General features: G+C 39.2%; 6 protein-coding genes across 10 annotated transcripts in view; 2 read left to right on the forward strand and 4 right to left on the reverse strand.

The window, feature by feature from the left end:
• Window positions 1-573: 573 nt before the first annotated feature.
• snai1b (snail family zinc finger 1b) lies at window positions 574-2,511 on the forward strand. The gene is made up of 3 exons (XM_056733475.1): window positions 574-773; window positions 1,009-1,524; window positions 1,629-2,511. Exons 1-3 carry the CDS (start codon window positions 698-700, stop codon window positions 1,808-1,810), a joined length of 774 nt encoding a protein of 257 aa, XP_056589453.1. The 5' UTR covers window positions 574-697; the 3' UTR covers window positions 1,811-2,511.
• A 14,003-nt stretch (window positions 2,512-16,514) lies between these two features.
• On the reverse strand, window positions 16,515-37,478 carry pacsin1a (protein kinase C and casein kinase substrate in neurons 1a). 2 transcript variants are annotated; one of them, XM_056733059.1, is made up of 10 exons: window positions 37,334-37,478; window positions 29,220-29,343; window positions 25,616-25,772; window positions 25,243-25,478; window positions 23,349-23,492; window positions 21,633-21,808; window positions 21,373-21,493; window positions 20,591-20,706; window positions 20,065-20,261; window positions 16,515-19,349 (listed from the first exon to the last, which is right to left on the reverse strand). In XM_056733059.1, exons 2-10 carry the CDS (start codon window positions 29,277-29,279, stop codon window positions 19,240-19,242), a joined length of 1,317 nt encoding a protein of 438 aa, XP_056589037.1. In that variant the 5' UTR covers window positions 29,280-29,343; window positions 37,334-37,478; the 3' UTR covers window positions 16,515-19,239. The 2 variants fall into 2 exon arrangements, with proteins under 2 accessions (XP_056589037.1, XP_056589038.1); XM_056733060.1 differs by lacking the exon at window positions 37,334-37,478 and adding an exon at window positions 30,032-30,171.
• A 1,790-nt stretch (window positions 37,479-39,268) lies between these two features.
• On the forward strand, window positions 39,269-47,564 carry smim29 (small integral membrane protein 29). Its single transcript, XM_056733864.1, has 6 exons — window positions 39,269-39,507; window positions 40,810-41,014; window positions 41,879-41,904; window positions 43,427-43,532; window positions 44,407-44,483; window positions 44,592-47,564. The coding sequence occupies exons 2-5, from the start codon at window positions 40,907-40,909 to the stop codon at window positions 44,473-44,475; spliced, it is 309 nt and encodes a 102-aa protein (XP_056589842.1). The 5' UTR covers window positions 39,269-39,507; window positions 40,810-40,906; the 3' UTR covers window positions 44,476-44,483; window positions 44,592-47,564.
• Window positions 47,565-49,415: 1,851 nt separating this feature from the next.
• Window positions 49,416-55,472, reverse strand: hmga1a (high mobility group AT-hook 1a). Its single transcript, XM_056733921.1, has 5 exons — window positions 55,355-55,472; window positions 54,554-54,660; window positions 53,184-53,276; window positions 52,445-52,504; window positions 49,416-51,323 (listed from the first exon to the last, which is right to left on the reverse strand). The coding sequence occupies exons 2-5, from the start codon at window positions 54,641-54,643 to the stop codon at window positions 51,246-51,248; spliced, it is 321 nt and encodes a 106-aa protein (XP_056589899.1). The 5' UTR covers window positions 54,644-54,660; window positions 55,355-55,472; the 3' UTR covers window positions 49,416-51,245.
• A 3,737-nt stretch (window positions 55,473-59,209) lies between these two features.
• Window positions 59,210-67,496, reverse strand: atp6ap1a (ATPase H+ transporting accessory protein 1a). The gene is made up of 10 exons (XM_056733912.1): window positions 67,357-67,496; window positions 66,456-66,582; window positions 65,265-65,339; window positions 64,321-64,514; window positions 63,983-64,026; window positions 63,812-63,897; window positions 62,239-62,504; window positions 61,589-61,639; window positions 61,276-61,513; window positions 59,210-60,104 (listed from the first exon to the last, which is right to left on the reverse strand). The coding sequence occupies exons 1-10, from the start codon at window positions 67,473-67,475 to the stop codon at window positions 59,895-59,897; spliced, it is 1,410 nt and encodes a 469-aa protein (XP_056589890.1). The 5' UTR covers window positions 67,476-67,496; the 3' UTR covers window positions 59,210-59,894.
• A 2,521-nt stretch (window positions 67,497-70,017) lies between these two features.
• Window positions 70,018-70,959, reverse strand: part of tafazzin (tafazzin, phospholipid-lysophospholipid transacylase) — a 6,288-nt gene continuing 5,346 nt past the window's right edge. For all 4 annotated transcript variants that reach the window (XM_056732925.1, XM_056732927.1, XM_056732928.1 and 1 more), the window contains one exon: window positions 70,018-70,959. This exon is cut by the window's right edge and continues 29 nt beyond it. In XM_056732925.1, coding sequence (XP_056588903.1) covers window positions 70,884-70,959 — 76 coding nt within the window. In that variant the 3' untranslated portion in view covers window positions 70,018-70,883.

Consider the following 70,959-nt stretch of genomic DNA (forward strand, 5'->3'; position numbering starts at 1 on the left):
AAGTGATCAGTGAACGCGCCTGAACGCAGAACAGAGGAGAACCGACTTTTGTTCAGAAGAAGCCCACGAGCGTCTTCCTCGTGTCCCGCAGGGAGACTGTGTGTGATGATGATGAATGATACAAACGAGCGATGCACCAAACCAGTGTGTTGTAGATCGAGTCAAACACGAGCCCTTTAAATATAAAGAAATTCATCCGGAAGAAATGTTTCATTATTAAGTCTTTAAAGCAAACTGTGCAGGTGATAAAAACACTGAGCTGTGCTCAACGAAGCCTATGATGAGTGTATTCAGCAGTGCCTATAACATTGCGTGGTGTTTATCACTATGACGTGAATCTTTGAACCCTTTAATTTGATAGCGATTACAGAAAGTTGATATTTCTATCATTTGGACGAACTGCACATTATCATAAAACTGATGTGAATTTTTGCGAAATGAATGCAGTTGTGTGTTCAGCAGAGGCACCTGCGGGAGGCCGGTTTGTGGGAGGTTCTGATGGGCGTGGACAGAGCTCGAAGCCCCGCCCATTTCCCAGCTCAGCATCATAAGAAGGGTCCCGTCTGCGCTGAATGGCTGTAGTATCCTGGAGTCGAACATTGGACATCTAAAAAACAACACTCCAAGCTTCTGTGGAAAATACGTTTCTATTGTAGAGAACATCCAGTAGTTGTGATTTTCGAGGAACTTTCCAAAGATGCCACGTTCATTTCTGGTCAAGAAGTATTTCTCCAACAAGAAGCCTAACTACAGTGAGCTGGAGAGTCAAAGCGGTAAGTGTGCTTTCGTAGGAGCTGCATGTATTCTGTGTAATCGTAAGCTGCGTAATATTCATATGTGTGACTGAAAAAAACCTAAATCTTAAACTTGAGCTGGCACCGTCCCATGACATTCTTCACCACGCGTGCTTTTGGTTAAATGGCATTATTGGCATTATCATGGATAACGTGAAGTGTTGTAATTGTGTGTAATTTAAAACCTGACCCTGTTTCTTGATCTCTTCCCCAGATGAACGCTGTGCAAATCTCCCACTGTGTTTCCCTCCGTATGACATCGCCACCAAAGAAGACCATCCTGTGGTGCCCACATACCCCTCTCTTCTCGTGTGGAGCACCGACGCCTTACCCCTCAGCTCTCCTCGTGGGCCTCTGGACCTGAGCTGTCAGTCCAGCTCCAGCAGCGGAGAGGAGGACGACTGCCGTACGTCCGATCCACCCAGCCCGGATCCCACAGAGCGCTTCCAGTGCGCCCACTGCGGCAAGAGCTGCAGCAGCCCGGCCGCTTTGTCATGCCACCAACTCACACACTGTACCGCACGTCCGGAAGCGCGCATCACCGTGACGGCAGTCTCCGGCACTGCCACGAGGCCAGCGTTTCACTGCAAGCACTGTCCCAAAGAGTACAACAGTCTGGGGGCCTTGAAAATGCACATCCGTTCACACACGCTGCCCTGCGTGTGCACCACATGTGGAAAGGCGTTCTCCAGACCCTGGTTACTGAGGGGACACATCCGCACACATACCGGTGAGTAAAGATGTGTTTTGAGACCGCGAGTCTCGCTATGGTTGTGCCTGTTCGTATGAAACGTTGGAATGTTTCTGAACCAGATTATTTGTCTCTGTTTTAAGGCGAACGTCCCTTCTCCTGCCCCCACTGCAATCGCGCATTTGCCGACCGCTCAAATCTCCGCGCTCATCTCCAGACCCACTCCGAGGTGAAGAAGTACCAGTGTGGAACGTGCTCTCGTACCTTCAGCCGCATGTCCCTCTTGCACAAACACACCTTCTCTGGATGCCATCCATCTACTTAGAGGAAAAGACATTCTCAGGTATCAAGCCATACATGAATGTGTGAACCGGAACTCTGTCCAGTGCCTTATCTTCCACGGGCCAAAGGAGAGATTCTTCCTTTTCTACCAGTTGTGCTTTTAGAAAGACACTTGCAATGTCTGCGAGGAAGGTTTGCTACACGCCAACTTTTTTCATTGTACTTTTGGCTCTCTGTGGATTCCCAAGATGCAACTCGGTGCCGGCGGGTCCCGGACTGTGAGGGGCAGCTGCTGTAGTGTGTGTGTGATCTGAGGTCATATCTCACCAAGATCTCCACACTCATACAGAGATGTATTGAGACAGCTGTCGCTGTGCCGACCTGTCCACTAAAGCTCTCAGGGTTGTTGGCTTGCTGTTTCAGCCCTTCTGTGATGATGACTGAAGACGATAACCAAAGGCCTGTTTTTAGAAGAAGTTCGATTCGATTTTGGTATTTTGTTTGGAGTCATTTGAGCTCATCATTCAGCGCCGCCTCCCGAGTTTGTCTTTTGAGCCTTGAATCTGTAATACATTTACATTTGAGATTTAAAGTGTACTCTTAAAGATTTTTATACCACCCAAAAGATTGTTGTTTGCCTTTGAGAATTCATTGGAAATGTAAATGTATCATCTGGGACATACAGTATATATATATTTCAAAGTCGAAATGATATGTGAAGCCACCTGTCTACATATAGTTGATGTTGATCGTATAACAAAACCAAAGGCTATGCAGTCTTTTCGATTGTGTACATACTTGTATTTTTTCCAATAAAATAATTTATATGATGTGAAATGGTATCTCATTTTATTGCATGGAAATGATGTAGTCATCTTTCTATCAAAGCGGAGGATGATTTGTGTTCCTGAAGTACCGCTGAAATATATTTGGCTTTCTTTCACAACGTAAGCTTTGTGTGACAACCGGAGCAAAAGTTGCAAAGAAAATCTTTCCCTCTGCTGCCCCTCTACAATCTCGCACACACTTACACACAGATCTTATGCACTCCTATACGTTTGGTAGAATGATGTCTAAGATTGATTCTGTTGAATGTATTAAATGTTATATAGGCAGTGTTTAGAAGTTACACGTCTACACCTTGAGGCCCACTGGATCCAGCTCTAAGCTCCAGAACCTCAATCTGTCAAACTCATAGATATGCGTGCCGTAGGGGAAATGTAGTAAATGCAGGAAATGCCAACGATGTGCGCTTAACGCCTGGCCAAGAGGCATTTGGTTTTGTACAGCTCCTCCGCAGCGCACCCCTTCTTCAGCAATCTGAATCCACAAAACCCCAGTGACCTGCACACTGACGCCGGCTAGTCTTGCTGGAGTAATGATGCACTTCCTGTGCTGAGGTTCAATGCTGCGGGATTTTGGTGGGGGAAGATATGCAGCTTGGGGGGTCGCGCTTTATCTGCCATAACTGTGTACACAACGAGTCCAGCTTTGGTCGGTCAGCTTGACAAATTCAGCCATAAGCACGTCTTTCTTTGCATTTTTACTAATGGCCATTTAAAGACATCATGTATTCTGACTGAGCATACTGACACAACATACTGTATAAATAGCACAAATGCCATAACGTTATACAAAATCTGAGGTGAAAAAAGGCCTATGAGCACACATTAAAGGGGTCATATGGCGCCATCACATGTTTTCTTGTGTCTTTGGTGTGTTATAAGTTGTTCATGCATGTATTAGACACGTACAATTGCAAAAGAAATTGTATCAGAACAAAAGAGTCATTCTATGTAAAAGCGAATGCTCACCCAGACCTGCCTGCAACACCTCGTGTAACCACACCCCCACAAATCTACATCAGTTGGTGGTCTGATGTGACTAAGACCACCCAAATGTATACTCAAGTAAGGTGGTGTACCTGTCAGTACAATTGAAGAGGAACCTGATGATCCAAATATGGTCAAAGGCGTTACATTTCCATCACACGCTTGCAGTATTCCACCAATCACTACACACTGGTTAACTGGCCAATCACAGCACACCTCGCTTTTCAGAGAGGCGATACAAAATACAGTGTTTTTTAACCCTATATACACATTTCATTATATCTATAACAAACCATAATATACGTTTAAGCCATGTCATGTGACCCCTTTAAAAAAGCATAACACTGCCCTTAACAAAGCTGATTTAAACCCTCCGAAATGCCTTTCCATTGTGTGTGTGTTTGTGTGTGTGAGTTATGATTTGCTGTAGGATGGGTGTTCGGTAGACTGCAGTCTTTTGGGCTTTTGGGTATGATGTGGTCGGCCTGAGCCGTAGACATGAGGTCAGACATGGAGGGTTGAGCTGGTCCTTCAAAGACAGGGAGTCAAATTCACTGAAGACTACTATGTGGGTGGTAAGATGGATGACATTGTATTTAAACCCTCGAAGGGGCGCAAAATTGCAAGAATGCCGCCAAAAAACGATCCTCTTGTACCTCTGAGGAGGTGAGATAATGCTCCTGTGATGGATGGCAGTACAGTGTGTAGGATTTTCAGCTGCATGTTTAATTTATTAGGAATGGGGCATGTGAAGGTACACGTGTGTGTGAACGTCACTCAAAACACAAATACACAAACAGTTACTGTTTGCACACAAATACTAAGAACTGTTCTTGTGGCTCAAAGTGAATGATTTGAATAAGCTGAACAAGACTGTAAATAATCAATAATATAAAACTCAATGCCCGACTCTTTGTTGGTTTAATAGTAGCTTAGAAGCAGCACAAATGACACACTTTTCAACAAGCTGTGTAATTACAGGTGACAAGAAGCAGGTGCTCGATGGTTTCCACAAAAGAAAAGGTTGGTGAAATCAAATAGCGTCTCACTATTACTTTATGGGCGAACAAGTAATACAGGAGGACAGCTGCCTGATGTGATCTTCACACGGCACCAAATACTGAAGTGAGCCACACTAGACACTAGAGGCGTTATAAGTTTGGTCACACGTCACCTCAAGTGTGTGTGTGTTATCACCTCCTCAGTCTTAATTGGGAGCACCAGCTAGGGAATTTCACCCTGACAGTAAAAAGGATCTGAATAAATCATACAGTAAGAAACATGATGTAAATTAGAGAAAGTAAATCACCTGGTATATCTGAAAGATTTTGTGGGATTCTGATAACTTGTAGAGCTTCTTACTAATTTATCAACACATGGAAGACACAGATGTATTCAAATAGAGTTTATCAACAAAAGACGTACAAGAAAACTAACAACTGACACGTGGAATGTGGAACGTTGAATTAAAAAAGCTGTGTCAAGTGGTTCCACACAACAATATTGAGTAATTTGAACAAGTAAAACTGTAGTTGTATGAACAAAATAAATGTAAGTAATGTTGACTAAACGTTTTTGAGTAAATCCAAACCATTCCGATTGTACCAATAATTTTAAGTTAATTAAACTCAATATTTATCATTCTCAATGCTACTTTTTATTGTCATACATTAATTATATACAGACTTACTGCATTTAATTCAAACACAATGATCAGATGAGAGGCATCTCAGTACTGGCATTAGCACAGTTAAAGCTCATTGAATGATGTCATAGACCTCATGAACCTCTCACAGACTAAGCACATGAACCACTCTTCTAAACATGGCACCCTAAAACTAAAAAACACAACTATTTCAATCCTCAAAGAACATTAAACACAAACAAGTCTTTTTTGTTTTTACAGAAAAACACTTAAAATAACCCAAAATTTCAAATGTAATGCCTAAATGCAGTCTAACTCAAAGCATGCTGGGAACTGAAAATTCCCCTTCAACAAGTCATGTTGAATTAACTTGTTTTTATGAAGTAAACTCAACATTAGGTCCAATGTTTTAGGGTTTTAATTGACCAGTCAAACACTTGTTTAGTAAAGTTGACAAGACTTACGTTAATTCAGTGACTTCTTTATGTACTGTGAACAATGTTGGGAATTAAGAATTATCTGTAAACACATCTGATCTTCAGCTATGTAATATCAAAGATAGACTATGGCTCTAATGCCAAGGTTTTTGGAAAGAGGTTTGGTTAGTGATATTTACGGTCCTCTGTGGTCTGAAGTCTGGTGGTGGCAACATCTTCCACTGGTCAGAATGAGCTGTGCTACTGCCTCTCTAGAACGGAGACTCAGAACTTGAGTGTCTGTTATGCGAGGTACTTTTTAGCGCTCTCATTGTTGATAAGCGCCCAGCTGCCGCTCATTAACAATTACTCACCGGTCTCGAACCACGGTCTTGCCCCGCCTTCTCTACTACAAGGAGATTGCATTTTCCATCATGGCCGTTAGAGAGGAGGCCTTCAATGAAGCTGTGGCCCTGGATTGCATTGCTTAGTGCTGTTCACAACCTTTTATTTTTTTACTTTTTTCCAGTTTATTTTCATTCTCTAGGTCATTCACTTCTCAAGGCCGAAGAGCACAGATCATGCAAGAACGGAAACAGTTTGTCAGTTACATATAAACACTGACCTCTCTGCAGTACTGATAAAGAACATCACAAATGTGTGCGTAGTGCAGCATGCCCTGCATTCAAATTACAGAGAGAAAGAGAGAGAGAGAGAGAGAGAGAGAGGAAGAGAGACAGAGAGAGAGAGAGAGAGAGAGAGGAAGAGAGAGAGAGAGAGAGAGAAAGAGAGAGAGAGAGAGGAAGAGAGAGAGAGGGAAGAGAGAGAGAGGAAGAGAGAGAGAGAGAGAGAGTGAAAGAGAAAGAGAGAGAGCTAAGAGCTGAAAATAAAAGGAAGAGTTAACAAAAATCTCTCATCACCGGCCTACATTTACTTATGTTGTTTATCTAGATTTCCTTGATTCAAATAGGTTATAAACCACGTGAGGTTGAATAAATAATTTAAGAATATGAATTGTTATCTTTGTATAACAGTTACAATCTTTTCAATGTTAATTGAGTTGCTCATTCACTCGTTGGTTGTTAGCGTCTTAAACTTTAATTAAAACAAGGCTGAGACTAAATTAATTTCCCTGGTAAACCTCATCTATCCACTCATCCTTTAAACCAGTCTGTCCTTTTATACGGCACGAGACGAATGGTGCTCATCCAACATCTCGGGGCACGGGTGGATGATGAACATTATGCCACAAATTCTGTTCATAGAGCTTAACGTTACCTTGAATATTTCACAATAATGATATACTCTCCTATTCGTAGCCTTTACGATCATCTTTACAATAAACTTTATTTGTGTAACAAGCTCGCATTTGTATGTATATATAAGCATATATTGTGTTAAACGGCATTTACGATTGCATGTTAGCTAAAATGTTAGCAAGCATTATTTATTTAATATTATACAATTTGTGTTTTACTACGGCATGATATTTGTGAACCTTTCCGTTTCAAGTCGCTTTGTCGCAGAATAAATGTAAAAGCAGTCCCTTTTTAATAAGGCTCGATTCACATTTCACGTATTTCTGCACGCATTTTCGTTATTTTAAATGAAGTCATGCGCAAATATGGGGCGATACACCAGATGTAAATAGTTCAACTTTCCAGAGTGCGTACTTTCAGCACAGTTTTTTGGGAATCGAAACGTGAATCGTGCATAATGCAGGTTTTAATTGAATTACAATTTAGGAAAAATATGGCAGTTGAGAAGAATTTTCTTCTCACGAATGCTTTGTGAACCCCCCCTGGTCTCTGTATGCAACAGTAGACATGCAATGCCTTTAAATGGGCATATTTGAGCAGTGATGTCCTTGTGTTTTTGAGCTTGAACTGGTCCTTTAGAGAGCTGAGTCATAGCGGATCAGGTTTGAGCCAGGAGCTGTTATGATGGTTTGGATTACTAACAGAGTTCTGGGTGACTCGTGCATGAGAATTACCCTCATACTTTGGCTCCTGCGGTATTGTCTCTTTCTCTCTCACTTGTGGAGATGTAATTCATTTTCTTTTCTCTCATTTCTGACTCTTTATGCACATATAAACATTGGACAAAAGCCATCTAGAACCAATTGCGATGTCCAAACAAGCATTGTTTGGGGAAAAAATTAAATTCAATGGTAAACAGTATAACATTTGGTCAATAGGCTTAATAATCAAACATACTTTTGCTTTCCGCTCACTTGCTTGTGTTTTGAGAGCTAAGCCTCCATCTTGTATCTGTAAGTGTTTCCAATTGATTGGCAAGTAAAAAGAGAAAAGACCTTTTAGGAGAACTATTACTAGTTGGGTAATAGCCTACCAATGCTTTTGGAGCATCAGTATTAAAAAGTTTTATTTATAAACGCAAATGTCTCAGCAAATCTGGTTTCTTCGTCACTGAAAACATGACTTTCTTACTTAGTATTTTTGTCTTGTTTTCCAGTACAAATGTCTTAAAATGATTTAACAAGATGTAATTTCTTGATGAGCAAAACGATCCAAGATAAAAGCAAAAAACAGGCAAAAAAATCTGCCAATGCGGTGAGAAAAATAATCTTGAATTAAGCTTTACCTTTTTCTCAGTCAGTCTTTTTTTTGAGTAGAATTGAGTGACTGACTGATAGAAAAGTTAAACCTTAATTCAAGATTATTTTTCTTACCCCATTGGCAGATTTTTTTGCTTGTTTTAAGTACAAATTTAATTCAATTTTATATTTTTGTTCTAAAAACAAGATTTGTTTTCTTGAGTTGTTTTGCTCATCGAGAAAAGGCATCTTGATTCAAGAAAACAAGACAAACATATTAAGTACGAAAGTCATTTTTTGCAGTGATGACACGCAGCAAACATGTTTTGAGACCTTGATATTTCTGAGAGGAATTGCAGAAACGACGTCTGTTGAGATGTGTTTCTTAGTTTGGTACAGTGAGATTTTGGGCGTGTTGCACCTGCAGAGAAAACACCTGCCGTCTCCCCGTGAGCACGCCGCAGGTATTCAGGGCCTCAGGAAAAGCTTTGGTGCACTTTTGTTCTGCTCCGAGACCTGCAGCATTTTACTACTCTATTGTTCACACACACACACAACACACACGTGTCCTGAAGAGAGCCTGCAGGTTTGTCGTCGCACCTGCCTGAAATGCACACCTTCTTATCTCGTCATCAGAAGGCCTCTCACAACTGCTCCATACATTCTTAGTCCGAGACGCTTGAAGGTTTGGTATCCTTTTACTATGACTTATGTCAGCGTATTATATTCTTCTTCATCCTAAAAGCATATCTGCCATTGATCTGTTGAGGATACTGGTGGCATTACACACCTCATGCTGGAACATATGGAAGCCAGTGGACCGCTGTTCATATTTGTGGATTCATTTTACGAAAACCATCTAACAAAATGGCCATAAGATAGAACAATCACAAATCCTAAACAACAAAGGAATTAACTTCTGCTAGTCTCCTGAGTAAACCACTCCTGTGATGGGACCTCTTCTGAATGAACCTCACCAAAAGACAAATATTGCAATGTAATTGGCATCAAACGATTTATATGAGCTATGCTGTCTACATTCGTTTCATTCGTCGGTTTTGATGTCAGGGAATAAAAACTTTGGAGACAATACAGACAAGTGGATAAGCTAACGGAGAGCCGTGAACAAGAGCAACATCTGAGCAAACCTGTATACATGTGACCGTGTGAGAGTTGGGATGTTTTCTGCACAGAAGGCAAAGACAGGTGGACAGAGAGGAGACAGAAGGTGTCTGTGACCTAAGGATGCGGTCAGGTGGGTACACACCTGTCTCCTTTTTAGGCAAAAGATTCTGGTTACACAAGAAACAGAGGTAAACAGAGAAAAAAGTCAGTTTCCCCCTTTTTGTAAGAATCACAGCATCTACGTATATGCTCACACAGATCATTGAGCTGAGACGGATCTCAGTGTGACCTGGCAGCTTGGTTAGAGCTCTCGTGAAGTGTCTCGACAGCTGTCACAGTGTAATTCTAGATTGGTCCACCTGAGCGGCGAAACGACAGGACACCCCCGTCCCCCTCCAGCTCTGTGTCTGGACAGAGGTTACTGACGTGTGTGTGAAGAGGGTCCAGCAGCACTCCCACCCTGATGAGATCCAGCGAGCATTACCTCTCTTATCATTCCTTCTGTGTCATTAAAGCACCATTGGCTAAATAAGACAGACAAAAAGAGGATTTCCTTTTGACAAAAGATGTTCACTGTGGTGTCTATGAAGTAGCCATGGTATTCAAAACCATGGTTATTTTGTGATAACCATTGTTTTACTACAGTAACCAATTTAATTGTAGTAAAACCATGGTCAATTTTATGAGGGAAAGAGTCTAATCTTTTTTATTGTGACTTGAAAGCATTTCATATTGGCCCCACGGGAGGACAGACCTGCTGCGACTACGTTTTGGGTCTCGATCCACCAGGTAATGATCGTGTCTTGTAGTCTGTAGTGAAATAGTATCAATAGATTCACTTATGAAACATGGAAGTCATTTTGTTAGTTAATTCGTTTTTTTGTTTTTTTTGGGGGGACATTCCCTCCCACAGACACACTGAGCAACAGCACGGCTCCCCCGCTTCCAGCACATGAGCCTTTCCAGATGTGCCTCCATCCGTCCCATTGCTGACAGACGCTTCTAAACAGACACAACAGTTAAATGACAAAATAATGTCAACAAGAAATGATGATGAATGTCAACAAGAAACTTGTTCTCAAACTCATGCACAAAAAGAAAAACCCTGTATTTTGAGAAGTTGATTATATGTTATATTAAAACTAGACAGACAGGTAAACACGTGTCTTTATTTTTAGATTGAGGGTGTTATTTTTATTAAGGGTTTTTACCACAACAGTGCTAATGCTAGGTGCACTGCTATCACTTAGGCGCTAAATGGGCACCTAACAGCTAATTGGCTTATGCATGCTCGCTTCAACACATCAAAGCGAGAGAGAGAGAGAGAGAGAAAGAGAGAGAGAGAAGGAGAGAGAGAGAGAGAGTGAAGGAGAGAGAGAGAGAGAGAGAGAGAGAGAGAGAAGGAGAGAGAGAGAGAGAGAGAGAGAGAAGGAGAGAGAGAGAGAGAGAGAGAGAGAGAAGGAGAGAGAGAGAGGAAGGAGAGAGAGAGAGAGAGAGAGAGAGAGAGAGAGAGAGAGAGAGAAGGAGAGAGAGAGAGAGAGGAAGGAGAGAGAGAGAGAGAGAGAGAAGGAGAGAGAGAGAGAGAGAGAGAGAGAGAGAAGGAGAGAGAGGAAGGAGAGAGAGAGAGAGAGAGAGAGAGAGAGAAGGAGAGAGAGAGAGGAAGGAGAGAGAGAGAGAGAGAGAGAGAGAAGGAGAGAGAGAGAGGAAGGAGATAACCAAAGGTTCCCGACACTTCCTTTCTTTTTCACGCACACACACTGCGCCGGCAAAAAACCTCTCTTGGTAGATATTGTTGGTCATAATTGAAATGATGTGACGGCATCGGCACATTTTTTAAATCCCCCTCTCAACCTAATTTCTAAATCTGGCCCTTAATATCTGTATTGGATCTAATCTCTTAAACAGTTAAAGGAATAGTACACGATATAATCATCGATGTTCATTTTTAAATGAATGTAGTTTTTAATCTGTACATGTGTGCTTTAGAACTGAACACACACTGTGAGGCTTTACCTGTAACACATCAGTAACATTCTCTTTAAAATGCTTTAATTGTTTGTCAACAATGCTTCTGGTAAAGTAAACGTCAGGTGATGTTAGTGCGGCACTCTGACGCTCTGACGCTTACATTCCTGTGAGTGTTGATTCAGTGCGTCACCAGAGACCCATTTGTGTTCCTGGGGTTGAGGAGCTCCAACAAAGCAGGGGGTGAAATCTTTAAGCCCCAGGGCAGACAGGAGGTCTGAGCTCAATGCTTTTGTGGTGTAGAGGTGACTGCTGGAATACTGTAATGGAGACCACTCTCTCTCTCTCTCTCTCTCTCTCTCTGTCTTGAAGGGATCCTTCACCCAAACTCAAATACACAACACGTAAATTGTCATGAACGGTAGTATATCAATTTGTGTTCATCAACATGAATTTTCCCCTTTTTTCGTGTCACCCAGCACGAGTTTCCATCAAAAGTACTTTATTACGCAATATCTATATATCAAGGCAATCTGATGGGAATTCATACCTATTTTGCAAAGTGGCTCATTCGTGTGAATTCCTATTTCCTACGATCTTATTTGTATGTTTTTTTATGAATTGACTTTTCCCCTGTGACGTCAGGTTTAGGGGCGATTTTGGGGATCTGTTCCTTGCTTGAGTATAATTTAAAATGAGTACTTGAACTTTTAATTAATTACATTTTAAAAGACAAGAAAGTACTTTTTACTCCTTAAAAAACTTCTCACACGTCTCACATTCCTCTATCTTCCCTTACTACTAATGAAGCAACTGAATTGTGCTTATAACCAGTTTCATTTAAATGTTATTTATTCAGCCAATGAAATTGCCCAGACATGTTCATCGGTCCTTTTGAAGTGACGTCATGTCACATCAGTTACCACAATGCAGAACACCTTACTTGACCTGAACCAGTGGACCTGAGAGAAATAATCAGTGGAAGAAAATGGAGGAACAAGATTCAGCTGCAGATACAGTTCAAAACCCAATACTACTCTATAGGTACTCAAGATTAATATGAGATCGTAATCCGTAAATAATAACCTGTGTGTTACGCCCGCTTTAAATACGTATCAATGAAAATACCTGTCAAATCTCCTGGGTCTGGGAATTAGAGAATTAATGGACTGTCTGTAAACCTCTGTGGAATCCCTGTGTCACTGAATGACGAGCCTCCAGTAGGAGGAGGAGAAGATTAGGTTAATAAGTCTCTCTCAGAGAGATTGATGGCGAGAACATGCAGAGTTTAAGAAAGAGACCTGTGAAGCTCAAATGAGCAGCAGGGTAAAACAGCAAGTGCACCAGAGCTGGGGGCTGTCAGGGGGCGTTAGGCACCTTGCAGCAGCTGCTCTCAATTATCCACCCAGGAGCCGAGGGATACATGGGGCTCGGGGGGCACGGGGGGCGAGACCACTGGCGCCAACAGAAGAGCAACAGGTCAGAGAGGAGGAAGATTATAAGGCAGTTGGCCCCTGCTGTTAGCCACAGAGAGCGAGAACAAGAAAACAGATACTGTGTGTTTCAGTGCCTGTGTGGAATTTGTGACGTCCACTTCTTATAGAAGACTAACTTTAGAACCAAGACAGTAAGAGTGACCAAAGAGAAGAAAAAAATCTGCTCAATTTAGGACAGACACTTCTGGGTGGTCAGACGTTGGTTGAGTGCGACCTCACAAAATCTACTTTTGGTTTGTCTATGAGGACCTCTGTGAGAACATGCAACAACTGAATTCATACATCTGATGTTATGGTTAGGGATGGGTACAGAGAACCTTTTTTTTATTGGACAGGTACATAATTGGGTCGATACCAGAGTATGGATAAGCTTCATGACAAACAATACTGTTATGGATACTTGTGTTGTTTTATCTCTGTGTATTCAGGTGTTAAATGATGAATTAGAGGCTCTGCCTGTCATTATCCATCTCTGAATGATGTCTGAAGGGCCGAAGTTTGCTGGACGCATGTGTGATATCTAGGGCCATTGATTTCCGCAATGAATTTGTAATGTGCTTGTTTTGCGTGTTTATAAGTGAAAAAGTGTCATGGTTGAGCTTGTGGAGCTTTTAGCATCTGTGTTTCAGTCAAACACCGCTTTGCGAAAACTCATCAAAATAAAAGTCCTTTATTTGGGAACAAGTTTTAACATTGTTTTAAATAGTTCGGCCATGGTCTATATTTATTTACTTTAGTAAATTGAAGTAAATGTGCTAGTTAAATTATAAAAGTAGTACATATAATTAAATAAATATAACTTGCTTAGAGAATAGTACTTACATTTATGTAGACCTTAAACCGGAAAGGAAAAAATAAATTCAGTCTACCAGCCAAAGAACCATAGTGATGTAAAGTAAACATGTTGAATTACATTATGATGTGTTCCTCTGCACATGCTAAGTGACATAAGAGGTATGCTAAGGAACATGTTTTGTTATGTGGCCAACTGTTTCCTCAGACGCATTTGTAATCCGCAGTTCTAAAGCTCAGCTGTAATAAAGAAACTTAAGATGTTTAACATTTTGTTATGCTCTTTTCACATCATGTGTTTTTGCATCAAATTAAATAGCGTATTATGGATAACAGTATTGATAAGTAGCGGTATGGATAAGTTGTATCGACATCAGTATTGATATCGATAAAATCTTAATGATACGCATCACTAGTTTTAGCAGTTACTGGCTTTTAGGGGAAGAGTATCGCCCTCTGCTGGTCCACTCTTGCTTTGAAGAAGTAAAGATGCTCACAAAATTGAGATTGTAAACTCTGAAGAGTGATAGAATCGAAGTTGAATATGTGTGATTTGCTCAAATTCAATTTATTGTTTATCTGTATTCTTTGTTTGTTGTGGTTGTACACATCTGCACGGACAGAGTGATCTGATAAAACAGGACTGTCTAAGTAAATCTTTAGATTTCTTTCAACAAATTACTATGTTCTGAAAATACCTTTTTACTGAGAAATGTACTAGTAGTAGAAGCGGGGTACTCAAACTCCAGTCCTTTTTGTTACAGACTTGGATATTTTGGATATGATGAGTGCATGGACGCAGAGGCCACTCATGGGCCGTTTCAATCAGAGGTGGGTCGGCATCAGGTTGGCATGCACAGAATTCGCTTTAAACAGGAACACTTATTTCCCATTATAACCAACAGAGTCAAGACACTATGTATATAAGAGATTCAGTGTATAATGGAGACAGCATCACTTTTATACAAGGAATGTTTTTTGAGACTGCAGAAGTGACGCCTGAGTGACAATGAACAAGGCCATCGGGATTCCTCCCATAGCTACGTACATAATAATATGTGGTAAAAATAAGCTACATTTGCTTTTTAAAAGTTACTGTATTGATGCATTTATACACGATGTGCATGTTTTTTACGTAAAACTTTTAAACTATTCCCTCCCAACTGCATACAGACATGTGCCTATTCATTTCCAATTCTACATCTCTTGCACTGAATCTACATTTTAATTGGTGCCATCTAGAGGCCTTTTTATGCATAACAGGCACATTCACAGTATCTTGTGACCAGCAAAAAAATTATATTTTATTTTTGCCGATGTCCCTTGCATGGCTCCGTATTTGTTCGTTTAGGACTACTGTAGAAACTACATGCTGAATTCCATGGAGGGGACCTGCGGTGTATGTAGATAGAAACAGCTCATGTAAAGGTAATGCAAACATAACGCATCTTTATGTAAGGTCTTTATACACCTCTGAAGGCTCAGTAATGTATATTATAATGCATCTCTGTCAATAGATCCTCCTTCATATTACAAACGCTAACCTTTAAATAAAAGTCTGGAATGGTCTCTTAATTTTTTCCGTGGCTGTATTTTGTGACAAGACACAGAACCAGTGAAACAAAACAGATCCAGTGTAAGGTCCTCTAATTGAGTGCTGCAGGGATGATGTATTTTTGTAGGCCATCCCGGAATTTACCCCCCACTGGTTCCCTCGACTGAAAGCCTATGCATTTTGTTTAAAACTATATTTCCAAATGAACAGCAACAGCATATTTTGCCACTTTACCTTAACTCACTGCTCCAGGTCTTCATCCCCTTCTGTCATCTTCGGTCTGAAAATGAGTGATGCCTGGTCGTTCCATCGCCTCGAGGCACCAAATCACTTGAGCGGAGCAGTGGATATTCAGTCACTGATATGCGACAAATACAAGGGAGACAAGGGACTAGCCATTATTTTAAATAAGATTTTCTGCTATAAAATACTGTTGTGGTAGCCCAGGTGGAGAAAACGTTTCTGCTCTAGACAATCTCAAATATTACTTTTGTTTAAAAATGATCCTAACAGAAATGATGACACTTTTGTGTCCTTATGAAGTGGGAGAACGGTCTTCACACATTCCACTTTCATTGTAAACAGCAAACACATAACAACACGAGCCATAGGGGGTTTGAATGACTTGTGACTATGCCTTAATTCCCTTTATCCCCCACACATGATGCAGACAGCTAAGCTGAGGATCACACGTGTACCACATATTCTTACAATGACCAGAGGTTTTATAACTTGCGTGTCAATGAGCAGAACCTTTTTAACTTTGGAGTCTGTCTTTTTCAATTGAGTTTTTCTGAAATATTCCTTCATCGTTTATAAGAGGAAGCCCTCATCTCCAGCGGTTTTAAAATTTTGACATTTAAGACATTGATAAGATAATGCACAAGGGTCATATTTGGTTTCATCTGAGGCCTGATTTATAAAATGACTTAAGAGTGAACAACACAAGAATCCACTGTCACGTTATTAAAGGGGTCGGGGGTCAGGTTCTGAGCAGACCCACACACATGTGCTTGTCCGAGTGCTGTCGCTTTTTTTAAATTTAAGCCTCTCGTAAAGGATTTGGATGTTTGAGGGTCTCTTTTATACAGTATGTCTATGACATTAGATATTATAATAGACATTGTTTACAAGGCCGAGATCTGAAAGTGTTTTAAGATGATTTGCAATTTATAGATCTGACATCTGAAAGAGAGGCGTCACACGTTTTTGTTCCATGAATCACACGTACGCGCTTTAATTTTTTTCATAATATCTCATTTAGTACGCTATCTACACAGCATTTTAAACATATTCATTTGGTATGTGTAGGTGAAAAGCAAATGAAAGGGAAACGTTCGCAAAAGAACCAGAGCACACATTCGTCAGGTTTTCTCAACAAACATGTTTTCTCCTTCCATACTTACATATGCCAATATTGACACCAACACAAAAGAAACTTAAAACTGGACATTATTTTGATCAATGTCATGTTCATCATCATTAACCTTATGCATATATATATAAATGAACATCATCTCATGGATAAGGAGGCACTACACCGGCAAGGAGTTTGATTTACATCAACTAACTATCAACACACACACATCCTCCACACCACAACATAAACCACCTTCATCCTTTCCTTTGCATAAAGAACAAATCAACATTAAAAATAGCATGTACATTACACATTTCTTTACTGTCTCACTTTACAGTTACAGTAGAATATAATCTGAGTAAATTACATCATCATATACAAATATGACAGGGTGGACCCAACGCATTTACACAGGTATGGTACACATAGTGATTCCGTTGCAGTCCAAATCAAGTCAATACAATATGTTATCTATAGAGCATTACAGTGTCGCTTTTTTTTCAAAGCATTTGTTCTTTTGCTAGCCGACATTTACAATTAGAACACTACTTTTATTTTCTATACATAAACACAACTCATACACACCGAATATAAGAAAGAGGATACCCTCCAGTACACCTTTGCGTGCGTACCCGTCTCAACGTCTTTTGTGTACGTCACAGATATATTTCAACAGGGACTCCTTTTTTTTGTAGGCTGGACAAATCGCAAATCCTCGGAACCTCACAAAACTCCAGGGACAATCCACAACGTTTCCAGCAGAGAGAGAGAGCGAGAGACGAATCAACCATGTTCCCAAAGACTTTAGTCAAACTTTGAAATGTAGGAATTTCATTGTAAGGATTTATCTGCAAATAATCCGAGCCAGAGAATGGCTTTTAGTTGTTTTTGCGCCCTTAAGCCACAGGTACCATGGGCAATTTTGTGGATCTGTACACTTGCTTCCACACAGGTGTCCTACCAATGGCCAGAGATATATTTCATCATCCACTACTGCCACGTTCCATACAGGTTTGACAAGCAGAAAGTATCACAAAGCTCTTTGTCTTCCTCATGCAAATTGTACTTTTATCATTTGAAAGTGTGCTTATGTTGTCACTTGGTTTGATATGCAATGACATTAATACATTACTAAGAGAGACGCCTGCAAAGTGCCCCAACATTGCCTGCAAATCATGTGCTGCCATCACGAGTATTTCAACATTAAGATTTATAGGTATTCTATGAAGAACAGATATGTCCTAACACTAACACTAAACGCATGTTTGATGGGTGTACTGTATGTCGACAGCATCATCTGATGGCTTCTGTTTGCTGAATGAGTGATCAGTGTCGTGATATTCCCTCTGTGGCTGAGCTTGTGTGTAAAATGTGCACGATCAGTCCAAATAGTGCATTGAACAGGTGACCATGACCAGATGCCAAATGAAGAGATGTTTGTTCTGTTTAAGACCTTCTCTTCATACGAGACTGTACAAGACACAATGTCAGTCATGGATAGTGTGACCGTACTCGCCCTGGCCTGTCGCATTTGTCCACCGCATACGCCGTTCATTCCTTTTTCAGGTGTTATTTCAGAAAAGCAACCGACAAAAATTGAACTACAATGATCTGACGTCTTAGGAGAAATATATATATTTTTTGTGAAATGTGAGAACCTCGGTGACGTATGCGGTGGACAAATGCGACCTACGGAAAATCCTGGCCAGGAAATAATGCCACATACGGTCACCCTACTCATGGAGGAAGCAATAAAGCACAACATCAAGACATGACAATTCAGCACAATCGACCGAATCATGTGGAGGTGTGACAGCAACGGTGGCTATGTGTGAGAGATCATACTGACATGTTTTTGCCTGGTGAATTCTGTGCATTTCATATCCTGTACTCATGTTTTATGTCAAGTCCTGTGACAAAATTGTGGCATACTGCAGTTTGCAAACTTCATCATTTCACAATGCCTACTTTCAGTGAGAAGCAAGTGAGTTTGGTATTTGGAACGTGCCTGAGAGTTTCCCATCTCGCCACTTTCCGGTTTGGGGTCGATGTCATTTTGCTGCCCTCTGTGGTCAATGTGGGGATTGCAAACAGCACAGATGACCTGAGGAACATGCTTCATAGCACATGCTGCTATGCGTAAAGACACAGACATCAAGAGAACAATACCTAATAGAAAGAGCAGTGCAACAAGGCGTGAACAGATGAGAAGGACGGAAACCAAATTAGTCGGTTGAGTGTCACTTTCTGTTTAAACACTGTGACCAAGTTGCAAGACATTGGACGAGAACCGGTAATGCACGTTGACTGCTATATGGACGTCTCCTAAAATACACATAATGGCCACATTTTTGGTTGGATATTATGCTAAAATGAGAAGTCTACGTATACTCGTAATATCGTATTTAAAAAACATGTATGCTGCACAGATTCAAATAATGCGCGTCCTACTTGCATAACTGACTGGGCGTTTTTAGTTTGTGTATGTATATAACTTTTAGATATTTGCAAATAGATAGTAGATGTTAGTAGTGAGCAAGCTCTTCCTTACCTCCTGGACAAGATCCTTATGTACAGTGTGGTTACTAAGATGTTTTGACTTTAAACAAGACTGCATTGCACATCTTTAGGGAAAGTTGTTCATTGTAAAGTCTCTGGCATTTATGCCGTGGTGTTATATCTTCTAACAATCAGAGCTGCCTCCAATGTGTTCTCCTCCAGTCAGGCCATTAGATTTCCTCAACATAATTGGCCGGGTATAGACCCGTCCGGCCGTTGTCAAGGCGACCTCTGCACCAGCCCTGATCATCTTCCTCCTCGATCTTGACGAATTCATCACCTATGGAAAATACATAGTAGAACTGACATACATGATACATACATTTACATCTATCCATCCATCCATCTATCCATCCATCCATCCATCCATCCATCTACTACCTACCGATCTATTTAGATATATACAGTGCTCTCCACTAAGGACAAGATTTTGTGGTGATTTTGGGGTATATTTGGATTGTCCTGCCTGAAGATCACTGGAATCCTATCATTATGCTCCATGAATCAAGCAATTGATTCTATTTACACTAAGTTTAAATAGCAGTGGTTCTGTTCACACTAGGTGAAAATTGCAGCATTTCTTAGGGATATGCTATTTACACTAACCGAAAATAGCTGTATTTTATTTGGATTAAGTGGAAATAGTAGTTATGCTATTGGTACTTATAAATAGTGGCATATAACGTCACTAAACATTATGCAATAGTATCAAGAGTGTTAATGATAATATTTATAAAAATATTTAAATGATGGCAATTTATTGAGATATTAAAGCCCTACACCCACCCCTAATCTTACCCTAGACTTGAATTTGAAGTCTCATAACAATTTTATTGAAAACAAATGCCTTTATGATCTGTAATGTGATAGAAAAAGTAAAAAGAGTGTTTTCAGCGTGAGGTGGATTAGAACCCTAAACCCTCGCAGTAAAATGTGTGTCTGATTATCTTGTGTGTAATCAGTAATTCGGTGGATTTGATCTTCATGCACGTTACCTGCTTTGAAGCTCAGCTCATCTTGTTCTTGTCCTTCATAGTCATACAGTGCACGCACTCTCATACCCCCTCTGCTGCACGCGTCATCCTCAAAGGAGTTTCCACCTCCGTTAGTTTCGTTCCCCGAGTTTCCGGCGGGCTGATCATCATCGGACCATTCTGTGGAGTACGCCTGATTCTTTTCGTAGCTGCTCACACTGTTCCAACACAGATGACATGTGCTGTGAGTTCACTGACAAAACATTTCTGTTTCAAAATAGAAGAGACGAAGAACTGTTGGACCTCAATGGTTCTTCACAAATGTACCAGTGCTTCAAAGAAGGGCTGAAGGAGTGATTTATAGAATATTCATGATAGCGATGAGCAATATCACCAATGAATAAGCCTTTATGTGGTCTGTAAATTAAGTATAACAACTCTTGTATATTGATTTGCAAGAACAAGACTAAGACAGAGACAGCAATAAAGATCTTAAAAAAGGCTTAAATAGGAATTTCAGACATGGTGAGCAAATATGTTGTCTGACCTGCCACGGTCACCTGGCTGATCCCCGTGGTCTGTGCTTGGTGTAGCCGGAGTCACGCCATCCGGCTTCTTCTTTTCTCTCTTAGCCACAGCATTGGTGGCTTCTGGATTATATTCCTGAGTAGAAACATACCGTTCCATAACATGACACACACAAAAAATTACAAAGCATGAACCCTCACGTTGGGGTCATTTTGACCATAAAATAATGTTCTTTTTTACCCCAAAATACTAGACAATGTTTTTGCATTGCACTGAAATTTTTGTGACGTTGTTTTTCTTTGTGACCCCCAGTCACCTTTTTACTCTTGTTATGTCCCTGGGTCAAAATGACCCTCCTTCTAAAGCTATCTTATAAATCACTCAATATGCTAGATTATCACAAAATATTGGATTCAATCTTTTTGTAAACTTGTTTTGTGTCATTTAGGACTGGTTTTGTGTTTCTTTTTCAAATTTTCAAAAAGATTTTAATCGTAGGCTTCGTTAATCTGAGTTTAGGCACCTCAGTTTAAAAAAAAAAGCATTCTTTAAAATAATGTTGGCAATATTACATAAAATATGACCAAAATTTGAACTGATGTTCACACTAGCCTACTTGAATCTAGATTCATTTGTTTAACCAGGAAGTTTGTTTTTGATTTGGTTTAATTGTGTAGAAAATGGCAGAGAATCACACTTGTGATAAGCCTACCAATAAGCTTATAAATCACTCGATATGCTTCATCATCAACAAATATTGGATAAAATCTTTTGTCAACTTGTACATTGAAGGCTTCATACCTCAAACTGGGGCCAATTCATATGCATGTCAGGGCCGTGGTTATTACTGAACCACTTGAGATCTTCCTGTGTGTTGGCGGCCAGAATGGTGCGTTCAAAGTCCCGGTACACAGAAGCATAGCTGCAGCACACAAACGTATCAATGAAGCGTCACATTCAGTTTACTTTACTACAAAAGGTCATCGGCTGGTTCACTACATCTAATTCCTTTGAGATCTTGAAGTGCATTTCAGCGCATTGGACCTTGGGTTTATACTGACTTTTGGTTTTCCGTGAGGTTGAGATGTCGTTTGATATCCAGGAGAGCCTCTTTGAGGAAGGTCAGTCGTTTGACCTCATGTTGTTGACACTGATCAAACACCAGCTCCATGCTCTCCGAGTACTGAGGTGTGCATTTGGACAACTCCTCCAGAGACTTCTCATACTTCTCCTTGGCCTGTGACACACACACACACACAGGAGGTACAGGACTATATATCCTGCCGAACAAAGCCTATAAAGGATCAGCGTAACAGCATTCGACTACTACGGAGATCCAACTCGAGTGTTTCAATGCTCAGTCTATCTTTGTCTGACAAAACGACTCAACCATGTTAGATTATACAATGTCAAGAGATCTAATGCTTGAAAAGATCAACTGTTGTTATTTAAGAAATGGAGAAGAAATGAAAACAATGAGTACGATTCGATGACAATATAAGAGTAAATGCATACTAGGATGAGAACAGATCTGTGTGTACACAGTGTTCGTATTTACTCTTTATAGTTTATTATTGATGATTCCTCTGAAGTGCTTTGATAATTGTGTTGGCCCATTTTGTGGATTTACACCATTTCTATATTGTTGTCGTAGGAGAGTTAGTCTCTGAAGTCCTATTCGCACAGGATTAGTATTGTCTAGGTACCTGGTGTGATTTAAGAATTATCTCCCCACATCTGATTTTCGTGTGGCGTATTCGCACTGGATAAGTGAACCCTGTGATTTGACTCGAATGTACTGACTTATCTCCTGGAGATGATGTGAAAGCGCTTCCCTCTTTCAATGGCGGCGGCGAGTATTGTTAGGAGGAAAAACCGGCATTGGACATGGCAGGAGACACTTTGTTTAATTAATGTTAATGTTTGAACCAGGTTACAATAGGCAGTTTGAACAAATGGTGCCCAACCAGACCGTTTGGGAAAATATTTACAAAGACCTTATACTCAGGTGCCCGTCTGTACAATTGGACCAAGCACCCAAAATACAGTGAAAATACTCCAGCGCAGCTTCCATTCTTTGTGAAAGATGACTGAAAAGGCGCACAGGAAACAGTAACCTTGAAAAGATTAGATATGATCCCACCAAATCTTATTCAAAATTTCAAATCACAGAGATGACGATTTGCACAGAATTAATATTATCACTGGACCTCGGTGTTCAGCAAAATATGGTGGACAATATGTGGAGGAATTTTTATTTTACAAATTACAGAAATGGTCAATTCACACCGGGTTAAGATCACACACAACCTCCACAATTATTACAAATGACCAGAGGTCCTAAAATAATACTAATCCCGTGCGAATAGGGCTTTAGATCTTTAGCCTCCTATTATTTTTTTCAATAAAAAACAATAAAATCAGTTCACTCGATGAATGAGTGACATGTTTGTTGATGATAACTCGATTTAACTTCATTTATAGTCGTGTACGTGCATAATGTACAAAACACGAAGGGATTAATGTGATGATGTGTTGTTTGCTCGTGCTGTAGTTCCATCACACTCTCCTCACTAGTCCTAATCTCCAGCAGCTCGTGTTTTTACTGAAATACAGCTGTATCTCTCTTGATACGACGCATTAAATACTGCTGTATAGGCACTCAAGATTAATATGAGATTGGCAGAAACTGCCTGTGGTTAGCCATCTTTAAGTACTTGGTGATTGGAAAAATATGTTCAGTACTATGTTCCGGGTGAAGACTTTGTATTTCTTACCTTCTGCACATCCTGTTTGCATTTCTCTGTCTTCTCGTGTAGTTTCTTCTGCTGATCTGGTGTGGCAGACGCTTCCGCCTCTCTGGCTGCGGCCAGTTTCTCCTCTTTACAGGCCATGTGGTAGGTCTTCTTTGCCGTCTCCATCTGCATTCAGACATGCAGCACTTTGAAGCAAGACTGCGAACTGATGCAATTGGTTGGAAACAACTAGTTTGAATCGTCTGAAACAGTCTGACACACTACCTCTGTTCACAAAACTCACACGTGTCAAGCAGCGATTTGCCTTTTTGTTTTTTCTTATTAAGGGATAATATTGTGGAGACATTACTCATATAAAACCATTTAATTTGCATAAAATTTCAATTTGTCCTTTTCTGTGTCATTGTTTTGGCCTTTTCTGATTGACAGGTTTCTGCACAAGGAAGGTAGGATTTAAAGGGATAGTTCACCCAAAAATGTAAAACAAATCAAGTGACCATCTACTCACCCTCAAGTTGGTCCAAACCTGTATAAAATACTTTGTTCTGCAAAACACAAAAAAGATATTTGGAAGAATTTCAGCAATTACCAGCTGTGGGACATCACTGACTACCATGAAGAAAAAATGACAATGGTAGTCAAAGGTGCCCCAGAACTGTTTGCTTCATTAAAATCATCAAAACATCTTCTTTTGTGTTCAACATTCAATGTATACAATCATTTTTCTACTATGGTAGTCAATGATGCCGCAGAACTTAAAATTGCGAACATTCTTCCAACTATCTTTCTTTGTGTTTAACAGAACAAAGAAATGTATACAGATTTGGAACAACTTGAGGGTGAGTAAATGATGACTCTTTTTAAGTCTAGCTTGGGGTTTAACTGGTTTTCTTTTACTAAAATTGAGTCACCGTGTAAGTTCACCTTTGCCTCCAACAGATACTTAATCAGATAAGAGTTTAGATGAAATACAGTATGTTTATATCGGGTCATTTAATAGGGCCTTGGGAAAATGCCACAAAGATGAATAAAATTCCTCTCAAATTCAAGATAAACAATATGGGCAAAAACTGCACGTGCATAAATCTATTATTACGGTCCCTTTTTGTTTGAATCTTATGCTTATGTCTGTTTCTGTATTCATAACATTTGCTTCTCTGTGTAAAGACTGATTCTGATACTACTTTGCATAGGTACGGGTTCATGAAACTCTTTTTAAACTATACAATTTTACTATTTATATTCGTTGTAAGGCCCCCTTTGCGTAGATACACCAAAAACATGTTCAGTTATTATAATTTTTTCTGAGGTTTAATAGCATAAGTTCTATTGTAGATTTCAATATTTTATAAAATGCCAAAAAATCTGTGCCCCCCCTGGATCCCTCTTGGGACCCCCAGTTTGAGAACCACTAGTCATGCACTGTTTTCACTGTTGTTTGAATTCATTTTGACCCTTTGAAGTAGCCTTGACCACCAATTTTAGTCTGCACTGCAAAAAAAATGAATTTCCTAAATTACACTTGTGTGTTGTTTTCTAGTAAAACTACCTAAATTATCACAATACATTTACTTGACATGGCAAGTGAGCCAGGATATCCTGAATTAGGGTCGTTTCCGAAGATGAATGAAGGTCGTGGAGGGTGAGTTATTCTTGACAGCATTTTCATTCTTGTGACCTTGTCTGGAAAACCGGGCCCATACGCCCATCATTTTTTTGTCATCAGTTTACTAAAATGAATGATTTGAAACGGATATGCAGAATGTCTTAGACTTCACTTTGGTAATTGGTGCTGGTAAATGCTATCCCATGTATTTGAAAGAAATAAAGTATTTCTAGTTGTAAAGAAGATGATACTTTTTTTAAATCATGAGAGTATGTCTTTAATTGTCAATGAAAGTGACACTATAAGTACCTCTTTGAGTTTCTTGGCCCAGGGTTTCTGGGCTTTCTTGAAGCCCTCCTCTGCCTCTTTGGTTTCCTTGAATCCCCCCATCATCTGTCTGTGGTACGAGTCTTTCTGCCAGTTCTTCACTCTCTCAACATCTTCGTTCACCAGACCATTCCTTACCTCTTGATGAAGCTCGCTCATCTTATCAGCTTCTGTCATCATAGCTAACCAAGCTCGCTCCACTGAACCATACTGAGGACCTGTCATTAACACATTCATGTAGAAATAATGGACAAATTTATAAGAGATGGATGAAACCATAAACATGGATGAGTGCTTTATGTGTATTTTATTTCACAGCTTGCTATTTGCAATCTACTACGAGTATCTAGCTCACCTTTTTCAATCAGTTGCCTCCATCTCTTGGACCATTCGGTAAGCTGCTGGCTGTAGGACTTCTCAATCTTGGCACGTTCCTGAAGGCAGTTCATAAGGTCATTGCAAAGCCGGTGACCGTCGTCAATTCTCTTGACAGCACGCTTATAATTTCCCACCTAGAGGAAGAGTTCACAGTTCAAAATAATAAAAAATATAAATAAAAATTGCATTACAAGTGAGATTTTACACAAAGAAAATCTGTTTTAACCATTAAGATGATTAAAGTTATACAACAACAATAATAATAAATATAGCTGCAAGCAGCAATTACAGGGTCAAGCCCTTCAGTGCCACAAAGGGAAATACATTTCTGATTATGAGTTTTTGAAAAGCAGATTTTAAAACAGATAAAAGCACTTAGGACACTATAATTGATTATAACTTTTGACCACTAAATTGTGCTGTCACCAAACTTATGTTAGGTGAACAAGATATGGTTCTTTCAGTCAAATTTGGACTGATGGTGGTGCTACAGGGTTTGAGTTGGAGGCTCAAAATTAGCCATGGTAACATATGAGTTTGCCCTCTATCTGCTTGCAAAATTTCATATTTTTCCTATGTATTGTTCCTATTTCCTATGTTCCCATGTTTAATATTCTATGTTTCCATGTTTTTTATTTGTTCTTTCTTGATATCATTTCTCATGTCTTTCTCATTTCTCAAGTGGCACATCCAGCTTCATGCTGACTCTTCTTTCTTAATGATTAATTTATTATTACTTAATGATTAAGTGATTGTTACACAATCACTATTCTATAAAAACATTTTTTTCATAACACATTAATGTACTTGTCATGAAAAATGACAAATACACATCCATTACATCCACATCAACTACAGTATGTATTTGTGTATGTTTATTTACCATGAAATCAATGCTGAGAATGCTGAGATAACACATTATCGGCTGTGAGTAAATACTTATGATATTCCTCAGTCCTACAAGAACTGCAAAGGAATGTGTGGAGTAAGCGTAACTGTTGTTCTCTCTGGTGACTGCAGGTGGCGTAAGTGAGGGGTAAGTGCATGTTGGAGAGGGGGATGGGACTCATTCTCCAGTATTTGGAGTTATGTAATGCCTGCCACAGCTTTGTGCTCCAAGAGCTCTAATCCTGTGCTTCACTGCTCTTACAATGACATCACAACTACACATGCAAAGGAAAGCGTATACCAGAGATGAAATACACAGCGTGTGTCAACACAGCCTCATTGTATGTCGTAAAGACACGGTTTTTATTGTTACTGCCTCACTACTTTGAAAATGCAGACTTGCTGAATGTGCCTTGTTACACCTGAGGTCTGCAAAGAGATTTTCATGTAGAATAGACTGTGCTGTCAGTAGTGTTTCTTATTGGTATGCCTAAAACCGTTTTATAACTATGAATTCTTTAAACATTAAACATTTAGAATTTTTAGCAATTGACAATAGGATTTTAAAACACATATTTAAATATTTAGATCAGGGCCGTCGCAGGGGGGTGCAAGGCCATCATTTACTCATCTTGTATGACTTTCTTTCTTCTGAAGAAAACACAAAAGAAGATCTTCTGAAGAACGTTTGAACTAAACAACATTGAACCCCATTAACTTCCGTTGTATGAACAGAACCCACTGGGACATTATTAAAAATATCTTTTTTTGTGTTACTTATAGGTCCTTTATTAAAACATGCACACAAATATTGCATCCAGTATTTGTGCCAGTTCATTTCTGCTAATTATTACACCACCATTCCATCCAAGATGTGGGTGGGTGGCATTGTTTTTTTCAAGAAAATGCCTATTAATGAAGATATTTGGATTATAAAAGTCAAATCAATGAAAGTCAAAAACTTTACTACACTCAAAAGCACAAAAGTAATCCCTGCCCCTTGACGTTAAACTGGCGTATTATAAAGCGAATCAATTGATCTGTGCAAAAAAACTGACCACTATTATCACGTCTTCACATCACAACAATTGAAATGCTCTCATAATGACAAAAAAAAAATTCACTAACTAAATTAGCCTTATCATGCCATTCATAGCAGAACTAGCCTACTTCTATCTTTAAACAATTTCTCAATTAGAACATTGTTGATTACAAAATGTGACCGGCTTGTGAAAACTCAGCAAACATCTTTTTACGGTTTTCTACACAAAAAGATCCAACAGAAAGAATCTTCTGTAAAAATATATAACAACATAATCTTCAATATTAACTGAATAATACCAATTAAAGATTGAAATCTCAAAATGAATGCTTGAAATTCATCTTTGATGCTTGTAATCTAATAATTCATTAGATTATGAGTCTTTAGCCTGGGTTTTCACAGGGTCACAAATGTGTACATGCTGATCAATAATGCTAATGCTAAATGCAAAGTTAGATAAAAACGTTAAGGTTCATGAATATCACAAATCCTGTCAAAGGTTAGAGACAGTAAACAGACTGCCTGATGAAAAAATACTTTAGAATGGCTGCATTTGTTTACGGTTGTTGCGTGTCTGCACTACTGTTGTTAAAACGTAACAAGTGGTAAAATGCTTAGTGCCCATCGGATAAGAATACGTGTGACCGACATCATTTCTGTAAGCTTGTTCATTATAACGAAAGAAAGTTATATCAGTATCTTTCTCTGCGAGTTCAGTGTTTTCTCGTATGTCCTAGGTGCGACAATTCTTAAAGCGGATAGAAACAGAGTTCGCATTTGTAAGACAATGAGGTTACGCAGAATTTGCTACTCACAACGTAATAACACATGGTTGCTGATCTTTACACACCTGTCTGACATATACAAGAACTCTGATAGCATGTTTATGCCTGTATCCTTGTTTATGTATGTTTGTAATATGCATGCACATGATTAATCATCAATTGCCAACATTTCATACAGCAAATGGTCAGCATATGTTGTTCTATCTATGTTTTTGTCTTTTCCATTTAATTCGTTTCTATGAACAAGGCATTAAGGTGATTTTTATTGCAGTTAGTGTATTGTTTTGGTTGGAAAGGGTATTACAGACGTAAATGCGCTTTCCGCCATATTGCTTGTCTTGATTACAATTTTGCATACGGGGAGGGGAGCAGAAGCTCATTTGCATTTAAAGAGACACACACAAAAACGGCTTGTGTTCCATTGCAGCCACAAATGGTCATGTTCAACATCTTATTAAAGATATGTGGTGTACTTTGAGCTGAAACTTGAAAGACACATTCTGGGGAAACCTCTGACTATTTTTACATTGTAGAAAACACATGGGATTGTGGCCCTTTAAGGGTATTTGACTCCTCATCTCTTCAAAGGTTGAATGAAAGAAGACACTGAGTATGAAATCTGCATCCATATCTGAGGACTGAGCAGATTGCCCATTACTTTGACTTTCTAAAGAAATGATATTCAGGCTGTCGGATGCTGGTGTGAAGGGATCTGGCAACATCACAGACTGTCAGTGTTGTCTAAACAGAGCTCATTGTGAGCGCTCTGGCAGATCCCGATACTGCGAACACAACATCTCTCTGTTATACATCTTGAATCTCCTGGCAGTCTTGCATGTAAAGGAAGGAAATGGTGCAGTTTGTACCTCCCAAAAGCTATCCATGGCCTCATCAGTAGCAGAGGATTCATCATAAGAGCCAGACATGGTGCACGGTGCCGTGAATCAAGACTGAAGAACACGTCTGGAGGAATGAAGACTTTCTCAAGCACTGAAAAAGAGAGACACACATCCAGCTGTGTTATTGTTGTGGAGAATATGGGCTGTTTTTTCGGATGGAAAGTACCAAATGAAGACAACTGAATGACTAAACTAAAAGGGGTCACATGGTGCGAATACATGTTATTTAGGGCTGCCCTCGACTAGATTGCAACTTGGCTCGAAGTTGTTGTTCACTTAGACCACTAGTCGACTTTTATGATATTAATTTAAATATTTCAATATACATGGGGACATCACAGGATGGTTTAAGGTTCATGTATGAAAAATATATTTTATGTAACATTGCTTACATCGTTCTAAATTTCATAGCCTTAACCTTAACTAAGGCTGTTTTCGTCTTCATATCCTTCCATGAAGCCGAAACAGCGTGGATATGTCAATATAGACTTGACACCGAATTAAATATTACATCAAGATCATTCCCACGTTCATTGACAATGACAGTTTACAAGTTTTCATCAGTCACGGAAAGCAGCAAAATGCCCTTGAGAGAAACAGGTGGCTGAAAACAAACCACTTTCACATGTGAAATAATGATGAGAAATACTTTGATTTCTGAATCATCAGAGCAAAAATGATTGTTATCTGTAATTTTCTGCAAAATCTACTTCAAATGGAAAGACACCCCAAGTATCACAAGGACAAATGATCTTCTGCTTCGGTTAAATAAAACTTACCAACAGTGACTCCATTTTCAAACAAATGACGTCGTTTTATAAAGGTACAACAATCCAGATCTGAAAACTCGGCTTCAGCGGCTCATGTACAGTAGCAGGATAATCCTGAAGTGTTCCACTTGAATGGCTTAGACGACATGAGGCGATGGGTTATGGGGAGGAGCGAGAGACGGATGAGCAGCAGAGGGTGTGATAACACTAGTAGTGCATTAGGGAACATGAAATGGAAACCTGTTGCTTTGTTTCAAGATGATGCAGTAAAGCAGTCAAGATGAAGATAAAATGAGAAATGAATGTTATCTGTAATAATGCAACAAGATATAAACCCATGCAGATCGCAAACACAAATAATGCTGTGATCCACTGGGTAAACACTCAAGTGTTCGCTTTCAAGAATCTCCATTAAGAGTTGTAGAGCAATGTAAAGATTCTTTAAAAAGCATGCATTTAAGCTTCATTAAAGGGAAATGATATCTTTTGCCGATGGGGGCGGGCGTTGCAGGAGAAGCAGAAAGGCAAGTCACTGTCATCATTAACATCATCTTCATGTTGGCAACATATTAACGTCACAAAATCGAATAATTGATTCCAATTCTGATATCGGATCCATGAGGTTAGGATTTGGATACTTGATATAAAATGAACATTTCAATTCCACTTTTCCCATGTGTGCATTTTCAGATACACTTTTCTTTGAAAAAACAGCCTGCGTTCTACCAGGACCTTTCAGTGTTGCCTAATCTGCTTACATATTATGTACATAATACATCTACGTTCGCATACAAATCAATAATAAGGCTTTTTTTACTAGAATTAATACGAATCGGAATCGATAAACAAAATCGGAATCGATTAATCAAATCAAAATAAATCCCTTTATTGTCACTCAACCATTTACACATATGCAACAGATTAAAGGGGTCACATGGCGCAAACACATGTTTTTCTGTGTCTTTGGTGTGTTATAAGTTGTCCATGCATGTATTAGATACGTAAAATTGCACAAATGAAAGTGCGTGAACAAAAGATGCATTCTGTCTAAAACCTAATGCTCGTCCAGACCTGAAACGCCTCATGTAACCACACCCCCACAAATCTACGTCAGTTGGTGGTCTGATTTGACTAAGACAGCAGGACCCCGGGGAGCGAGCTCCGGATTCGGGCCATTTCCGAAAATATATGTATTGCGTCGTTGACTGTAGACTTTAGAAAATGTTTGTATGTATGCAAAATCTTCCTTTCGTGCGGGGGCAGACTTTAAGTTTTATAAATGAGAACCCTATTCCTCTGGTATGAAAGTAGGTCCAAAACAATAAAGATCTGTTTGTATATCTAACTCTTGATCAGTTTTATTCTTGTGTGCACCAACTTTATGACTATTGTCCTGACGTTGAAAATGACCATTTTAATTTTTTTAACTATTCCATAAAGCCACTTCTTTTATTTATGTAGCTCAACATTATGTTGCTTCGCATCAGAACTATATTATTTGGTTTTACCAACTGTGATGAATGATTAAGGGGAATTGGGCTTTATGGTCCTTCATATTTATTCTCCTGTGCATCAAGAAGTCATGACTGGACAGCGTCTTGTTTCTAGTCAGCTCGGTGTGCTCAGAAAATATAGATATCACTGGGAATATACTTGAGAGATATTTTACTCGTAAGAATTTCTGGGGGGCTAATAACTGTGGCAAGAGTATATTAAGACATATATTTCATAATGTGATCTCCCCCCACTTTCAGTTTTTTTATAAAAGATCCAAAAACGTCAAATATTTTTGTCCCCAACTTTCACTGTAGGTCATGAAAAGACGGCGGCACAAAAGGGGATGTCTTTTTGGAAGACCTTTTGTTTTACAATGCACACTCTCGCTCATCACATCACAGTCATCCCAAAGAAGAACTTTCCCAATCCTCTAAACCGCTTCAAATACACTAAACCTTGAAATGAAAGGTTATTTCAGAATGTTTTTGTTGAAATGCACTTTTCCTTCGGCCAGAGTTATTCCCACACAGCACTGCAAAAATGCCATGTTCTCAATTACTGAATGGATTTGTAAGATATTGGATTTCATCGGTTTGACCGCAATCTTATACAGCATCATCTTTCCATCCATTCTCCAAACTGTTGTAGGGAAACACCCTGTTCTGTCCATCACCTTGATGATCATATTATATCGTGTAACAAGATTAATTTGAAGTAAGTTTAAATAACTAATATTCCATCATGAACTGTGTGTACAGATATTTTGTTGCATATATTTCAGTGACAAATGGTTTATATGTGAATAACCATGTGTCAGTGCCTACTTTAGGACAACTCAGAGATTTTGCCCTGACAAGTTTAAGACTGACGTGCCTTTTTCACTCATTGCATTCAACAATGAGCTCTCAATATCAATACAGCAACAATATGCAACGTTTTTGAAACAATTTACATGATATGAAGGGGAAAGAATGTTTAAAGTGTCTGATGTGATCACACAGGTGAGATGCGGCTACAGTGACTGCACATCTAACAGGAGATAGAGGTCACCTCACATGCTGCGTGATAGGCCAGCAGTGATTGTGCAGGTCATGTGACTGGAGATTTAAAGGGTCAGATGTTATGTGGTAGTAAAGAATGGCCATTAGGAGATTAATCACTCTAACAGCGGGAGAAAGAGAGATGGGTGTGTGTGTGTGTGGGTCTTCTGGTACAACACATGAAAAATATTTCGTATTTTGATTGTCTTGAACCTGTCCTTGGGGTCAATATGAAGTTTCCTTAGTTAATAAATGGTTCCCTTCATCTCAGTGGAATAACATTTTACATTACATTTACATTTAATCATTTGACAGACACTTTTATCCAAAGCGACTTACAGTGCACTTATTACAGGGACAATCCCCCTGGAGCAACATGGAGTAAAGTGTCTTGTTCAAGGACACACTGGTGGTGGATGCTGGGATCGAACCAGCAACCTTTTGATTTACCAGTTCAGTGGTTTAACCCACTAGACCACCATCTCCTGGAGACACTTTACTCCATGTTGTTCCAGGGGGATTGTCCCTGTAATAAGTGCACTGTAAGTCACTTTGGATAAAAGCGTCTGCCAAATGACTAAATGTAAATGTAAGATTTTACTCTATAGCTCAAAGATGCTGATCAGCACATGGTTTGCAAGCACAGTTCTGATCAGATGTACAGACACTATATTTCATGCTATAACGCCTAAAGTTTGATTCATTGCAGAATAGAGACGTTTGGTAGTGACGTTCCTTAAAGTCACACACATATTTTCAGACTTTTGACCACTTACTTCAAAATGATACAACCGATCTCCTCACCATGTAGCCATTAGATAGAGGGACACAGTAAGGGGTGTGAAACATAAACTGTTTCGATAGAGACATGAAAATATATTTTTAAAAACAACAATAGAAAAAGATCAAACATTTTTAATGTAATTAAAATAAGTTGAAATTTAGGGCTTTGGGTTTGGGACACCCGTCTCCCAATTTTAAGTACCCAATGAATGATTCATTTAAATATCGTAAATATATTTATCTAACAAAATTGAGCTATTCATATATTCTTTGTGAAAAAATAAAAAGGTTCCATCTACAAAATCGAATTATAATTTGGTGCTATAAGGTTCTCTCTGCAAGGGCCAATCATCACTTTGAATGCGCACAAGAGGACCAATCAGGATCAGCTTGACTTTATCATGTGACTGGACTCTCCAGTGATGGGAATATCTGACGAAACAACGTTTAAAAGAAAACCTCTAGGTCGACTGTTTTATTGATATTTATTGAGCAGCTCAAACAACAGTATTTTTGTTTTGTTGAGGAGATTAATTTGTTATAAGTCTAGACACAACACTAGCCAGCAGCACTAGCTTCCTAATAACTGCGTTTACTCTTAGATCTCATAGATGCTGCATCCCAACTCTCATACTATCAGTCCTAAATAGTATTTGAAAATAGAATGAGTATGTTCCAAATCATATTATGCTGAAATGAGTATTCTCAATGTACCCAGATGCTCTACTGTTGAAAGTAAACTGGTGAAAATTGGAAGTGTGAATAAATGGACACTCAATGGCTGATATTACCATCAACTCACAGCGAGAGGGCGGAGTTTAGTGACGCTACACTGCATTAATCAAATTAAATAAAAGATGCTTCGCTAAATTAATAACAGTAGCATACAATAAACCAGACATATAAAATAATAAATGAATAAATACCTGTGTCATATAAATAAGTGTCATAAAAACCATGTAAATTTACCTTTTTTACACATTATTATATACTAATTTCATGTTTTAACTAAAGTTATAAGTAAATTATTTGTGTTGCTTTAAATGTATTATTATTGTTTTTTTAAATAGATTGTTTATTATTATTTTTGTTTAATGAATGTTTTGCAGATAGAACCTCATCATTCTAAACTGAATGTGATTTTTCAGAATCAAAAGGTTTTATCTGCATTTGAGCTGTTCCAATAACAAACATTTACACATTTCAGAAATTTTTATATTGTACATTTCGAATACATTAAGGCTCTGTCTTTTGAATAATATAGATTTGTTCCTCGTTTCCTTTTTGCTATATGAAATGGAAAAACTTTAAAGCTCAATATCTCAAACTACTCTGACTGCACATAGAACCGTTTAATTCCAAGGCGTGATATATTAGACTTACTGATATTATGAATATTAATGTGGGTTTCGAAAGATGAAACTGTAAAAGGATCTAAGTAAACTACTAAGATTTGAATACTTGCATGCTTTATAAATGTGTTTTTTTGAAGAGGGTCATCAGTTTGCCTGAATTCTGTAGAATGGTCCATATATGAGATGTTTTTTTTTATGTCAGAGCAGAATGGCCAGACAGATGCCAACAGTAAGAACAGCATCTCTGAATGAAAATGAAAATGTTGTTTTGTTAATTCTCACAAATTGCCATGAATAACATGAACGCATACTAAAGATTGTTTAAATTTCACAGCCTGAGTACTCATGATGACCCTTAATGACAGTAGTGTTTCCTGGTCTTATGATGATGAATATAGATTTGATAAGAAATGTTGTGGTTAGTTAGCAGTTAGCAGTGTAGTAAACTCGTCATTAAACATACAGGTGTGGTTTCACAGACAAGGATGAATCATGAGCAGTGAGATTGGCGAATTGAGCTGCTGAAGTATCAGTAAGCACGACTTGGTGGCGCTCGGGCACATTAACAGTCTTGCCGAGCACACGTTGATACCAACGATGCAGGTTAGCAAGTTAGCAAGATGATTTTTTCTTCTGTGAGACAAACGAGTGCCAGAAGCATAAAGTTGTGCAGCGCCACCAAACATAGTGGGACGAAACTCAACAGAACGTTCCATTGCAACACCAGTGCCCTCTGCTTCGGCCATATTCGGGTGAAAGTGAGTGTGCTATTTGCTGTCGTGATGGCAATATCAGCTGCTTTGTTAAAAAAAAACATTAAAGCTGATATTCAACCTGAATGATGATAATACATGATGACAACAGCCTTGGCTCGCTAGAAACAATGTCAGTTATTATCAAGCATTTTCACCCCAAAATGGCGGCCGCACTGTTTCCCAAAATCCAGTTTCGCCTCTTGGTATCTATACTCTTTGGCACCAGCTTGTGTACCAGGGGTTTTCATTTAGCGCCATCTATGTCAGGGAGTGAAAATGCACATTCACTCATCTCATCGCCAGGGGAAATAGTTTGGATATGAAATGAAGCGCGTGTGATTATCGTCCCGTTGCGTACAAGTCTGTAAGCTACTTCATAGTGATCCCGTGGTGTACATTACATCATTTAAGGTTATTGTTGTTTTTTCTATAATTTACAACTGTTTTACTGATTAGATTTAATAATTAAAGCGTTTAGATTTCAGAACCCCGGACAGCTCCGGGCACTACAACAAACTATTTAACAAACACAAAGGATCACAATGTACTTCACATACAGTATGTGTTTGGTTTGCTCAATAAGTTAAGTTGAGTGAAATAAACGAACAATGTCAGAACATCCAGAGCTCATACTAACAGAATAAATATAAAGATATTTTATTATTATTACTGACACCTTGTCACAAGTCACAAACAGACAGAAAACAGCATTTATAAACCTTTTCATTAACATAATCACATGGTATGTGGCAGGGACCTCCAACCCTGCTCCTGGAGATCTACTGAGCAGACTGCCGCTCCAACCCTCCTCAAACTGGATACGATGATCAGGTGCGTTTGATTGGGGTTGGAGCTGAAATCTTCAGGACAGTCCAGGAGCAGGGTTGGATACCCCTGGTATAGAGTACGCCTTTGATTCAAATTTCAACAACAACCAAATGACCTAAACATTTAGATAAATGTGTCTGACCATTCCTGCAAAGTGTTTCAATTGTACAATGTGGTTTCCCAAAGGAGCACAACGCCTTAATGTAAGTTTGTGTGGTCAACTGAAAAACATCATTTGTTTGGCTAGAAAAAATATATAAGCTGTATAAACATGGATTGGACGACGCAAGGGGGCGCGTCAAATGCTTACATCCATCATACTCTTATGTAGATTTAGCTTCAAAACGTTTCGTTTAATATGTCGAGCGTAAGTATAAATCTTTTCGTTAATTACGTCAGAAACATAATAGATCATAAATATACGGAGCGAATTCATTAACACCCAAAATTATGATTTCTGGCAAAGACGAGACCTCATCCCTATCAGAAAAAAAGTGTTTGTGTTGCCAGCTATTATGTAACAACCAGCCGGATGATTTCTGTGATGTTACCGCTTATGTTTGTCGCTCATGGTTTTGATAGAAAACGTGTTCCGTGTTTTTACTCGATGAACATTAATGGTGTTATGGACTAGATACGCTAATGGTAGTTTTCCTTTGGCGACGTTATTTGGAACCCTCCTCCACATCTACAGTATGTGCACACAACCGTTCTCTCGAAAAACACATCTATCCATTAATCGATGTTTATATTGCACAACTGTCGTCGACTTTGTCCATCACAATGATGGCGTTGGCACAGCCAACACGCGACGAATCGTTCGATTTATTTCGGTTTCTTCGCCTAAACATCAGCGCTTAACATGAAAGCCCCGACGCGTCGTGCCGTGCACAAAATAAACCGCAAAACAAGCGCCGAAACCAGTGAGCATGTTATGAAAAACAAGGAGATTGTCGAACAAAAACACGTCGAGAGATGATGCGCAGTTAGAATTTGCTCGATACAATCACATCCACCTTGAGCCAAAGCATGAAATATTATATTGTTTCCTACCTAAAACTGACGTATGTTTGCGCACTTTCCTCTTTCGCAGCGATAGAAGGTGACCCCGAGCCGAGCCGAGCCGAGCGCGCGTCCCTCCGCATCCACCGGATCACGATGTCCTCGCGCATTCTCCGCCGATGGGAGGGGTCGAGGTCTCATTCACGTGCGTGATTTCAACGCTAGAGAATTAGCGGCCACGATGACGCTTTTTCATCCAAGCTTGTAAAAACAAGGCAACGGATCATTTACGCTTTGTGTTTTTCTTACTATCGTATGTTGATGTGCTTTGCTGGCTGCTGCATAGGTGTGATCTCTTAGCATTATTATGTTTTATATTAGCTTTCAAATCAAGTAAGCCTGATACATGTCATCGTGCACAAGATTTAAATCTAAACAGTATAATATGTTTGATTTAACATCATGGAATAGTAATCAGGAGAGGGATGTTTTACCAGAGGGACACAGTCTGAGCCTCCGGCTGTACCTTCGGTGCTCAGCACAGTCACGGCTTTGCTCCTCTGATGGGTGCTGTCCTCGGTTCTGAAGCGCGTTCACAGGGACACTAACCGCATGTCTAAAGCCTCAGTTTAAATGAAGAGTTCACCCCAAAAAAGGTCCCTATTCACTTTCTATATATCAGTTTACATCTCCAAACTTTTATTTTGCCCTTAATAATGATAATCCAGTGAAATTTGTTTGCACGAGGAGTCTGAGAACAGCCAGTGCTCCACACAGACATCTGGGGCCTCATTTATAAAGCGTGAGCGCGCTGATTTCATTGTGTGAGTACGCAAACATCAACGGGAATGTTTATATTTAGAGAAGAAGGACGGTAAGATATTTTCTACATTTGCGGAGGTTAATGTTGATTATATGCCGTCGGAATTTCCTCCCACTATTTTCAGATAATGTATATGATTTGTATGTGACATATATTTAACTATTTCACTAAACATGCTTGCAAAAAATAACTTGAACATATATTTTAAGGTGATATTTTCAAAATCACACTAGAACGTTCTGGAAACGTTATTTTTTGGCTGCAAGAAAGAAAACCTACAAAGAAAATCCCGCATAATAACCATAAACGTTAGGGAAATGTTCTGTGTTTGCTGAGATGAAAAGGTTTTCTAATGATTTTGGCCACCATGGTAATATAGAATAAAATAACTAAGTAGATTGAAATGAATATACATTATACACAAAAACACCCTCACAGGTTGATTTTAAGACACATTTATCCTTAAATCGTCCAAATTTTACCGGCGAGCTTTCTTAGCTCGGAACATTTTCTACTCATACAACTTCCTCATACATGCACAGTTGGCAATAAATATTTATTCTAAGGAGATTGGTTTGACATGAATATTAATAATCTTATAAAAATGCTTGATAATTATGGGCATCAATTATTTTAGGACCGATTCAAGCGATTACACAGCTGGAGAACTGATCAGGTTATGATGAGCTGTGTCAGGGGCGGGATGCTTCAGATTCTAAAACTCATTTGATTGGACAAGAAATCTGATGAGATGTTGAAGTGTAGAACGATATGATCATATCATGATAATATAATAATATCATAACGTAATGAAAAGGGAGATTGTTTTGGAGCACACGTACGTTTTTTATGTGAATTTTGTCAGGGATTCGGAGCAGTAAAATAATGTATTTAAGGCTACAAAATAGTTAAGGAAAAATACTTTCATTTTGATTTCACCGGGTCTTTAAAAGCACACAGGCCGACTACAGAATAAATCAGGCTGCAAAATTGACGTGCATTGAAAATACCGTCAACTAAAGGCAGCCGAAAATAAGAAAAAAGCAACAGTTAAAGCACGATTTTTACATGATAGGCCTACTTTTTTATGCCAATTACATTTAAAGTGTCCCTGTTGGACTCTCTGTATCCGATGTATTGGCGACATCTGGTGTACAGTAAAGGCGTTTTATGAAACCCTCACAACCCCTCCCTTCAGCTGCAACATCGTCGTTTCGTTTTACGTTACTGCTGTCTTTCCGTAAACACCGATCGAGGTGAAAAGAGTCGAAGGTTTGAAGTCAGATACACGGATAGCAGGTCTGGTGTCGTCTCACACATAAATCTACTCATTCATCGGTCTGAAGTGAATTTTGTGGGTTTATTCGATCGATGGTGGTTTGACTGGTCATGTTTCTTTCACGTGAGTCTGCAGCAGTCATCACAATGCGCAGTTTTAACATGTCAACATTAATGAAATTTGGCAATGTAAAGTTGTTTTAAATGCGCTTTTTTAAATGAAAATGGTTGACTATTATACTCTCTCTTAATTCTTGCTATGGGAATATGTTTTACAGCACAGGCCATCATGCGACTCATAACAATCACACTGCACAAGGTTGTTTCATTGTTAACTGTTGTGTTTTGCACAGCTTGTGTTAATCCACTCGCCGCAGATACTGTGCTACGTACTTTTATTAGCGCATTCACTGTCAGTGTAATAGAAATACTCTTCACATTGTATTTAGCTGACTAAAGGATTTTAAGAGTAGGTTTATTTTGCAATACAGTAAATAAACCAATGTGTTGAAATTATTATCAATAACAACAATGCAAACCAGTGTTGGGTGTAACAGTTACTAAGTATTTGTCACTGTAATTTAATAACTTTCCCTTAGGAATGGTAAAGTAAGTGATGACTCTTATTTTGTCAGTAATATAATTTACTGTACTTGAACTAAACACTGTGTAATAGATTCAATAGTGGAAATGACATCAAAATTATAAGTCTAACTTTAAAATGTGTGCTTAAATGTCTCCTTCTCACATTTGTATACTTCGGTCAGTTAATAAAAACAATTTATGAAGTTATTTATTTATTATTTATTATTATAATGAATAAAATAAGTCGAAACGTGTGTATCCCTAAATCAATTCTAATCAAAGTTGTCGTAAGATATAGAAAGTAATTAGCAATAAGTTAATAAATACTTTTTGTCAAGAGTAATTTGTACAGTAATCTAATTACACTATTGAATATGTCATTAGTAACTAGTAATTCATTATTTTTTCTGAGTAACTTACCCACCACTGATGCAAACTGAGTAGATTCTGAGTGTTTCAGGGAAAAATGCATACAGTAATTGCCTTGAATACCATTTCTCAAACAAACGTATTCATGCAAAATATGTCAATAATAAATATGTTCTCCTTACGTTAACATTTAGATATTAAGCCGATGCTTTTATCTAAAGTGACTTACAGATGCAATTGGAATAACATTAGGACAACAAAAAGCACAATTGCAATAATAGAAAACAGGTCTCAGATAGCCCACTACAGTATACAGAGCTGAGGCTTTTCTTTATGAGTAGAAAAGAGAAGGTGTTATATACAGCAGCAGACCTGATTTAAAACGGAAATGGGACTGATTTAGTAGATCAATTCAAACAGTTAACCCACATTCCAGTGTCCTCATCCAGAAATAACCGCCTTCTCTTCGCAGTTATTAGTGGGGGCAGAGAGACCATGCGGGAGTCACATGCATGCAGAAGATGAGCAGTAAACAGATGACAGGAGCACAGCCCTGAACGCATCACGCTATGAACAACACCACGCAGCCCCCTCACAATATCAACAGGGATGCGGCTGTCAGCTACGTGCTGGTCCCCTTCTTCCTCATCACTTTGGTCGGGATAGTTGCAGCAGTGGTAGGTGGCATGATTTGACTCGGATGTTTTCATCCGTAACAGCATGTGACTGTGTGCTGTTGTGAGGGGAGGAATGCAAAGTCACATGATGGAGTAATTCAATTGAGAAAGACAAAAAGTCTTTACTCTGTTGTGGTGGACATGTTTTGCTGCACATGCTTGCCAGAGGTTATCAGCGGCACACTTTCTTCACCAAACCATCTGCAAAGCAGTTCAATGCTAACATTATCCAATGATATCACAGCATTGTGTTGAGGAGTATAGAACGGTCAGAGCCATTGAGAGAGAGAGAGTTCTACCAACAGAAGTCCAAAACGCTGGAGCGTCACATGATTCATGGAGCCTTCAGATTCAGTTCCTGGAAGTTATGTTTTCTCTTTAAATGTTTTATTTCTTTCATTTTTTATTCATTAAATGGCTTTCGTCTTAAAATGGGTTATAAGTTGACCTCAGTTGGTCTGTTTAGTCGCAGCTCCATGCGTAACCAGTAACTTCCGGGAACTATTGAGAGCCTATATGAACCGCCATTGCTGTGAAAAAACTGTTCCATTGAAGTTAACGGAGTGGACGCGACTCTCTCGCTCTCAATGGATCGGAGTACGGTGACATGCTATTGAGGCATTGGCCAAATACCAGTTTCAAGGTATACCACGGATTGGAAATGTCACGGTTTTAAAACTGCCCAAAATTTCTGTTTTAGCGTTCCAAATGTATGAGATGTTTTGTGCAGTCAGGTTCTGTGCTCTATTTTGTTTATCCTATCCAATACCGCCACAGCACGAAAGTTTGGCTTAACGTTACCAAACTGTCAAAATCTCATACAGGCTCATGGCTAATGCTAATGTGTCCTCTGTTTTTTTACAGGTGATGTACTTAAGGAGAAAACGAAGGTAAATAAACCAAGTACAGCACATTTTAGAAGACATAAAGGGATTTACCAAACAATTCTTTTATCTACTTGACAGATAATCAGTCAATTTAAAAACAAAATTTTCAAGACATAGGCTGAATCCAAAGTTGTTTGTTTTCATTCTACACAGTGTGTGAAAATCAGCATGCGGATGAATAGTATGTCCGAAACCTCTGTAGGTTTAAAATGGAGAGATTTGTAAGTGTACATTGGATGGACACTACTCTATCCCATGATGCCTCAGCAGCTGAGCAACTGCCAAATTCAAAGAGTAAATCAATTGAAAATAGGAACTTTTTTCAAGTGTAAATACTGCTAAATGTATTCCTTGTGATTAATTATACTCGTTTTATGACGTCTATTTACAGGCTGTTGTTAATACATCATTGGTCAAAGAGCATATGAAATCAATGATGCACCGAAATTACGGCTGCAGAAAATTTGCAGCCGAAAATGGCATTATCGGTTTCGGACGAAAAATAAAAAGCAAAATATCTGCTGCCCCCACCTCTCCCTTCAGTGCTCTCACTCACTGTAGCTGTTATTAAAGGACGATCATGTAAGCTCTCCATGTCAAAGGCTAAAACGAATAAATATGTCAAGAAAAGTCAGTTTACATGAACACTCACTGCCCCTCTGTGTTCTGCGTGTTGTTCTCATTGAAATTATTATGCACCATATATCAACTTCTTGTATTAGCAATAGATGCTTTGTTTGATTATAACAGGCTTTCCTGTGGCTCAGTGTGTAGAGCGTGCTCTAGTGACGCCAAGGTCATGGGTTCGGTCCCAGGGGATTGCACATAGTCAGAAACAAAACATTTAAAATACAATAGAATACAAAAGCGTCTGCCACATGCGTAAATGTAAAATAGTAATTCTACAACTACAAAGTTTAGATGATTGGTTAAAAAAAATAGATATTTGATCGTGTTGACATATATATAAGAATAATATATTTAGTATTGTTTAAAGATATGTTCTATTTAATTTGTGTGGTTTCAGTGTGTGTAGTTAATACAATTATGTCATTTTCGATTTTGGTTTTCGGCCAAATGCATCCTGAATTTTCGGCATCGTTTCGCAACAGAATATTCATTTTGGTGTATCACTATCCAAAATATAATTGTAGTATACTAAATAGTAGCTTACTGTTTCAACAGTCGATAGTTAGGCAGGTACTTAATCCAGATCAGTACGTACTGTCCCAGATGCGATCTCGGACACAGCCAATGAACTAATAGGTGGGATTGAACAGAGACTGTGTACTTAACCATTTTTCAATTTATTTCTTCACTCAGAGTGTCTTGTTGCTCAGCTGCTTTAAAGTATTTTTCTGTGGTGTCTATAGGACAGAATAAACCGTTATCTGTGTTGCAACCATGTGTCTCAACTCTGGTCTTTACATCATTATCTGCTTTATTTAATTCACTACATGATGTGTTTTCAGGTGTTGCTAAGCTTTATATCTATCTTGTGCTGTATGTGTTTCTGCATGTTTAGGATTGATAGACTGCGGCATCAGTTGCTGCCGGTTTACACCTACGACCCAACTGAAGAGCTGAATGAGGCAGAGCAGGAAATCCTTTGGAAGGAGGAAGACACAAAGGTAACTATTGGAAAAGAAAAACAAAGATGACATCTTATTGCAATTACTGAAATAGTGAATGCAATAAATGGAGAGGTCAATGAAATCGTATTTATTGTAGTTAGTTAGAATTTAACAACTGAAATGGAATTAAAAAGGAATTAAATTCATTAGAAGGTGAATGGGATATTTCCAGAGATAGGGAACCGTTCCATACATGTTCTTATTAATACGGCTGCCTCTGTTTGCCAGCAAAGAGCTTTATCTCTGGAATTCTAACTTGGACTCCATTTCCCAGCAGCCTTTGCACCGCTGATTACACACACACACACCTGGAACCCATTACTGTGGTATTATAATCCCAGTGTTTGCTGCGCTTCATTGCAAAGTCTTGTTTTGCCCCAGCTAACATTTCTGAGCGGTCTTGAGCGCTCGTTTGGATTTCATTTCTTAAAAAGAGGACATTTTTAAGAAATAATTATAATTAAAATAAATTATCTCTGTGCTTTCCTCACCCTTGCGTCTGGCCAAAAAAAGTCCCTGAATGGGTGAGATGCGAGCTGACTCTAGTCTAGAATGTCTTCTCTCCAAAATAAAACAAACATCAATCAGAGATCATCCAGAGTCTGTTTGTCATTATGTTCTATTGTTCATCAGCTGTAGAAAAATTGCTCTGAAAGTGATCCCAACGATATCGTTCTCTCTATCTTTACTTGTACTTGTGATGTGAATCATGCTATATTGTCCTAAACTAAGAACTTTATTTTTATAGTTATCTGCAATATTGTGACCGACCCTTAACTCATGTAGTTCAGTAATGTTGCAGGTAATAGTGTCTTTATATTTCGAAGATGAATAAAACAAATGAGCCATTTCCTTTTTTTTGTCTCTTCAGGTGGTACAGGGTTGGATGAGGTCTTATCAACAACGACGACCGTTGCTCTCAAAGAACCAAAATGCATGACAATGCAGGTTTGCTGTATTATTTTGCTGTGACCAATTTGTCTCTTTTCTTGTTTTTATAGTTTTGTCACGTAATGATTTATGGCACTGAACGATAAACAGTTTTTCCTATGACAGTTTGAAGGGATGAGAAAAGCATTTGGTCATCTCTGAAAGCACAGAATTCTGATGTCGGGCTCACATTTGTGCATCTCGGCTCATATTGGTTGAATATGGTATGACACCTTCTCAGAAGAACATCAACTTTAAAGAACAATCCATTGACTAAGACTTGAAAGACTTTTCCACTAATACAATTCCATTTACATTCTGTATTTATGCTAGTTTAATGTATTCTGCTGATGTTCTGTGCAAGATCAAGCCATCTCGTCATAGCTGGACGATCCACTAAACAGCCAACACTTTGGAAACTACATTCTGATTGACCAGTTCACATGTTTCTGTTGTGGAATTGGTGCACGTTGGCCATCTCATTCTCTTAACACTGGACACAGTTATGCTCTGGAAATGTGAGGACACCAGGAAACTGTCTGCATTTATCTGAAGCTTTTAACCAAAATTGGAGGGTTTGGAAAATAGAGCATTATTTATTTCCTAATAGGAGGAGTTACTGTAAAAAAGTGAGTCAATGGTTAAGGATAACCCAGATTGAGTGATTTGAGTTCTTGTACCAACCCTTTAAAATATTAGACATGTATTTTACCTTCAGAAACCATTTGGACAATCGTTTGGATAATTGGGAACTGCATATTTTCTGTGAATGGTGGTGGGTGGTCTTTTCAATGGTTTATGTGTTAAGATCCTAGAGTTGAGCACTACTGATCGTTGATCTTGCCCATGAAAAAAAATATATATATCGTAAAATGATTGCTTTAACTACTGACTGGATTTTAGAAGTTCCTTAATAGCACATTCACTATTGGTTTTTATTATTTCAAGTCTAGGTGAATAGTGAAAAGAAATATTTCAGCTGTGCGGAGCAAGGTATTTTATGATGAAAGTTACTAAAGAATTCTCATTTAATTGTACCTTATTTTTTGTGCAATGTCCTGTTCTCAAAAAGCGAGAAGGAAATGGGTTAGGTGTTTAAAAAGTATTTACTGAAAGTAGAGTTTGTTTTTATAAACCGTTTATAAAACATACATGTGCACAGATTTGATCTTGGAGTGCTAAAATCCAGTGCCAGGTTGTACGGAAACCTTTAAAAAAAGAAAAGGGTTCACTTACAGAAACATTAAGACTCGAGAAGTTTTCACCCTTAACTTCTAAAGTGTTCCTTAAAGAGTACATAACTAGGGATTTTTAAGGTCCTCCTTTGGTTTCTGGAGTGTCCAACAACAAGTTTTTGGACATTGAAGGTGTTAAAACACAATTATTTCGTAATAATAGCCAGTTATTCTAATCTTACTCTTGACTGACTCAAATGATTCGTTCCGCGATCCTTTCCACTAGTCTAGTCTGATGTGATTGGTCAGATGGTTTGGTCTGATGCGGTTGGTCTACCCTGAATAAGTGTCACGTGCTACAGTGTTTGGGGTTGAAGAGTGTAGTTTTGGTGGGCTGTCCTGGCAAAATGTAGGCGGGACTATATGAAGTGACTTAATACGCGGCGGTTGGCGAATCGGACTAGTGACGACTCGTTTGAGTGATTCAGAGTCGACATCCATTTTTCCAAGCCATGACTTTGTTATTCATTCACCTTCGGATTTACAAACTTCGTAGACTGCTTACTTTCAAACACGCCAACATTACACACTGCATGACATGTCATTTACATGATCTCATGTTATAGACTCTTTAAGTGTTGTATGTTGCAAGTCCTTAAGTTAATTTCCTACCTTCCAAAATGAAGGGACCGAAACAGCTCCCTTTTAATCTTAAACGCGATGAATGATATCATGTTCAATAAAGTGGAGGAAAGGAATGATGTTAACTTTCAAAGATAAATGAGACTAATAATACACAATAAAATATCAGTTTGATCCATTAAAGTGGATTTAGAGGGTGTTTTTTCTTTTTGCGTATTTATCTGAAATAATAGCTTTACCGTCTTTAGTGTTGTCTTTTTTTCCCTGTACTTTTAATATTGTCCGCAGCTGAAATGTTTGGCTCTAATGTTAAATTTGTGATCAATTAAAAACAATGGTATGTATGTTTTATAGCATAACTTTGGCAACTGCTTCTTTGTTGCTGTGTTTTGATATCGTCGTGGAATGCAGAGTATAAACACTTATGTAGATAAGGGTGATGGTTAAGACCTTTGTTACAGCCCTCCTAAAGAAAACCCTAATCTTTGGGATGTTTTCCGCCTCATGAAGACCCTCACTTAAGGGCTTTCTTGCAGCCGGGCACTGGCCTCAAACACCCCAAAATCAGATTCACAGCAGATTTAAAACCGTCTTTGATGTGGAGGTTTTAAGAAGGCTTGTGATGGAGTTTTGCAAGTAGGCCTGTTTGTGAAAGTAAAGCTAAAATTACATCAACAACATTCAAATTAACAGCAAGAATTGCTTCTGTAAGGTCATTGCTGATATCTTTCCTCCTGGGCACTCAACACTTCAAGCTTCTGTTTTTATACTCAAATCACTGATGATCAATGAATCAAGGGCATGTGATTACCAGTCCGGGTGTATTTAGTTACTTTTCATAGATGGCTTCTTTATTTTTACTATGTTTTTGTTAAATTATTGCAGGTCTGCTGATGCTCTTTTTTATTGCGCTTTTTTGAATGTTCCTATCAGCATCTTTACTAAATGTTCAAGGCTGGTAGTGTGATCAGGAAAACACATCATGGATTCATTTATTGGATGGATGAGACGATCATTTGAACAATTTTTTCTTAGCCTACTTTAAACAACTGGAGTTAACTACAATGTAAAATACAGTTTAAGAATATAAAACAAATAGGAAACCGAACTCAGGATCTGCAACTCTGTTGTTTTATCGTGAAATTGGGCTACTTTTAAACTGATTCTGCAGGTTCAAGGTATGACATGTATACATTATTGTTGACCTAAATGCATTTTTTGATCTAATTGATTCAACCAGATGTATATTCTAACAACAATAAAACTGTGGCGCTTTATGATTTGACTGGGTTTGACTGTTTCCATGGTAACAGATTGGCAGGTGTTACGACCCCAGGTGTGATCCAGGGGTGTTGAGATGCAACATTAAATAGAACAATTACTGTGGGTGTGAGTGATTGTCAACAACAAAACACGTAACAAAGATAAAGAATTTAGTGAATACAAAATAGTGACAAGATTTGTAAAAAAAAGTGAAAGACTTAATAAAAGGGAAATTAATGATAAAAAATAGCTTTACTATTTACCATATTTACAGGACACAAAACAAATCAACAGGGGAAAAGGGACACGAGTGGTGCTAAAAGAAAGAACAAAACCGAACATGCGAACCAATTTTAGAAGCCCTTAAAACAAACTAATAGGTTGTTTGCGCATGACGTTACGTCACCTTACGAAGTGCAGCTGGAGGGCAGAAAAATATTCACCATCACAAACTGGTTGAGAAATATTTTAAAGCAGTGGCGACATCATAGTGTAACATAGCAGAAATGCTATACATTTATTGATTATTATTTGCGAATTTGGTTTATTCTTGTTTTGTTAATTTCCATATCACGTCACTCAGTCGAGTCTATGCCGTATGCACACAGTTCACTCAGTCACACACAGCGGAGGGCTGTCGTGGAGGCTAAACGCAAATAAATGCATTTTAAGCATCTGTGACATGTGTTACGTTTATGTTTATCCAGCGGATAATGTTGCTGTAACAGTTTGCTCTGGTCCATTTCTCACAATGATGAGCCGCCAAAGTTATTAGGAAGCACGTTGTTTAATCTCGTCAACGAAAGCTCCATCCATCACTAGACCTTCTGACAATCACTTGAACTTCCGGGTGCTTTCACGAACTTATAAAGAAAACAACAAAACCTCTAAAGCAGCTTACTCTCCTTTTCTTCGTCTGCTTCTTTTCTCTCATCACGTGAATATCCCGCACCCGCACTACTTTTCCCATCATTCAGTGCGGCCAGGACTACAAACCCCATGCTTCTTAAAGGGACAATACCCATATTCCCTCAACAGTAACATGTCATGAACGACCAAAAGTATGCGTTTTCCCCGTTCATTTCATTTTATTTCGTTTAAGTTACAGTTTTCACTTTAAATATTAACAGAATAACTAAAAGGGATATTTTTGGGGGCCAGTGGTAGGTCACATGGTCTGACATTAAATAAATTTCCATCCAAAACCAGACTTCTCTACTTTAACTTTATCGTTTTATTTATTTATTTGCCACTGTATGTGTAAGATCTATTCAATTACAGTGTCACCGATATTAAAACATGTGTGTGCAGCCCTCGCTCAGTTGTATTAAAACTTTAAACTAAACATTATTTATCATTTTAGGTCCTTGTCTACAATGTCACACTATCAAACTTATCAAGCTCCTCAATTACGTTAACAAACTAAAACATTTCGAAATCATCATTCATCAGTGGAAGTATGTGTTCGCCCTATACACTCAGAAATTGCAAAAAGCAGAATAGTTTTACACACGCAAGTTTTGTGTGTCTGTGAACAGTTTGTGTAGCAACTCTATTGTGTGGATTAAAATGCATCGAATGAGACAGAAACTAAGCCAATATAAAATAAAGATTCACATTTTTTATGAAAGACTTGACTGACAAACGTGTAGACTGTATCAGGAGTTTCCTAAGAAAAACAAGGAATGACGGATATCCTTTACAGACAGGAACACATGTACACAGACTCAAGGGTGAGGAATTGACACATTTTGACATTGTGCACTCTGCACATTCTTCTTTCCTATCGTTTATTCTGTTCCGTTCTATTCTGCCCTCTGGTTTGACACAGTATATACCAGAATTATTTTAAAAAGTGACAAGCGCCAAATTATGTACGAATCTGTAAGTTTATTATCATTTTTCATATAAATTCCTGCAGTCCACAATAGAAAATGCAGAGTGTATACATTGAAAAGACTGATCCCAAACCAGTTCTGTGCACAAGCACATCAAAAACAAGAAATCAGTATTGAGGGCACATGTTTAAAATCATTGCGTCAAACAGCCGTAGTACCATCACGGTTTACTCAATGGGGGCTCAGACCTAAGCAACTAGTAGGATGTAGTTTATTACCGAGATAAAAAAAAAACGAGCCTTTAGGTGCGACAACTATTTTCCATGATATCATCAAATCAATTCAGTGCACCAAACCATTATGTATACAAAACACAAGTTTAACAAAAACACATACACAGAACCTATAAGTCTCTACCACAGTCTGCGAACATGTCATGCATCTTTCAGACACAATGCAGTAATTCCTGTGGCGTGTCCAGATGTTTATGTATAAAATAATTAACCAACAGTTACTGTTTATTAAATGTGCGCACAGCTGTGAGCAAATTCAGTTAAAACCCATAAGACAAACTAAAAACCATATGGAAATTGCCATGACTGGATCAAGACACTGCAATAAAAAAAAAAGCTCTTGCCAAAGGCTACGCTGAGACCGGCTGAACGTCGTCAGATAAGAGTAGAGTACAGTGAGGTATGAATGTGACGGTCAAGTCCAGAGTAGAACTGACCTGGTTGCAGTATTCCGGGTTTAATTAACCATGTTTGTAGCAGCATTAAGTTCTGAGAGGAGACCCAGTCACTGGACCGATCAGCGTTCCCTGACATGGAATTTAACACGTCGAAAAAAGCACAAAACAAAGAGGTTACACTACAGCTGAACTATCAAAGCTATCTGAGTGGACCATAGGTGGAGAAGTAACACGGCTGGGAGGTTTCAGAGGAAATGAAGAGCATGTGGAATGATCTAGCAAAGTCTTCAATCTAAACATTCACATCTCAGGAGCTCAGCGCTTTTGGGACTTCCCCGGCAAGTTTAAACCGAACTCAAGTTTGCTCATTCCCCGGCGGCCTTTTAAAATGTCTCAATTAAAAACCAATCGCCATCATTAAAAACAGCTAGCTTACACATGGCTAAACCATAGGCTCCCCTAGCGTGTGCACTTTAGGGAAACGGACAACATAACACTGGCATGCCGGTCAATTGTTCGGGAATTATGGACTCAGTGATACAAAATAAAAAAAGAGGTACACAAGGAAAAACATCAAATGATACATCGATTACGAGGAGTTAAAAATCATCTAAGCTATCACTCACAAATATGCTCAATTTTATTTCTAGCTTGAATGACAAAGTAGCTAAAAGTATAACTGGAGACGTTGAGTTATCACACACGCAAGCGAAATAAAAACAAACGAGTAGGTCAATTCACCTTTGTCCAGTACACAACGATACGAATATCACACAATCCACCACGTCTTTGATGATGACAGGTAAAAACTAACGTAAATGTGTGGCCTGATACAGTATTCAGCAATCGCTTCGTGTCAGGCACCATCAGAGCATATCTTTGTCCAGTATATTGACAGAACGTTTCAACCAATTACCCATTGAGTGCGAGACATGTACACACACACACGTGTGCGTGCATCCAAGAATAGACGTACAGTATTTTGAGTCTTATCCAGTGGTGTTACACAGAGAAGGCGCATGAAGTGTGCAGGCCTCCCTGACACTAGGGGGCACTGGAGAGTAAAAGTGAACCGGGGGTTGGTGGCATTAGTGTGAGGGATGGGGTGTCAGTCCAGCTCTGGTCAACAGGAAGAAATCATGCCGGTTTGTGAGGTAGCAGGATTTGCTAGTTACTGTTCCTCTTCTTCCTCCTCCTCCTCCTCCTCCTCCTCCTCCTCCTCAGAGGACTTGGATGGCTCCTCCTTCTCCTGTTGGGAAATTCAATCAAATGAGAGAATGCACTATGTCACAGTACATGCAAAGAAAACTATTTTCAGTCACTTGAAACTTTTTGTGTGTTATTGATATCTAGCGTTGGGACTTTGTAACGCAGTCTAAATATTGAAGACGGCTTTTTCCCCGACCACTCCTGCCGAGACTCTATGCTCACATGGGTTGCAAGCAAGAGGCAATCTTCTGATCTCTCTTGTGAAGCCAACACGGAAGTGACTTAAAATGCAATTCATTAATCAGCCGCTAGAGGCTGACTCCAAAACAGAGCAGAATTGTATTGAGTCACATGTACAAATGCTCAACTTTACAGCAGAAGAAAAACATGTTTACAGCCTGGCACAGGAGATGATTTTTCTATATAGCTGATTTGACCATGACAACTGTGAGGGTGAAAAAAAAAGTTCTTGCCTGTCTAACTTAGGTGTTTTGGGTGCATGGCCATTTGAGTGACAAGTGGTTTCAGCAACCAGGCGACGGCCAGCTCTTTCCACTAAGCTTCATAACAGCTCATCATAAACCTACAGGTGACGTCATGGACATAAAGTCCATATTCTTTCCATTTTTATGGAAAGCGTCTGAAAAACGCATCGATTCTGAATTGAATTTGATGCATGTACAAAGGAAGGGCGGAATAATGTGAATAAATCATCAAAGGAAGCATTCTGACTATTAAAGCACAAGTAGTGTGACTCAAAGTCTGGGCTTTCTGTGACTCAACGCACCCACTGGATTCCTGTGGACATGTTTAAATGCGGAATAATCAACCTGTGGTGCAAAATTGTGCCTCATGCCTGAGGAATGCAGCGTAAAAAACTAAAAGCCTATGAGTACAACATGAGCTGTCGAGGAAACGGGCAGCGTCGGATTCCTTTCCAACACATGTCCAACTGACACGACCTGATCTATGACATTCGATGTCCTGTCACAAACCAAACCGGCAGGAGAAGCTGATGGTAAACAACAGGAAGAGATCCCTTGTGATAGCAGCCAAATGTTACATGTCATAGCCGTAACTTCTTTCCACACAGAGAAACATCGGTTGAGCCCTGTGGTTTTGTTACAGTCACACAAACACAGTTTTAAGTTAGATACTCACTGCTTTCTTAGGTCTTCCACGCCGCTTCATCCCTGCAGGTGCAGACGCCGGAGCTGCTCTCTAGGAGGAGACAAACAAATTAGTAAAATGTGTGGCAAACATGTAGCTGAGCACTAGAGGGCGCCGTTAAACTCACACTGGCACACGGCCCAAGGGCAGCAAGTTCATTATATTGGAAATGTACATGAGCAGCATGCCGTGCACTTCGGTTCGCCGGCCACCTGGCCCAGAGCTGAGAGACAGCTGGTGTAAGACACCAACACATGCACACAACACACATTCACTGCACGCTGAGCGCACAACACACACACACTGAAGGAGGACGCAGTGAGCATGTGGGGGGATGGTTTGAGGGTCAGCTGTCGTCCAGACAATAGATCATGGAAGAGATGGGAGAGTGGAAGCAGGGTGTGGGGTTAATATCTTGGCAACTGCCGGTGCACCTGCGATGCACAACGTTTGGTACGCCACAGGAAGCTGGCAGGAAGTCTGTAGAATCAACCGGAACTGAGCGGTGGGTTTTATTTGTGCACTTTCATGAAAACAAGCTTTGCTGATTTTTGTTGTTTTGATGTGCGGCAATGATGTGCGCAATCTAAGATGGGTGACGATACACTTCAAAGTTCAACAAAGTGAGCGTGAAGAGGCCAGTGTGTTCAAGACATGTCTTGAGAAATGGTTTGTTGACGTTCAGAGGTGGCAGTCGTGCACAGAACAGCTGAGAATCCTCTCTACTCACTTTGGCTTTAGATGCTGCGGCGCTTGGCTTATTTTTGCTGCCCTTTGGTCTTCCTCTCGGTCTCTTCGGCGTTGGAGATCCACTGGGTTCCTGCTGTAAGACAACAACACATGAAAATTGAGACTGAAAATATTGAAAGATTTCATAAACAGGGCAAAATTGCACGAGAGCGCAATAAAAAAAAGCCAATAACACACATTTAAAAAACAACAAGCATGACGTCTCATTCCCACATGACAAGATACAATCTCTACCAAGTGCGGCACAAATCAGCGCAGGATTTAAGATGTGGTCTTTTGCGTTAACTATCGACGCAAATACCAGTACAATAACAAGTGCAAATATTAGCAAGAGGTATTGTGTGATTCATTTAAATAATCTCCTTCCATACAGTTTAAGTCCGAATGCATATGCAATAAGGTCCGTCGCAAAATCAGCCGTGTCCACCACTATCCAGTGTTAATTTATACTGCGTGTCTTTAGTAAGCAGGGCAAAAATGTGTTTGCGCCGCCACACGCTGTTGGTAAATCTGGCCCAGTGTGGTGATGACAGAGATTTGTGTTTTAAAAGGGCTGCACAAAGTATGTATCTCTGGACGGCCCAAAAACAACTAGAGTTGCAAAAGCTTAGGCTTTGTGTAATAAATATTTACTAGGAAACAATTGTGCAATGTGATGGTTTATTCACATAAAAGGTTCCTGACCAGATCACGTATGACGCATGCGTCTGCCTGCAGTACAGGATCATCGGAGAGAAAACATTTGACATTTATATTCTATTATCTATGGAGTATCACACACAATGAATATACCCAAATATGACCATGAGCAGGTGACCAATGTGAAAATGAGTTAAAATGGAAATGCTTCAATCCGCAGTCAAGAGTTTTTTCTGTGATTGTTTGTCAAACACATTACTTGTAAAACACCACTTCTGACGGCTGTCATACATATAGATGTCTGCTGGGGGCCATGAATTACCACTCGCAGGGTCCAGTTACACAGCCGAGTAACAGAAACTTTAAACTCAATGCCCTCTCCCAAGAGTGATGGCTACGTGAACCAATCAGACGCTGGCATTTCCCACCAGCCAATCAGTGAGGAGGCGAAACGGTTGAACTGGGTTACTGCTGGTTTAAAGGGATCATGTTACAGGCCCTGGTCATCCTGCCACCCAAAGACCATCACAAATGTGCAATGAAGTGTTTGAAACATGTAGAGAAATCTACCCCCCCCCCCCCCCGCAACCACAACAACAACAACCCCCTCAGTCCATGTGCGTATATATGCATCATTAAACCCAAAACACCAGCAGCAAGTCTCTCTCAATAATATTGATAAAAACCAAGATGGAGAACATCGGTATTTACTTGTGGATGTTTCCGTGGTCTTCCGCGTCCTCTCTTCTCTGCTCCATCTTTCTCTTTAGGAGCCGCTGTGTCCTTGCCCGTATCGCTCATGATGTCTCACTGGAAAACTGCAGGAGAACAACACAGTTAAACGTACAACAGGCGACCGTCTAATGGACATCAACATTAAAACGAACTTTATTGTGGGAGCGACGGAAGAACGCGCTGATCGACCGGCGTCCCGTTTGTTTACAACACGCGCTAGGCCCGGGCTCGCGCAAACGCGCACGCGTCTTGTTGCACACGAGTCACAGTAACGCACTGAGAGGAGTAAACGAGTTGATTTAAATACCTCAGCGGAGAATGAAATAAAACACGCTGCGAAGATTTAAAGGCGAGCGGCGGTTTCCACGGTGCGCGAACCGGAACATGAACACACCGCGCGAGATTCGCGCCCTTTTAAATACCCGAGTGCGTGAAAACACGGTCTGCTGTTCGCGTCGCTGAGGTTTCGTCGCGTGACTTTCGCGGAAAATGAAACCGGGCGTGTGTGTGTCAGACACAATTTGAGCGGTTTCTTCATTTAAAGCTCTTCTCAAACGTTCATCGTTGTATTTTACTGTTTAAGAATCTAAAAACGGTTTATCTGTGAAAGGCGAATAATCTCGTTGCATTGCTGTGAGCTCATATGCGCCCCGCGAGCCGCCAATCTGTAAATCGGGACCTAACGTCGCATTTAAAACCCTAAAGTCCTGTTGCTTGTTTTCGCAGAGAAAAACATAGAAAAACGCGCTTAAAGAAGGACGAAATGTGACAACTTACCCGTCAAAAGAAGTCGTTCGGGGGGAGAGTCCAGCGCGTGAACGGAAGACAGACAGACAGACACCGGGAGATTCAGGGGCATTTTACGGGTCTTCCACACGGGAAATACACATACGGGAGGCGGGGACAAGTGGGAGGGGCTTGGTGCGAATACATACGTAACCGACAAACTCCATTGGTGAATTGCCATGTCAACCATGATGACGTAGTCCAAAGAGTCAGCTCGTTGTTTAAAGTAAAACAAAAGAATTTAATCCGTTTCCACCAAAAATGTGAAATATTTCATTTCTACTACAGATGTAAGAATGTTGTTCCAGAACTTTGCAAAGATTTGTCTGTGTGTGGAGCGTCATTTGAAAGCAATCTTTTGATTCATTATTTTATTTTTCAGATCGACAAAATGATTCTTTAGCACGGCCGCGTATACACTGCAAAACATGAATTTCTTACTTAGTATTTGTGTCTTGTTTTTCAGTACAAGTTAAAAAAAATCTTGAATCAAGATCCATATTCTGCATGAGCAAAATGACCTTTCTTGTTTTTAGACAAAACAAATTAAATTTCAGTGAATTTGTGCTTAAAACACATTTTTAATTCGCTAAATTAAAGATTATTTTTCTTACCTCATTGGCAGATTTTTTGCTTGTTTTAAGCACCAAATTCATGTTATTTTGTCTAAAAACAAGACTTATTTTCTAAGGTCATTTTGCTCATCAAGAAAACATCTTGATTCGATAATTTTTTGCCATTTATAGTGGAAAACAAGACAAAAATACTAAGTAAGAAAGTCATTGTTGCAGTGTATGCTATAGTAGAATAGCAGGGATCACAAGGATCAGATTTTGTATTTGTACAGTCACATATCATCTCATTTAATGTATTTAAGTTCTTCTGGAAAGGATATCCTTTTTGCAAAGATGAATCTTGTTTTTTTAATTAACATCATTTAGTGTCATATGTTGCTATAAAAAGCTGAAATATCCTGTCACTGTCTGTGAGAAGCTGGTTCTTTCCTGTTAAATGATGTTGCTTAAACATTCTTTTCATTTGCAGGACAAAGCAAGGTGTGAAACTGCAACTGTTGGCAGCTGAGATCAGGTCAAAAGGCATTTTATGTTGCAAATACGAGTGATAGCGCAGCACCATTTAACATATTCCTGACCTCACAATGGACCATTTGATCAACATAGAAGTGTTTAAATGCAAAATCATCCCTCTTAAAGGTATAGCATGCAAATTCAAGCATTGTTTCAAGGTGACTAATTCCTCCATTCCTGTTGTTTACGGAGGAGTCATCGTGAGTCATTATGTTCGCTGCTCATTGTGTGACTTTTTTCAACCATAAACTAAAAGTAAGCTGTTCTGGAATTTGAAACTGGATGCATTTTATTAAAAGTTAAAAGGAAAAGTCTTCCACTTGACTCATATTTTTGCGGTGTTTTTGACACGAGCTTCCTGTTCAACAACAAATCAAAACACTTTTGTTGGTCATTTGTACACACACAGTGTGTCTCAGACAACAGAAAAAGCATTTTCTTTTGCACCATTGACCAGTTTCCTCAATACATTTATTTTTTCTTTCTAATCCATCGCCAACCTAACCACACCGCTGCAGTCCTTTCAGAATCCCCCCAACCAATCCTGTGTTTTTGTTGATCCTCCAAAAGAGAAAATAGCAATATACTCAGTTTGGACTGTGCAGACGTCTGCAGACGAAAGGCATGAGTGAAATAAACATGCTCGACATCTGGGCACGAGCCAGAATATATTTGACAGGGTGGATTAATATTGATTTTCTACATGAAAGCAGAGAAATGTGGTGGACAAGAGAAACAATCCCCTAACATTTTTAAATCTGATTCATCATTACTGAGTCAAGTTTGAGTCACACATGTGACACTCTCTGAATGAATGAGTGTTGATCCCTAATCTTAGTGCATTGCTGTAAATCATAGTAAAGACATTTAAAAACGCCTCATACCGTAAAGATGTTTTTTTACTATTTTCATAGCAGTAAAAGAATGACCCATGTAGCGCAGCTTCAATTCAGCAAGTCTCTGTATATACTTGAGGTGTTACAGACAATAAAGATACTATCTGGTTGGTTTATAAACTGTTGACTCAGTACTTTCAGAATGCATTTTCTGAGCTTGGCTTTTACAGTGCGTGCACAATTATTTTGTAAGTATGATATTCGGATCATATTTTTTCTGATTTGTTGATATGTGATATATTATGGTTAAAGCGGGTGTAACACACAGGGTTTCTGCCGATCTCACATTAATCTTGAGTACCTATATAGTAGTATTGCATACGTCGTATCTTCAAACAGTATTGATCACATTTATAAAAGATAGATACAGCTGTACGATTACTTCCAAAATCATGGGTTTATAAATCCAGCGTTATATCCACAGTTTATATAACATTCATCATAGAGAACAAACAAACACCTGAACTTCACCAACATATGCTCTCTCTCTCTCTCTCTCTCTCTCTCTCTCTCTCTCTCTCTCTCTCTCTCTCTCTCTCTCACTCTCTCTCTCTCACTCTCTCTCACTCTCTCTCTCTCTCTCTCTCTCTCACTCTCTCTCTCTCTCTCTCTCTCTCTCTCTCACTCTCTCTCTCTCACTCTCTCTCTATCTCTCTCTCTCACTCTCTCTCTCACTCTCTCTCTCTCTCTCTCTCTCTCACTCTCTCTCTCTCTCTCTCTCTCTCACTCTCTCTCTCTCTCTCTCTCTCTCTCTCTCTCTCTCTCCTTCTCTCTCTCTGTCTCTCTCTCTCTCTCTCCTTCTCTATCTCTCTCTCGCTCCTGCTCTCCATGCTGCCGTGTGGCCATGCCGTGTGCTTTTCCATGAGAATTGTCCAATAAGAGACTAAGAAATATTGTTATAAAAACAGTTTTATTTGTTCGAAAAACACTTTCCGAAATCTGTACGATTGCTGCGGGAGTGTATCAAGCACAGAAATACTACATAAAACACCCAACTTGTTTTTACACGTTGACCATGTGAAGCATGAGAAGACATGGAGAAAGGGACATTTCAGACAGTTTTAATGGTAAGAAGCTTTATAGCGTACATTGTCATGAATTCGCTGTATTCTTTTTGTAACAGATTTTTTATATATGTAGCCTATGGCCTACTCAACTCCCGAATAAGAAAGGCGTTGTATGCACCCTGCAGAAGACTTCCATGTTGCAGTGATTATTATAAATGATTGATTCGTGCACAACATTATTTTTTAATAAAGGTTATTTGCACTTGTAATCTTTAGTCAAAAACTGTTCTTCTCCCCCTCTCAACAACAACTCTTCACCACATGATGTAAGCAACAATTAAAGAGGTAGGACTATAGTGATTGTCCAATGACCAGACATGTGTATCCCTCTCCTCCAGGCCTAACTTACAACAAACTAATCAAAAAGGGAAGGGGAAAATATTCAGAAGCAGTTAAACTCGGGTATACATCACAAAACTTCTTTTTCATGGTGACTTTAACAGAGAGTCAGCTTCTCTGCTTTACCCTCAGATGGGAAGCTGTTTTTAGTTTCATTACAGCTGAACGGAGTTAGTTCAGTCAACTTGTTAACAATTTATCAGACACTGAAAATTATATGAATTCTGTTTTTGAAATCTGTAAGTGTTTAAGAGCAATCTGGTCTGGCCTGTAGATACAGAATGTTGTTCCTTGCGCCATCTGGTGGACATTCTGTGAAGCACAATACAATGTCATTTCTGTAAACTTGCAGGATTCTGCTAACTTCCTTCCTCACTACCTGTCCTTTGTATTGATGTCTTGGTTCGTTCTACCCTAACTGTCTGTACAATGAAAAAGAATAAAAGAGCAGACATGTTCATATTTATCTTTTGTTTTTATTAAACAGACACATTTCAACATTTCCAAAATATTGCTACATGAATCTTTTAGTACCACATATGCGTTTTCTTCTTTTCGTTGTTGTAAATAATAACAACATCATGTACAGGAGTACATTGCTAATACACAGCAGGTCATGGTAAATAAATCATAGGACACAAGGAACAACAAGAGCAGATCACACACCGACACAAATACTGACCATACACACCGCACATAAATAATTTTCATCAAATAAATTACACAGCAATAATTATTTTTCATATTAACAGTTACAAGCCACGGACAACATCAAACCCGTCGTATCATTCTTCTTTAATGATAAGGTAGCAATTTGCTAATGTGACCGTTCATCAAAATAGTCAAACATGCAAATCTATTCAAATAAATATCAATCACGAGAGAATGCCATTTTAAGTGTACTGTCCTGATACTATCCTGACTATCTCTGATAACTCTCAATCCTATAATGACAAGCTAAGGGTGCAGAATATAATGCACATATCAAATAAACTCCCTTTAGAAAAGAAACAGGACGAAGGTGATGTTCGAAGCTAACAAGAGAAAAAAAGTGTATTTTTGAAACCAAATGCCATTCACTCAAGGAATGATTATCACACATGACAGGAGGCTAATATTCCCAAAACACTGATGGCATCCTTCAATCCGTCTGCGGCACAGAGATGGCCGGACCCTTGGGGTCATCAAAGCGGTCCATGGTGCGAAGCTGCATGATCATGTGCAGGCCGTAGGTGAGCACAAGCATCATAAGAAGAGACGTGACAAGACCCATCCAGATACCAGGAGTGAAGAAAGCAGCACAGTCGCTGGCGTAGGAGAAATCCTTACCGGTCACGTTAAAGCCCTGGATCTACATGACATGACAGAGATTTCGTATCATAGAACACTGTATGACAACACTGCAATCTAGGAAAGTCAAAAATCCTGAATCTAAAAGATCAAGAGATCAAGAGCTATGAGGATTTTCCTTATTTCTAAACTATTGTGTCTTATTTTGAAATCTCTTTACAGAAGAGCCCTTGTCGCATAATTTTAGCAAACTGTGTTTTTTCCCCACCAATCGTTTTTTTAGCCTGTAATTAATATAAACAAATAAATATAATATTGAAGAAATATCTCCAGGCCCTAACACACCCATTCTGGTTATAAGTATTCTCCATTGACAATATATCTTAGAAACAGAAAGCGCTTTGCAAATACCTAATGTAATTCAAGGTGTCAAAGGTGTGTCATATAAATGTCCTGTGTTTAAGATTCAACTTTTATTATATCTTGGCTTGATTTTCTCACAAATGCGGCTATGCAACTTCTTCCAAAACAGCAGATGGTGCTATCGTTTAATTTACATTTACATCATTGTATTGCAAAAAATCCCAGTTACTTTAATATAGCCAAAAAAGAGCAGCGATTTATGAATTTGATCTTAAAGGCCAATGGGAAGAAACAATATAGACAACTGAACCATAAATCTGCCGTGAAGATTGATGTGCATCAAGGCAGTTTTATCCTTTAGTATGGTCAGTGTACCATACATGAATTTAACGCATTCCTTTATTACAAGTTCCAACTATTTTGAGATGCAAACTTCACTTATAGCTTTCACTAAAGAGAGATATACAAATATTCTTACATTTGATATGAGATTTGGTTCAATGAATGAAAAATGCTGATTATATGAGGAACAGATACAGATGCAGGATAATAAATGTAGTTCATTCTTTGGAGCGAGAGTGTAGGACAGACACCTCAAACTCAAAAGTGTCTGTCTGGACAGAGTGACCCGAGCGGTTTAATATATCTGTGCCATTGTTTGTCTCGAGATGCACACCAGTAGTGTATATTTTTATAAAAGCCACATAAATATTTTAATTCAACTAAGGCATAGTCCTGGATTAAGCTAAACTGTGTTTATGAAACCTGGCCATAAAGGTTATAATGTTCTTCACATTACGTAAAAAAAAAAACAAAGAAAATCTGATTTCATTCATGGTTCTATGCTTTCATATCACGGATGGAGGTACCTGTAAGTCATGGAATGAAATCTGCCACTCGTTGGCGTTGTCTTTGGCCGAGTGTGGAAACAGCTGAGGCGAGTTTGAACTGCTGACAGACGCGCAGTGGTACGAGTACTCGGCAGGAGCGTATATGTGCCGGCTGCCGTTGAATGAGGCCTTTTTCCCATCATACTCCAGCTGAACCCGCTCCATGGTGAACCAGCGGCGAGCAGAAACCTTGTAGTGACGTTGGTTCATGATAAAACTGAGGAGATTTGGAGTAAAAGCAGCTCAGATCAAGCAGCTGTGACAGACAGAGACATGTGAATGAGACACTTACATGAGCCTGAAGGAACGGAAACTCAGGACATCCTCATAGTTCAGAACCAGCCTGTTGTTAGAAAGCAAAAGGTGAAATACACAACTGTTAGAGGGCTTGTTTATGCTACAGATGATCTCTTAGCAGGCTGCAGACCTACATTGGAGACGAGAATAAAGAGCATTGTGGAGAATAATAGCCAACAGACTGTTTGACCGCTATTGGGTCATTCGGTGTCAAAGCAACCAAATGTAAAGAAAAATCTTCAGCTACAATTTGAGATTTTATTTGAGAAAGAAACATAAATATATTACATACAAACGTCTGTTTTCATCGTTCCCGCAGTGGTGTTATTGTAATGTGTGTTTGCTAATGTTCACCGCTAAGTGGCAGTCTATTCATACTTTCACTAAAGAGCGTCAAACTCATTGACTTAACTGTGCATATCTCTGCTTGGACGTGAAAAGATAAGAAACATGGCTTGACATTATCGCTTGTCTGCTTGTCTGGGATAAGTGAATGTCTTGTATGGGCAAGTGAAAAAAAACGTGCAGTGCGACTTACATTTAGAATAACTGAATGTGCATTAGACAGAGCTGCGTGCTTGTGACATATGAGCCACTGAACTTGAATAACTGAAAAGCAATTGAGCAGAGATGGCCACTATTTACCGTGAGTGAGTCTCGTTGCAAGATGATCCATTCAGGTTGGGCGTCACACCTTCACCAAAGGTTTTGGAGGCAAGATCGTGTCTTTCCCATTTTTCGGAACGGTACAGGCTCACCACCAGTTTCTCTGCCCACATGAGAATGCACGAAGAGCCCTTCTCCTTAAACTCTACGGGCGGGTACGCAGCAGGAGATTCCCCACGCCGAGACTGCAGGAGAGATCGACTCCCGACAGAACGCACAGCGAGTGACACCTCCTCCTCCACCACCTGACACAAGCATTCAGAACATCTTCACATTCTACCGGCTTCACACAGAACTGAATTATTCTTCATGGATGTTTAAAAGCAGTCAGTCTAGAGATGTGACGATTCACCGTGAGCCGGTTATAATGTGTGATCGTTTTGAGGTGTGAACTGAATCGCAATACATGTTTTGAACAGCAGGGGTCGCTGTGTTCACTGCAAACATAAACGTGGACATGCTGATATTTCTTAAAGGAGTGATTCGCCGGAAATACATGTTTTTCTGTGTCTTTGGTGTGTTAAAACTTGCCTATGCATGTATTAGACACGTAAAATTGCTAAAATTTAAGTGTCGGAACAAAGATGTATTTTATCTAGAAGCCAGACCTGCCTAAAACGGCTCGTATAACCACAACATGTCAGTTCCTAACATGATTTGACTAAGACCGCCCAAATGTAAACACAAGTAATGTGGGCGGTCTTGTTAATCTCATTGTACCTTCGCCGGCCCAGACTGACTTTCCAAATATGGTAAGAGGCATTACATTTCCGTGCAGTATTCGACCAATCACTACGCACTAGTTAACTGGCCAATCAGAGCACACCTCCTGTTTCAGAGCGATGAGCTTTCATGTTCCAGGGAGGCGGAGTAAAGAGGAGATACAAACATGCACGTTATGTGGAAAATACAGCGTTTTAAAACATTAAATCGTGTAAACACATTGTATTACATCTAAAGAAAACAATTATATTCGTTTTAGCCGTGTCATATGACCCCCTCAAATGCAAAAAAATCCAAGAAAAGCACAGGCGGTATTAGTTTGTTTATATTAAAGAGACTTTTTCTATTATCAATTTGTTTTAAAATTGCAGTTCAGTTTTGTTATTTGAAATAAAACATAATTTTATTATACAAAGAAATGTGAAGCGTTTAAGAAATAATGCAAGGAAAGCTGTTCATTTCTAATTCGTTTCAACTCATTTTGTGCAAATAAATTGTGAGAAAATCGCATCGTGAGATCAGAATCATGAATCACATCGTGAGGTGAGTGAATCATTACATCCCTACGAGTCACTGTGGATTTGTTATGTTCATCATGTGAGAGTGATAGAAACACATGAAACTGCGCAATACTGTTTTATTTGGGCTTGTCAGTTTTACAATACAACTAATGTGTCATTTCATATCAACCCTGTAATCATTTAGATTTCAGTTACCTTTCCCTTGTGATTATCTATTGTTCACTGCCTTCTGATTTTTATGTTACAGGCCTGACACTCAAATTGTAAAGTTAGATTGTCGATGTTTAAGTGCACACAACTCGTCTCACCCTTGATGGCTGAAGCGCTGTGAACACAGCTGTGTACGGCACAGACTGAGTCTTCATGATGCTGGTCACCTGACCAATCACTTCATCTACAACAAACAACATCACACCATCCACTGTTGATTTATGCCTCATGTTGACAATAAACAACATCACTGTGAATCAGATACGCACCATTGCCACTGAGAATCTCTTTAGCAGACATCATCACATCAGCCCTGTAGAAAGAAAACAGATGTAAAGACTTTGGATTTCTTTTTTCAACTTCATGACACAGTGAGCCTCGTGCTGTTAAATACTGCCCTTCCCAGATTTCATGATATATTTTGAAATCGGATGAAATTGACATAAAATGATGAAAGTATGATTTCAATGTATTGAAGCTTTGTCAGGTGGGTTAACAGGTAGAGTAGGCCAACCATGCAGAACAGCAATGTAAAGTGTTTTAAATATTGGGCTGTACACTGTTGGCTAGTCTTCCATCATGAATGTAGCCAATATAACAGGTTTACCCGCCGCTGTAAGGGAGACGGAACACCAGCAGGGCTGCGACAGATGCATTGAGCCGCAGCTGAGCAAGGGTGTCTGGGTTCATGTAGAGAGGGGCCGTCTCGATCTGGTTCTGAAGAAGAGTGCTAACTGATGCGGCCGCGGTCGACGACACAGATGGCAGCCACAAGGAGGACGATGATGACCGCAGAGCGCCCTGCAAATGTGCCCGATGAACAAACACACAACACTTTAATGGGCTTTTGTTTTTCAGATAATACAGACAAGAATAAAAAAAGGTGGAAATGTTCCATGGGAATGAATGGAAAGAAACATTGGGTTAACATATGGGTTAATGGCATGACAATTTTTGTGTCCTTGCGGTTTAATTGCATTTAAATATAAAAAAAATTTGTACACTACTTTTACATTTGCTTTGGAGAGTTTGTCCATTCATGTCTGTCAAAATGTATTTTAAATTGAAATGTCAAATAGTGTAACAATTGTTAAACCATCGGACTTCTATCGCAGACCTTTCTAGTACGCGCCAATTTAGTCAAATATCACTAGTTTTTGGTAGAGGGGTTAAATAAGTCCAAGATGATTTATGATAAATAAGATAATTATGTTCTTCAACATTAGTTGAAATGTTTAGCTTGGAGAATGGCGCAGAAGTCAGGAAATTGTTGAACACATTTGTTGTCTTTGTTTTATTGCGCACAAAAATATTCTTCTCACTTCATAAAATTCAGGTGGATCAACTCAACCAGAGGTCCCGGCTTTTTTTCCCCTATTCTTACAAAATAGTGTCACTATTCTGATTCTGAGCAAAAATGCGATGTGATGGCATAACAGATATGCAAATTAGCTAAACGTGACCCTTGGAAACGATTCTGAATGGATTCACAAGAGACTGAAGGATTCCCACACACACTTAAATTGGACTTAAGAAAACACATCCACTTACCTCAAGATTGCGGAAGACACTGTCCTGTTTGTTTCCAAATACTCCTCCATACATTGTGAAGTCCTCCACACTCAACTGAAAGATCATTGAACCGAACCATCAGTATTTCATTTATGATCAACACACGTGCAGTATTACACACCGCTACATACATGTGTGATCATTGTTAATATGAAGGGAAATAGATGTGTGTATTGAATGTATGTGCACTTTAACACCATCGCATCAAACCATTTTAAGCACGGTCTGGAACCCTTACTGTATGTTTCCATGTGAGCCTGGCTCTGCACAGCACAAATACAAACCGTTCTCAAACCGTCATTTTTAGACAAACGCTCTAAATCCTGCTTGCAGAATGTGCGTAGTGACATCACCTCTCAGGATTGATCACTCATCAGTTGCCTAGATACCAGTTTCTCTCTGTATCCAAAATAGTGGCTGTGTCTGAAATCACATACTGTGACAGCACGTACTGAACTTGAATGAGTATCTATCCACTGTTAAAACAGTACGTCCGCCATGTTTTATGGTCATGTGACCCGTATGCTCTTTGATCTATGACGTATTAACAACAACCTTAACGTGAGCGTTGATAAAAACATCATTTTGTCACGAGAAATTCATTTATTACCACTTACATTAAAAACCAGATGTCAGCCTTAAAGTTTTCGCTTTATTTATTTGATTTACTTTTTAAATTTGACCGTTTCTCAGCTCCAGTGGCATCATGGGATAGAAAAGTGTCCATCCGATCCACACTCACAAATCTTGCCAGAAGTAGTGGACCATCAAAGTATTTTTCTCCTACTGTTTCTTGCATACTGAGGTTTCGGACATACTACTCATGACTCATACTATATAGCATGGAAGTAGGCGATTTCGGATGCAGCCGGTGTGATACTGAAGAAGGAAATCAAATTAACTCAGCTGGTTAACAGCTGGAGCTGCAGGGTACCTAGTGAAAACAAAAGTTTTTCAAATTCATAGCGTAGTCTCCTGCGTTACCAAGGCAATGAGTGACAGATTTGTACATTACAAAGAGATCAGATATCAGCTTGCGTTGGAAAATGAAACCATTTCCATACCAGTTGGTCTGATCAGCATGGACTGGAATGGCAAAGAGACCGGTTCAGTGAGATGGTGGAAAAGCGCTCTATGTTTGCAGTTTATGACGTGTATGTGTGTGTTTACTTTATCCTGCAGGAAGAGCAGTAGGTTATGAGGTGAAGTGCTCAGAGCTCTGCTCAAATATGATCCCAGCTCATCAACTGACACAGTGTGGCCGGATGATGGAGCATTCGCAGGAGACAGAGCATAACTGAGAAAGAGAGAAATCACAATATAGTCGTTCAGTGTCAAATCCACCAAATCTATTCTAAAATTACAGTAAGACATATTTAATACTTCTTGAGTTGTTGTAATGCAAACTTTGAAAAATTCTTCTTTCGGTCAAATCCCTGTTGTCCAAAACTGCATATGCTGGGTTAGGTATGTTTTCATGCTGGTTTGACCATCTTAAACCAGCTATGGACCAGCACATGTCAAACTAAGGTCCAGCTTAAACCAGCTATGGACCAGCACATGTCAAACTAAGGTCCAGCTTAAACCAGCTATGGACCAGCACATGTCAAACTAAGGTCCAGCTTAAACCAGCTATGGACCAGCACATGTCAAACTAAGGTCCAGCTTAAACCAGCTATGGACCAGCACATGTCAAACTAAGGTCCAGCTTAAACCAGCTATGGACCAGCACATGTCAAACAAGCACATAAGCAGCTTAAACCAGCACAACCCAGCATCAAAACATACCATGTCAGCACATCAACAGGGTCACGCAGCTGTAACATCACTATCAGCAGCTAAAACATGCTGTGTACACCACAACACTCCTTTAGAAATGTTATGTTACACTGTTGATGAACATAAATGTTCGTTTAATGTCACGACATGTCTGTGAGGTTTGTCAGAACTGGACAGCGCCCGTCACACTGCGCTCGTCACACTGCGCTAGCAAGATACGTCAACGCTAGCTGTTCCTCTACACCAGATCACTAATAAAACACAAACAACCATAAAACGGACTGTTAGTTACCCGTCACTAGCCCACACCACCAGCGGCACTTTATCATCGCAGTTCACCGCGGCAAAGACGCACATAAAGACCAAGAACATCTTCCAGCCGTTATATGAGAGCGTCCCCACAGCGGCCATTTTCCGAGAGCTGAACCGTGACGTCACCGCCAGCCGTCACTATAAGCGCGTACTCAAAGATGCATTTATGTACTGAGCTGTCTGATCATGAAGTGTTCAAACGCAAATAAGTGTATCATTGTAACCTCACGTTGTTAACATCGTTTTTCTAATTTAATGTAAATATAATTCCTCACATTGCGGATTCATTTGGCCATTAAAAGACGGCGCGTGTTTACAGGGATTTACAAATAAGTCTGTAAAGAGTGAATTACTTTAAATGCAAATATATTTCAAATTACTGTGTGATAAGATATTGTGTTTAAATTGATATATTATTGAAAAAGCACCAATTGAACGAGAATTGAATACTTTAAACCAGGCTGAGACGGATAGACAGTTGTGTTGCTAGGTGTTCTTAGTGGTTGCTAGGCTGTTTCATAGCAGCTTCTGTATTTCTTATAATTCTCTGTGGTTGTTAGAGTATTGCTATGTGTTTAATGCTGTTCTGTGTTCTGTGTGCTAGGTTCCATATTGCTATGACGTTCTGGGTGGTCGCTGAGCTGTGAATAAGTGCTAGTATGTTGCAAGCATGACCTGAATGATTTACAAAAGGACGTGTGCTGTGTTTTCTGTTTAAGATAGTCTGTTCAATATAAATGTCATTGAGACACCGACATGTAAATCGATTTCCATTTCTTCATTTTAACATAAAATAATATTTTTTAGCTTTAAAAATGTATTGTTATTGCCTCAGTGACTATGTGTCTGTCAAAGGCTGGTGTTATACCGATCTGTTTTTCGCCTTATTTTACTACAAAACCATCAGATGTAATGTATTTGTAGCTTTGGTCATAACTATGAGTCCTGAAAACTGCTGTATACAAATCTCTGACGCTGTCCATGGTGCTTAAAAACAAATGATTTTTCATCTCATGTATTCTGCTTCCGGTGGTTTTACCTGTCATTTTTCCTCTTTGAATAACACTGTCTAAACGACAGAATGTGAAGCGTAGGGCCAACAAGCCTGATAATTAATACTAACTGAAGATCAACATCCACGTAGATAATGACATTTTAGGACTGGCTTTCAAAGACATTCTCAACTCGGTAGGCATTAGACAACATGTGTCAGGACCTACTCATCTTTAAAATCATTCTCTAGATCAAATACTCTCATACGGTATAAATGTGGATGACATTAAAATTCTTCAGCAGAGCGAAGACATTTCAGATAATTATCTAGTTCTGTGTATGTTGCGCATGCCTATAGCTGCAAATCAACCTCCTTGTTTCTCGAGATTCTCCCTGAATAGTCTTTATTCACTATATTTCTGATAACCTGGAAGATCTTGATATTATCACTGAAAATATGAACTCTTTCTTCTCTATTATGCCAAGCACAGTTGCTCCTCTGCGCCTAAAGAAAATATATAAAGATAGCAGTCTAACACTGCGGAATAAGGAGCACAAGCACGCTCATAAGAGAACAGCCCGGGAAATTGAGCGTAATTAAGAAAACAAAATGAGAGGTGTTTTGCATAGCATGGAAGGATAGTATCTTAAAATATAGGAAAGCCCTAAAATCGTTGAGAAAATCAGCACAACCCCAGGTTTTTATTTAACACTGTGGCTAAATTAACAAAAACTAAATCATCAGCGTCTTCAGATGTTGGACATCAGCATAGGAATGACGACTTCATGAATTTCTTTACAATTAAAATTGATCATATTAGAGAAAAGATTACAGCTAAGCAACGAGTGGCAACACAAGCTGATCAGACTATAAATATCGGTTCCCCTAAGGAGCTACTGTAATACTTTCTGCAATCATTATATCATATGTAGCTCTCAAAGCCTTAAACTCTAGGCCTCAAAACCTGTGAGAAATTACACAATACTACTCATGGGGATGAGGATTAGAACCACACGCACTGGAAGAGAACCTGAATCCTTCCTGGCCAGAAGATGAGATTGGACAGTAGATCCTGAATCCATGGATCATAAGGATTTCACAGGAAAAGGCAAACAGAAACAAAACACATACTGACCTTTCAGACGCAGTCAAATTCAACCACAGTGATCCACTCATGGAAAGTGTAAGCCTGTGCACAGACGGAGTTTACAAAAAGGTTGATGCCCTTTATTCTACATTGTTAATGTGGAAAATGCACAGAATGTGACATGAGACATGATGCTGAAAGTGTTGAAAACGTATGGACTCCCTTATTTTATGATGGGTCGAGGGTTTGCATGTGGATGTCAAAATCTGGACTTAAAACACTTATTGGGAGTTTGCTCAACGTAACAATACCTACAAAATGGCACCTCAGCGACACAAAACCCAATAAACACATGACTAACAAAAAAACTATGTGAAATGTTAATCCATTCACTTGTGGAAAAAGGTGTGTGCACAAATAAAATGAAGTACAGTTGCCTCATTGGAATCACCACAGATTTTGAAAAAAAAAAAATATTCAATTCACTTTCACATGAAATCATGTTGACGTGACATCAATCAATTGAGCCAAACCGGAAAACTAAGACACAGAAGCATACATAAACAGATCTGCAAAGTTTATTTTTGAAAAAATTATTTTGTTTTAAACAAAAAACAACAGGAGCAAAAACATGTTTCATAATTTTTCTAAATCATGTGAATTCATGACACATTAAATACAAGTTTGACAATCCAAGGAAAGTCAACTGGTATAAACAACAGAATTTCATTCAACAGTCTCTGGTTTGACAACATTTAAAACAATTTCCTTCATTCCCGGTAAAAATGGCAAGGGATTCATTTCAGTGGGCACTATGATGATATGACTATGACAACAACAAAGATCCAGATAGAAGAGATATTTGGCATCAGTGCTTGAAGCAAAACTTTGGTCGTCAACTTTTAATCCGGTTCTTCGGGACTGTAAAAGTCAACTAAGAGCTCACACAAACCCTGGATGAGTTGCTCAAAGAAGACCTAAAACTCTATAAGAAAAGAAACTCAATGACCACGTGTGCAGAACTATTCTCTGATTACCACTTTACTATTTGAATGCAGTGAATCTGCACAAAGTGTCACACAGTTAGTCTTGCAAAGGAAACTGTGACATACAGGTCACGACAAATGAAAATACTTAAAATAGACATAGGTCAAAGAAATCATTCAATTTTTTTATAAGTAAAAGCCATTTATCGTCCTGGGTGCGCTGTTCAAATGAAAACGCATCATATTGTGTAGAAATTTGTGTAGAAAACTACAGTAGCATGCATCAGACAAACAGTCCTGAAGATTTTCACTGTCACAAAAGGATAATCACTCCTCTCTGATCATTTGTAAGTATAAGGATATCCCCTCAGGTCCAGCCATCCACCCGTGTTAAGATCATGGGGAGACAACAGGTTCCTCAAGGCGTGTCTGATGTGGTCTTACGCACAGCTCTTGCTCGTCCTACGGTGAAGAGCCTCGGCTTGGCCTTTCAAATTGCAGAATTCTTCCTGAATG

This window comes from Triplophysa dalaica, chromosome 20, assembly GCF_015846415.1.
Source record: "Triplophysa dalaica isolate WHDGS20190420 chromosome 20, ASM1584641v1, whole genome shotgun sequence".
Taxonomy (NCBI): Eukaryota; Metazoa; Chordata; class Actinopteri; order Cypriniformes; family Nemacheilidae; genus Triplophysa; species Triplophysa dalaica.

What these genes read in the sequence shown, in the direction of transcription:
- snai1b (XM_056733475.1), top strand. Translation starts at nt 698, where the DNA reads ATGCCACGTTCATTTCTGGTCAAGAAGTATTTCTCCAACAAGAAGCCT. An exon ending in TGAGCTGGAGAGTCAAAGCG is followed by an intron (nt 774 to 1,008) that starts GTAAGTGTGCTT and finishes TCTCTTCCCCAG; the next exon opens with ATGAACGCTGTGCAAATCTC. An exon ending in ACACATCCGCACACATACCG is followed by an intron (nt 1,525 to 1,628) that starts GTGAGTAAAGAT and finishes CTCTGTTTTAAG; the next exon opens with GCGAACGTCCCTTCTCCTGC.
- pacsin1a (XM_056733059.1), bottom strand. Translation starts at nt 29,279, where the DNA reads ATGTCTGGCTCTTATGATGAATCCTCTGCTACTGATGAGGCCATGGAT. An exon ending in GCAAACAGGATGTGCAGAAG is followed by an intron (nt 21,809 to 23,348) that starts GTAAGAAATACA and finishes TGTGTGTCACAG; the next exon opens with GCCAAGGAGAAGTATGAGAA. An exon ending in AACCTCACGGAAAACCAAAA is followed by an intron (nt 21,494 to 21,632) that starts GTCAGTATAAAC and finishes TGTGTGCTGCAG; the next exon opens with CTATGCTTCTGTGTACCGGG.
- smim29 (XM_056733864.1), top strand. Translation starts at nt 40,907, where the DNA reads ATGAACAACACCACGCAGCCCCCTCACAATATCAACAGGGATGCGGCT. An exon ending in TCGGGATAGTTGCAGCAGTG is followed by an intron (nt 41,015 to 41,878) that starts GTAGGTGGCATG and finishes GTTTTTTTACAG; the next exon opens with GTGATGTACTTAAGGAGAAA. An exon ending in TACTTAAGGAGAAAACGAAG is followed by an intron (nt 41,905 to 43,426) that starts GTAAATAAACCA and finishes CTGCATGTTTAG; the next exon opens with GATTGATAGACTGCGGCATC.
- hmga1a (XM_056733921.1), bottom strand. Translation starts at nt 54,643, where the DNA reads ATGAGCGATACGGGCAAGGACACAGCGGCTCCTAAAGAGAAAGATGGA. An exon ending in CCGCAGCATCTAAAGCCAAA is followed by an intron (nt 52,505 to 53,183) that starts GTGAGTAGAGAG and finishes GTCTCCTCCTAG; the next exon opens with AGAGCAGCTCCGGCGTCTGC. An exon ending in GTGGAAGACCTAAGAAAGCA is followed by an intron (nt 51,324 to 52,444) that starts GTGAGTATCTAA and finishes ATTTCCCAACAG; the next exon opens with GAGAAGGAGGAGCCATCCAA.
- atp6ap1a (XM_056733912.1), bottom strand. Translation starts at nt 67,475, where the DNA reads ATGGCCGCTGTGGGGACGCTCTCATATAACGGCTGGAAGATGTTCTTG. An exon ending in GTGTCTTCCGCAATCTTGAG is followed by an intron (nt 64,515 to 65,264) that starts GTAAGTGGATGT and finishes GCACATTTGCAG; the next exon opens with GGCGCTCTGCGGTCATCATC. An exon ending in AGAGATTCTCAGTGGCAATG is followed by an intron (nt 63,898 to 63,982) that starts GTGCGTATCTGA and finishes TGTTTGTTGTAG; the next exon opens with ATGAAGTGATTGGTCAGGTG.